At 36.3% G+C, this 72,089-nt stretch overlaps 1 protein-coding gene across 2 annotated transcripts; it reads right to left on the bottom strand.

Moving 5' to 3' along the window:
* Window positions 1-34,722: 34,722 nt before the first annotated feature.
* Window positions 34,723-60,416, bottom strand: HPGD (15-hydroxyprostaglandin dehydrogenase). Of its 2 annotated transcripts, none has more exons than XM_030948294.1 (7): window positions 60,143-60,416; window positions 59,590-59,713; window positions 55,570-55,676; window positions 44,579-44,675; window positions 38,512-38,588; window positions 36,444-36,607; window positions 34,723-35,374 (listed from the first exon to the last, which is right to left on the bottom strand). In XM_030948294.1, the coding sequence occupies exons 1-7, from the start codon at window positions 60,203-60,205 to the stop codon at window positions 35,236-35,238; spliced, it is 771 nt and encodes a 256-aa protein (XP_030804154.1). In that variant the 5' UTR covers window positions 60,206-60,416; the 3' UTR covers window positions 34,723-35,235. The 2 variants fall into 2 exon arrangements, with proteins under 2 accessions (XP_030804154.1, XP_030804153.1); XM_030948293.1 differs by lacking the exon at window positions 60,143-60,416 and adding an exon at window positions 59,878-60,103.
* Between the last annotated feature and the right edge of the window lie 11,673 nt (window positions 60,417-72,089).

Genomic DNA, 72,089 nt, shown 5'->3' with positions numbered 1-72,089 from the left:
TGGTTCTGATTCTGTGACTTGCCTTTTGCGTTATGGCTTAGGACATGCTGTAGTTTTCTCAGTGGTGGGAATGGAAATATATGTCTCTACTTTTAGGAATTGTCTTAACCACCCATCTATAGAACAGTTCTTATAAGAAATGTGATTTGGTGGTTTTTTTCCTGTTTCATAAAACTTTTCACTTCTCATTGCATTATATGTGCAGCTATAAGGTAATCAGTCTTGGGAAAAGCAAATGGAATGTAAACTGGCTCTTTGAGAGCTTCCTGATGACTAGACCAGAATTTCATGGATTTTTTTGTCATTGTGGCCCAGACAATTTCCTCTGGATTACTTTATAGATGTCATCACCACATGTGTTTTAACAGAAAAATATCTGTCTTCCAATAATAAGTAAGTACTTGTAACTTAGTGTTTTCTTTGAGAGGCATTTAGCTGGAGGTAAAACACCTAAGCACCAAAGTTGTGGGGGTTTTTTTGTTTGTTTTTTTTTTTTTTCTTAGCGTTTTCTATTATTGGTTTATTTCAGGGAGCTGCTTAAAGGAAGCAAGGAATGGCTGGGGTCAGGGAGGAAATGCATGGGAACATCTTAAACTGGCTTTACTGTCTGAAGACAAGACAATGAATCATGTAACTACACTCTAATACAGATGTTTGTATTCCTTTGAGGGAGGAGCTGGTCAAGTGTTCAAGTAGTTCTGCAGCACCTCTAAACTTTTTAGATGTGAAATTACAACTTACTGGACTGTGGAATACTTCACAGTCCCTCAGCAATACAAAAAAAATCAATCATTATTATTTAATACATTTGCATATAGTCCCAAATGTAAAGCAGCATATTTTCATAACCAGCAATTAAGGTATTAAAATATAGGTAATATAGATAAAAAAACCCAAACAAACAAACAAACAACCTCTACAAAATCCAAGTTACATATAACCCAAGAGATAAGTATGTTGGATGCAGTCTATGAGTTACTTTTTTGGTTTTTTATCCTCCAAGAACAGTTTTAAAACAAAAGCATAAATTTATCACCCTTGGCCAAAGAGTTCATATTCAGGGAAGACATTTTGTGGGGAATGAACTCTTCTCCCTGCCACCATGCACTTGAATCTCAAATGCTTTTCTGATCTGGGACCTCTGTCAACACATAAATACAGAGGAAAACAAGCAAGATAAGCAAGAGGGTTGTAAATAATTGCTTAAATAAGAAGGGTGGGATAATGGGGAAAATTGACTTAAGGAATATCATTTTATGATAGATACTTGCAGGTGGTGTGTATATTTGCTGTTCTTCTTGAGCACTCCTTGCCAAGAGAGATTATATGCATCAACTACTTTCCCTGATTTAATTTAAAGTGTTTTACTAATTTTGTCTCCATTCAGATGTCACAAACAATTAAAATGAAGTTGCCTTCATTTGCAAAGATCACACTTTGTTCTGCTTTTCTCTGAACTGTTTCATGTTTTCTTTCTAATGTCTTATTTTTTTTTCAGTTGTCTTTTGAACACATGCTCGCCTGCTTTAGAGGATCCAAAGCTGCTAATAAAAACACCCCATAATATATAACAGATGCAGAAGTGAATATAAGTGGAAACAGTTGAATAAGGGGAGCAGACCCAGAGCTGTCATCAAGCTCCTCATACTCACTAGATTTTTTTTCACCTGCTCATGCAATGCTTGCTCAAGACCTGTTGGCAGTGACTATATGTTTCATCTCTCACCATTTGCCCCTCCTCTACCTCACAGGCTTTTTCTGAAAGTTTGTGAGTATATTAAATTCATCTTTAAATCCTGCTAAATGTGCTAAACAATGTAAAGTGGTTGCCATTAAAAAGATAAATATGTGTTCTGCCAATATTTTAACTAGGACCTCCTTCTCAAATCTGTCCTTGGAGACTTTCTGGAATCCTTCCAGCTTGAGAGAAACTGGTGTGGAAGGGTGTATGTCAGCTTGGTGAGGAGACTGTTGGAGGGCTAGGAGATCTTTTGACTATTTTTCTTTATAAAAAAAATGCATTTTGAGAAGAAATATGGAAATGCCATTTGACAATATTTTATGCAGTACTTTCAGTCTGTGGCCTAGTCATGGTAGACATACAAGACCTATTGAAAATACCATGGTTCTGTGTGTAAACTTAAGAGCAAAAGAAAATTTATCTTTCTTCAAAAATGTTTTTGAAAGCAAGTGAAGTTTGCTGTTCTCTATCCACACATGAAAGAAGTGTTTACAGAATTTTTTTCTAGATGTGTGAAGAAGGTTTTGGGCAAGATATCTTTAAACAAGATACCAAGAAGCTTTGATTTGTATACAAAATTCAGTACTCTAGAAATTGTAATTTCATGTGCGTTCCTTTCCTTCCAGGAGTGATTTCAGATTCCACACCAGGCTTTGTTGTCTTATGTTCTTTGTAGATTAAAAAAAAAAAAAAAGAAAGTAAAGGTTATTAAAACAAGCTTAGAATCGAACAGCTGATATGTAATAATACAGTCAGTCACATTTTTCATTGTGAACCTTATCTCCATTTGTTTGTTGTAGTAATGTGGTTGTACAGGAAACTTTTGGAAGAAGGACCTTCTTGGTGGCACACCAGAATAATTCTCTTGTGTTAAACCAGAACACTTAAAAAATTGTCAATTTGATTTCATTTAAGTTCTGCTTACGTGTCCTGTGGTACTTGGCAGTACAATGCTGGAGTGTGAAATAAGCTAGAGAGACAAATATCTTTTTAGAGGATGTGTGATCTGACTGATTCTGTTGGTAGCACAGAGAACACATCCCTAGTTCCCTACCAGGGAAAAAATAGTTTTGGTCTCTTTCCCTTTCTTGCTCCTCTTTCCATTATCCCACATGAAATGAAATGCAGTGCTCCTAACAAAAAGTTATAGCTTTTTTTTTTTCCCAGCTAAATTAAACAATGGCATTTCTGCAATTGATTGGTGAATGTTCAAAGGAGTTTTGTGTTTTGTGGTGTTTAGTGAGTTGATCTGTGTTCAATATGACTGTTTGACTTTCTTTCTAGAACTGAGCTACGAGGTCTTCTGCTTTCTGTTCCACAGACCTCTTGAAATCACACATCTCTCTTTGTTTTGCAGTCTAGTGTCGCTTGCCTGTTCAGAGGCAGAGCAGGACAGCTGTGAAAGTCAGTTTGTCATTTTGTGTTATACCGCCCATTCCCTTTCTTCCTGCTCAGCATATGCCTTTAAATATAAAGTTCAAATGAGCTCTGCTATAGAGAGACCTGTCCCTCTGTTTGTTCACAGATGCTTTGTATTGGGCATAAAGACAAATTATAAGTGGAACTATATTCTCTTTTTTTTTGCAGCCTCTTTAGGTCTGTGCAGTTGATAGTTTTAAGTATGCATAGAAATAAGCACGCACTAAAACATATGGACCCAAGTGCTGACCTCAGTTACATCACTGTAAATCTGGACAGGAACTGTTATCATTTGGTTTTATGCTGGTGCTATTAAGATAAAGAAAGGGAGTGATTTATTAGTGATGAAGGGAGTTTTTATAGCTGTCTCAGCCTTGCACAAGTTTATAGGGATGTTTAAGTACCAATACTCACAGATTTAACTCCTTCTTTTATTATGTGTAAAAAACTCTAAGACAGGTCATGCCTTGCATAGTAAGTGAATGGTATGCAAGGGTATATTAATTAAAAGTCCTGTTATTTGAGGAAATTACTTGTTGGATTTTCTTTAAAGTTTCAGAGCTCTTGTACAATCCTTAATTCAACTAGTTTATTTTTTTGTGCAATATTTTTGTCTGATATGTATCACTATTGAATGAGCATATCCTTGGTTCAAAAGAGGACCATTAGCAAGACAGTGAATGTTTGTAATTTCTTTCAGGGATATGGACACATAAATGTGTTTTGACACGTTTTCTGGACACCTGAAGAAATTTTATCCAACATTCAAAAGGGAGGGAGGCATAAGAAGAACTTTTTACAGGGGTATTGATTGTTATTCAGGATTATCACTGCTGCTTGTGTCTTCTTGTCTTTTCATTCACAGCTCTCTGTATTTTTTCAGGCTGTACTGTAAAGAAGAGAGATAAACAGATAAATAAATTTGCATATGTAGAAAGAATAAAGAATAATATATTTGAAGAATAAGCACTTCAGTCTAAAAACTTTTGTCTTGGTTATTTTAAATATTTAATGAGCACAAAATATTGTGATCTTATGTCTTTTGAATGGTGTCTAAATAAATTTACATTGTGGGATATAGTTAATTATATTATTGATGAGTGTTTTGAACATTTTAAACATTTTTTAATGTGCAAAAATGAAACTTTTTGTGAGAAAACTGCCAATAAAATAATTTTAATTTAGAAGTCACAGAAAAAGCAGGAATGCCTTGTGTTACAAGTCCTGGTACTGCACAGCTGAAGTCTGTGCTGATATTGTCTTATTCAGTAATCACTTACTCTGGATGAACTCTAAAATTTCTCCTTAAAAGAGCACCACAGTCATTTAATATTTAAGAGAATTGGAAGGCTCAAGATATGTTTATCAACCTCATCAGAAAAAAAGTAAACTTTTAGGAGGAATGCTTAGAAAATAAATCTTTTAAAGAAGGTTTCTGGTTTTTGCATTCTGAAAAACTATTCAATGTCCAAGAGTATAGCACTGAAGATATTGAATGTATAATTTTTCCATTAATATAAGCAACATGTAGGAATTTTCCTGAGATACATATATAAATAAACACAAAACCAAGACCTTAAAACAACCCAGAAACGCTTAGCTCTCAATGTCTATGGCTTTTCAGAGCTGGCACTACTTTCACTTACCTGAAAGTGGTTTTTATCTTGACATGCATATATAAAACTTTTATGAGTTCCCAAGAATCTGTGAGAAATTATGCAAGTATACTCTGGGGGAAAGGGGCACAAAATCCCCTAAAGGTGGATGTTTAAATAATACAGAGAAATTGTGAACTAACATCAAATCCTTATTGAACAGCTCGTGGAGACGTGGTCCTTTCAAACACACTGACTTGAGAGCTCTAAAATATTAAAGTGATTTCTGATGTTCAGCTTTAAGGCAATAAAAATAGATCTTCAAATATTTATGTATGAATACTGGGCTCATACAATAGTAATGGCCATCAGGGATGCTGCAGATTTGCAGACCTACCATTTTCTGTGCTGTTATGCTACACATATGTTTCTTACTTATATAGTGCCAAGTCCTGTGTTTGAAGTGGAAATTATTTGATGAGGATTTTTTTATGTATAGTATTAAGCATGCTATAGATTGGTCAAGACAAAGACAGAGAGACCTGGCATATTAAGGTACAGAAAGTGTATTTGGTCTTAGACCAAATGTACAGATATACATTTATGGGTATACATGGTTTCAAAAGATTGGATGTTTCTATTAATTAATTAATTATTTTCATGCTTGTTATCATTTATTGAAATTTAACAAACAGGTGGGTTCAGAATTTCTCCAATTTCCACCTGGATTTATTCTATCTTCACTTGAAACTCACCCATAATTTAGTTCCACTTCACTTTACTCTCTTGTGCCAAAAATCCCAGGTTGTTTTGGGTATTGACCTATCTTGGTCAACAGTACATTCCCCAAAGTGTCTCTGAAAAAATAACTTCATGCTATACAATATTCACATATTATTAATTGAATAATATTTCTTTAAACAAGTAAACCTGTTGCATAAAACCTTCCTATGATTTTGTTATAGTTTCTCACAACTGGATCTGCTGCAGGGGGGATGAAGATTTCTGACTCGGTGGATTTCAGAATGTGGTGCTGCAGCTACCTTTGTAAAAGAGCTTGAGGACAGAGAAAGGAAGAAGACCAGGATGTGTACAGACTAATTCACATCCTTAGATAAGTAACTATTTAGAGTTATTTCTTATAATAAAAAAATTTAAGCAGCTTTACAGTTTTAAAAAACTTTAATGTAGTACTTGTCTTTGGAAGCAGAAGTTTTACCTTTCCATTTGGTTTCAAAGCACTTCAGCTTCTCCATTTTAACAGACATGAAAATTTAACAGGCAGGCCAACTTAACAGGCTATGCTGATGATGATCTTATATTGCAGGATAAAGCCAGCATATTTTTATAGAATTGTGCTTGTTGCTAAGACAAGCTCCAGCTCAGGTTAGCAGCTGTGAAAGAAATGAATTCATTGAAGTTCCCTATTGAACCAGCCACTGTGGATAGAGAACTACTTGGATGTTTCTTGGGTTTTGTTTTTGGTTTTTAAATGTGTGTTTGAAATAAAAAACAGATGGATTTTTGTGATTGGGATTTTCACCTCTCTCCAGGCATATGGTCCTCCTATATGTCATAAGGATGATTCTAACTTTAATTTTACATTCAATTCTGACTGTAAAAGCCTTGACAGCCAGAAAATTTATTGTTTTTCTCATTCTGAAATCTACCACACTGAGGTGGGTGGAATTTTATTCAGATTATAAGGTCTCTTTATCACTGTTAATATCATAAAATACTATGTCATAGCAGCTAATTGTTATGCTACATACTTGAACTCTCTGCTTACTGACATAGATCTCTTTTCTCTTACAGTAGTAAATATTATTTCTGATATGGGTAGGCCTATTAAATGATTCTCTTATGCTTCATCATAACTAAGGAGGGTCTTATTGGCTGTTGCAGTTTTCACTCAAGTAAAACATCTTCCATGTCTCCCACCCCACTTTGGGCAGTAATCTTCTCTGCCCCACACATGATGGACAAAAGTTGGCTTATTTGTGCCTTGGGGGCAAACAGGACCAAAATTGTCTCTTTTGTGGCGTTCAGGATCTTAGAATTCAATAGTCTTCCTGCTGAGGACAATGTAGGAACATTCTCTTAATAAAATGTTATATAATCTTCATGAGCTCAAGAATGCCAATATATTTTTTATGGCTGTTTAGGGAATATAATGTACACCAAGACATATTCATAGTGGCCCGTGGAAGTGTGGTAGAGAGGGATAAGGGAGCATATTTAGGAAGATTACTTGAAGATGGAGAAGGTCCAGATAAAAATGTGGAAGACTGGAATACATGTTTTTTAAATATATCAAACTCACAGCCCAAAAGAAAGGTATCAGAGCACATTTGTAAAACTTCAGACTTGATCCCAGCTGTAGTTTTGCCGCAGTTAGTGTTCATGCTGCACAGTTTTGTATCCTGTGTTATGGTATTTTGCTTTTTTTAAACTTTTATGGATGATCCCTTCAAGATCATCAATCTCAATATAAAAAAAAATCATGAAAATAAAAATTAAGCAAGTTGTTCTTTGGTGAGAACATGGATATAACACCATTTGGAACTGATTAATGTTTATTTACCACCCCTGAGTGAAAAATACATGCCTTGTGGTCCTTGCAGCCTACAGTGGAATGGAAGTGGGTTTTAACCTGTAAAGGGTGATGAAGTGCTTCCTTCGTGTTTTCAGGGGAGCTATTCCCACTCTGACCATGAATTCTGCTCAGTGACAGCTCCTCCAAGGGTGAGAAATGTTGTACAGGTGTTGTTGGGGGCATTATTTGAGATGCTGAGCAGGTGCTATTTACACTGTAGGTGAGAAGATGTGTTTGAAAGGGGGATTTTACAAATATGGTTCTGGAAAATGAGAACATTCCATTTGGTCACAGCTGCATTCACTGTACTATGATTTTTTTCTCTCTGAGTTGCTGGTTTTATCTGAGCTGATCTTTGAAGTACTAATTTGGTGCAGAATCTGTCTCATCATTTTTATGTTACATAGAAAAATTAGTTGAAGTTTAACTGATACTTCCCTATTAAAAAAAAAAAAAAAGTTTATCTGTCTGACAGGTAAGAGCAGTGTACTTAAAGAAGAGGAAATTTCCTTTTGAGGGGGTGTTTTATCCAGGAAAGCTGATCAATGGAAAATGGATACTTTCCACAAGATGGCAGTGTAGGTGCATTTTTTTTAACTTTCCTGAGTTAAGATCGTTCTGAAAAACCCAAGGGAGGATCAGTGGTAAGTTAGCCATTTATGACTACAAAATAATTACTAAATGATGTATTAGTGTAGTTATTAGTCATGTGTCAGATTCTGGGTGATACAGAATTTCAGCAACTTCCATTACTACTGGGTTTTAGTATAATTTATTTAAAATACATGTAACTGTTTTCTTGCTGATTGTTTTGTGGTTAGAAGGCATAACCACTCTAAGCAATGAGCATATTATATTTTGAAAACATCTGATAAAGTCGAATCTTGTAAACTGGAGAGTTAACACTGCTTTTTAACTGAATTTCATTCACCAAATGTTTGAAAACAGCCTTCTGTGCATTATTGTACAGTCAGAATTTCTGCATAGAGACCTGTGGCCCTTTCCTTGGATACCCACTTATCCGTGTGTGGATTCTTAAAGGCCTCATAATGCATTCAGTCCTCTACTTGTTATTAACTGCTGTCTATGTTACAAGCTTAAAAGCAAGGTAGGATGCTCTTAAATAATAGAAATTGTGATTTGAAACTCTTCCCTGCATGCTGCTTGGGTTTTTAATCAATGTATGGAGTTAAGTTGGTGATATCCTTCTCTATTCAGTATAATGAAATTTTTTTGCTCATAAGTGCTCCAGCTGGCTTTTACACACAGTGCTTGAGCACTTGCTGTTAAATGATCTGATTTGTAAAATGTAAGTTATTTAATTTTCTGGAATTTAATTAAAATAAGCTCCCTCCACCTGTTTTCCCAAGTACTTGAAAAGGCTGGAAAAGAATAAAGGTCAAACCATGGTCAGTGTTCCTTGTCCAAATAGGGTATTAAGAGTGTATTGAATCTCTAGTGTACAATTTCTTTTGATTTAATTTTGTAAAATTATCATTGAAGTAGAAGTGATTGAAAGTTTCTTGGATTTTTTTTTTGAGGAATGTATTGCATTCAAACCAGATTCAAACCAGATGATTGCTACACAATGCAATCTGACAGTGTAACAAACTCAACTGTATTTTAAAATCCCATTACTTTGCTGTTAAGCTGGTTTGCTCCTAGTTGAGGGTAGCAATAATGAAAACCCAGAATGTGAAGACTTAGGCTTCCTACAACTTGATTTGATTACAGCCATGGGAAAGTGGAAAAAACAGAGGGCTTCTTCAGTAAGAAGGAACCATCTTTCATCACCATGTAAAATGTAATGGTGTTTATCTCTGTTGAATACCTTGCCGTGTTGTAGCTGTGCACAAAATCTATTCTACAGTCTTGGAGGCCTAACAAGTTTATCTTTGTCCTTTTGGCCTATTTCTTATCTGGCTGGCACAATCAAATCTGTGTGGGTTTCAGGGAAGTGTTGAGGCTTTTACTGGTTAAGTAAAACACAGGTATGTTACTGATTAGCAATACAGCTGGTTTGTGTAATATATGTCTCCACAACTGTAGTGAGGATGAAAATAACAACTTGACAGCATATGGAAGATAAAATAAGCTTGATTAATCCCAACAACCAGTGATTTTGTGCAAAAATGTTTATTATTTTGGTGCCCAGTAAGATTTGTGTTGTGTTACCTAGGTTTTCACACAGTTTTAAAATGCTTCTTCCATTTATATCAGCTTCTGATGTTCAGGAATTTCACTAGTTGACTGACAATTATTGTACTGAAAAGTATTTGGTAATATGTTTGTCAGTGAAGTCATGGAAATTTACTGTACAGGTTAACTACTGGTGTTTGTTTAATAGATTTCAGTACCTTGTTGAGGTCTCAGTCACTGCCCTGAGGAATTTACAATCGAAGATACGCAGAGATAAGAAACCCGCATTGAGTTTACTTGGTGAAAATTGTTAGCCAAACCAAACATGACACATCAAGCATGAGAGATAGCATATACCTTGCATTCCAGCATTAGTGAGCCAGTGAAAATAATTCAAATTTAGAAATTAAATACAGGAAAAATTAAAATTGGATTAAGACTGGAGGAATGCTGTGGAAAGTGAGGTAGCTTTCATTGCCCAGTGAAAGCTTCAAAAGGAGCAGATTTTTATATTGAAAAATGATATAAAAGTTGGAGACAGGATTATTTATTATTCAGAGCAAACTGTTTACATAGAGAAATGGCCCAGAAAGGGTTGAGCTTCAGTACTGTGTATAAAAGTCGGAAGGAGAGAATTAATGTTTAATACTAGGAGATTTTAATTTGTTCCTCAGCATTTTGATGAAAGAGCTGATATGAACTTTGTGTGGGAAATTACTTTTTTTGCTTGCCTTCAGAACAGACTTTTTTCCTGAAAGCAATTTGTCTCATTTAGCTTATTGAGTCAATGAGGCCCAGTCCTGGAGCTGAGTCACAAAGTGTGCCAATTTCTTGGCAAGCTCCATGCCAGCCTGCTTGATTCTCAGTTTTCTCTATTTCAGAACACACTACTTCATCACATCAGTGTCAGTACTTCACAGAGCATTCAAGTGCAAGTCCTGCATAGTTATGTGTGCTAAAATGGGCCACTGAATTATAATCAGAATTAAAGCTGTCCTTTCATATCTCATCCAACACTGATAGTGATGTATTTTACCACTTACAGAGAATTACTGCACATAAATTGAATGTCTTGTCAGTAAAACCATTGTTATCTATGTAAAAAAATTTTTACAGGTCCATTGTCAAGGTCACCTCAATTCTTGCTCAGTTTGACTGAACAGATTTATATTGGCTTTGTGCAGTTAGATGGAAAAGATAAACAAAACACAAGAAATGTGTTTTATTTTGAAGTTTAAAGATTAGTAAGGCAGATAAATTGAGTAAATCCAAATTTACCTCGTTCATCTTCAAATGTTCTCATTTGTTCAGATGACAAAAGCTTCATCAGAAAGGGGGAAAAATGTGAAGAGGAAAGCTATGTGCTCTAAGGAAAGAATCTTTTCAGTCTCAGGAGCTTGTAAAAGGAATTTTGGATTACAAAACCCAGACAAGTAGCTCCAGCAGCTTTGATGACATGAATTTCAAGGGGCAAAAGCAAACTGCTTTTAAATGCTGGTAAGTAGAAGGAAGAGCCATCAGAATATTTTTAAAAAGTAGGCATTGGAACAAAATGATAAGAAGGAAGGCTTAGAGAGCCTTTTGAAAAAGGGGACATGGTGTATGGGGTAGAGGAAAAATACATCACTCTCTAAATTACCTGAAGGAAGGTTGTAGCCAGGTGGGGGTCAGCCTCTTCTCCCAGGTAACAAGATACAGAACAAGAGGAAATGGCCTCAAGTTGTGCCAGGGGAGGTTTAGATTGGATATAAGGGAAAATTTCCTCACCAAAAAGCATTGGAACAGGCTGCCCAGGGAAATGGTTGAGTGACCATCCCCAGAAGTATTTAAAAGAGATGTAGATGTGCTGCTCGGGGTCATGGTTTAGTGGTGAACTTGGAAGCACTGGGTTAAGGATTGGAATAGATGTTGTTAAAGGTCTTTTCCAACCTAAATGATTCTATGACTATTGAGTGATCCAGAGCATGAGAGAATATGAATATGGTCCTTGCACAGAACAGGACATCAGACCTAATAAAGGTAATTACTTGGTATAAAATAAAGTCTGCTTTTCACCGTGAGAGGGCAGAGGGATAGTTGTAGAAACCAGGTTCATCCTCTACAATAGCTGTGTTTGTGAATGTTGAATGTATATAATGCAGGCAAACCATCAGATCTGGTAATCACTCTTGATGTTAAATTCAGTAGCAAATGTTTGACTTTTCATCTGCTAAAGGAGATATGAGAAGCAGTGAAAAGTATCTGATATTTTTTAAGAATTATTAATAAGTTATTTCTTTACTTTTTCTTATCCTTTCCTGCTCCATGTCCAATAGAATAATGTTATTTTATTTAATTATTTTTCATATCCAGGTCACTTCAATTAGAATAACGCTTGCAAGCGGTTTGTGCATTGCAATCTCAGCAAGCTCAAAAGTATGTTTTAATTCAGATGGCTTCCCCAGCTTGTGGATTTATGGACCCATGTAGTATTCTCTTTTCAGTTTCCTAGTGGCAAATTTTAGTGTGAGGAACAGGAAATGTAAATGTCACTCAAATTAAAAAAAAACAAAACCCAAAACAAAGGAAAAAAATCTCAACACAAAAAATATCAGCAAACCCAAGAAACCATCTCTGCAGGAGTGGTGTAATCATTAGAGCTGGGTAGGAGTTGTGGCTGTGTTGTCTGTGCCATGGATATTTGGTACCTGTTGAGAGTGCTGTACTTAGATGGGAGTCACAGCAGGAGATTTCTTACCTGAAGCTAAACTGTCTATTAAGGGACATACTACTGCTTTTTGCTTCTGTGGCTCCTGAAATCCTAAGCAAAGGGGTGTTTAACTAACTGGTCTAAGGAGTAGCACCTTATATTTTACATGTTTCTAGTAAGGTAGTTCTGGTGTTGTAAAGACTCCTGTGGAGCCCCGACAATCCTGACTTGCTCTGGATCTTATTATAAGCGCCTCTCATATATGGTAGGGTAGGCTCATAGCATCATTTTTTATTACCAGGTATGCACACAGTTACAATATGTCCTTCAGAATTCTGGAGAAAAAGGAATGATGAAAATGATCTCTAAAGGTCACAGTGCATTTCCCCTTGTTTGTCTTAAAGAAAGAGAACAAATGAGGAAGCTCCTGGCTGATGATGTCCTGCTTGCAAGTGAATGATTTCCTTCTCTGTTTCCTTAGAACTTTGTAGGGCTCTTATTTTCTAATTCAATCTCAATCACTCAGCAATATATGGTTGAAAGTTATCAAATGTCTTGCCCGGTTGTTAATCCTTTAACAAATATATTTCATATTTCTGATTTTTCTTTTCCATTTTCTTGTACATCCTGGCATCATACTGTGTTCACTAGCAATATGCCCTTTAGGATGAATCACATATGTTATGGCACTAGTAATATGGACTGGAGTATCTCACTGCACTCCCCACAATAATATTAACAATAATAACAATAATAATAATAATACTAGTAGTGAGTATGAGTCAGTGCAGGAGTGGCTAAGATTAACTCAGAGTTTCAGGGAGCCAAGAGATGATTCATCCTTTGAAATAAAGAGAAGCTGCTAATAAACATTAATAGACATTTTCAGTTTTGTTTGCAGCACACCAGCACTCGCTGTAGATACTGAGGAAGCAACTTGAAGAACTGAGAATGTCATACTAGCAGCAGTTTTATAATCAATGACTTATGCATGTTGATTTGTCACTGCTGTGGATATTGGCACTGTCTACTGTCAAGATAAAGCAAAAAACCTCACTGGTTTTGCTACTGCGGCAGATTTTTTTCACAGTCTTTAGTGTTGATCTTTTGCACTTGAGATTTGCTGGGTATTTCCTCAAATTTCTGAATGCTAAGTGCATAACAACAGCTACACTAATTTATAGTGCTTAAAGTGGCAAATGAGTCAGATGACATGAAAGTCTCTCTGATGTTGGTTCTCTGGATAGTAGAATGAATTTGTTCTCCACAGAGTGGATGTGCTTGCTCTTTCATCTCTGCCAAATCATTTTATTGGGGACCTCATGCTACTCTGCCTTCTGTGACAGCCACTCTGAACCCCCTACTTCCTTGTTAGGACAGTCACTCTTGATCCCCCTACTTCCCTGAAGCCATCTTCACAATAAAATTCTGAACTGTACCCAACTATTGACCATGTGCTCCCAGCTCATGGAGAGCTCACTTGCTTCAGGTGAAAAACAGTGTGATGTTTTCTTTCCACAGCTGTCAGGCAATGTCTCTGACTTCCTGGCTGGTGTGGCCTCTTGCAAGAGAGGATTTATGTTTTCTAGTCACTGCATGTGTTTGGACTGGTTTTGTCTGGTCAAAGGAAAGACACAGGTTGGAGTCAGACTTGAGAGTATCACTTGAGCGTGATAAACTCCCAATGGTATCCAGTGTGATCGGGAGCTTTCTGCCCTCGGGAGTTCTGTTCCTCCCAAGGCATTGCTCAGAGTGTGAGCTAGTCTGATGTGTCACAAACTGTCATCTTTTCCTGTTATATTTAATGAATGTACAACTCCTGCTTTTGTTGTCTGTGCAGTGCCTCAGACCATGGTGGCCACTAATAACTTATCTTTATTTTAGAAACAGAAACAGGAGAGAAAACACAGATGATACTTTTACTGGCCACGCTTGTTTATGTCCTAGATTTTTTAAAAATTATTTATTGATTTTTTTAGTATCAGGCATTTAAGTTGGCCCACACCTACTGCACAAAAAAAAAGATATGACAGGCACTTTCCTTAACAAAAATTCACTTCTGTCATTTGGGTGCCTGTAAAATTAATCTTCAATACATTCTCTTAAGCTATGGTTTTGGTGTATTTTTTAATCAAGAGGGAAAAAACCCTATAATTTTCATTCCAATTCCTCTTCTGCATTATTGATTTCTCACTGACCTTGTACCTGCTTTAAGACTACCATTCACACACAAAAATGTCCAACATTTTTCTCAGTTTTCCTATTTGTCTTCTTGAACAGAATTCTCCTGTACAAAGGTGAAAATACTCAGAAATAATTTTGCAATTTGTCATCTCTTTCAGTGCTCAAATATCTGAAATTCAACATGTGCGCTGTTAAATGTTCATTAGTTCTCTCAAAATAAATGATTGACTTGAAACCTTGAGATAGCTGTTTGAGATAGCTGTCTGTATGTGCCTGCTTTCACATGAAAAATTAATTTAAAATTACTGTAAAGTACATGCCTGCCTTTAGATATTGATCTTTTACTTTCTTTTAGTGAAAAATGTTGAATAGATAGTGATTTCAGAGACTGCCTCTACCCCTCCTCTTAAATTTTCTTTTCCTTTTCATGGCTTATAGCAACCTTATTTATAAATGGATTTGAGCTGACTCTGTTGCATATTTGACCTATATATTCTTAAAAATTTTTATATGTTGTGATCACTTTGTCGATGTCTGTGAGTGTACTGGTTTTGGCTGGGATAGAGTTAATGTTCATCACAGTAGCTGGCATGGGGCTATGCTTAGTACTTGTGACCAAAACAGTGTTGATAACACAGGACTGTTTTTATTATTGCTGAGCAGTGCTCATGAGGAGTCAAAGTCTTTTCTATTTCTGTCTTAATGAACTTGAGAGTATTGTGCTGCACGTGAAGAGTTTATTGATCTGCCCTTCTCACCTATTCAAATTGGGTAGTCCTTGGCTTCAATGAATAATCTGTTTGCATGGAAAATATTCAGACAGCATTTGTGTAGCTGCCACAAGATAACTCAATGGAATTATCTGTAAGACAGATGGAATCAAGAACATGTAAATATTATTTTTTTTAAAAGAAATGTGGAACAATACTTTTGTGATCAGTGGAGTGATTACTACCTTTTTGTTGTGCTGCAGGTTTTATGAAATCAATAGTTTTGTCCAGTCTAACAACTCTTCAGAAAAGAGTTGTATTTTTATGATAACATGCAATATTAGTGAATTTCTATCCACCACAGGTACTAGGAATCCTTCTACCTTGGAAGATGAACTACTTTGTACAAGTACTTTATTTTTATTTCTCACACTATCTAGTTATTACATGTTACTTCAGCGGCATACAAGCAGATTAACTTTCTTTCCCTTTCACATTGGAATGCACACACGTCACACTTCTGTTTTTCTCAGGTAGAACTGGTAAGTGCTATATAAATCAGATACTTCCTAAAACTTTATGTTACTCAAGGAAGATATGCATTTTTCCCAGGTTGAGGCATCTTTCTCCATACCTTCTTACAAAAGAACTCTATTTAATTAGCATTGACGTGATATCCACTGATGATTGTACAGCGTGTTCAGAGACCTTTGTGTTGCAATGTGGTGTTTCTTTTCATTGTGGGATGACTCTGCACTACTGGCCTCCATCATAACAAATTAAAGTTTAACCCATTCATGTTCTGGAAATAACGGGGTTTGCCAGGTACCCCTACACTTCTGTGTGGGAGTAGAAATCTTTCTTTGTGAAAAAGTGGCATCTTGAATAATTTCATGGGGAAAAACTGTAACCATTTTAGGATTTCTGGATAAATAGTTCTCAGACAATAATTAACAACATCTATATACACACAACAAAGTTCACATTGTTGAACACAGAGTAAGAATAAGGGAAAGAAGAACAGGTGAGAGAAATGAGAATCCAGTTGTCTTTACACTGAAGATACATCAGATTCCTAGTAAGGTAGGGAAAGAATCAGAAAATTGCAAGACAATTTAATACTGAGCTCTCAGGCAGATGGAGTCTATTGTGTTTTTTTTCTACTCTAAACAGTAGACTAATGCCTCCCAATTAAATGTGCATTTCAGAGTGGGAACATTCCTGTGGCCTTGTGAAAGCCAGACTTGAGGTGATTCATAGTAAGACTCTCCTTTGTGGGAATCCTGAATTAATCAAAATACTTACAGAGAAAATAATGTAGATATCCAGCATCCTGTAAGACTGAACAGTGCTGCTCAAATTCTTTTTATGTGGTCTAATTTTATTCCTCTAGTTCTGCATAAAATGATACTGCCATGTGAAAGGGATGTAAAAGTGATTCTCCCCCTCCTGTTGTGAAATAAGTCTTCACAGTGCTGTTAGTTTGGAAATTTAAAGTACATTAGTCAGTTACTAATTATTTATTAAACAGAAGAGTTGTCAGTGTCAGTTATTTTGGAAGTTTGCATTGCTGTGCTGGTTCCCAGAGTATCTCACACTGTGAGAAATTTTCCTTCACTTTTAGAGCACTTGGTGACCTGTCTCTTTTCTATCTCTGTTTTTTGGCACTCAGCTGCGATATGGCCTGCATCTCTGTCTCGATACTATTAGTTCAGGTGCAACAATGAGGAATTATTCAGTATAATCCACTGAGCTGGAATCCAGTACAACAGGATGGAGTCTGTAAAATAAAATTCAGATTTGAATATATGAAATATTCTTGAAAGTGAAATCTATGAGAAGGGGACATTTGGTAGGAGTTGTGGAAATACCAACATGGTAGATTTTTGTAGAGCAAACAATCTTGTCTGGAAAGTTCTGTCTGTGTGGAGATATGCTGGATGATCTAATCCAGCAGGGTCTGTCTAGGTTTTTTATGGAATGCCATAGAAGGACTGGATACAAAAGAAAAGGAGAAAATTTAATTTTGAAATCCTCTATTACTGTTCTAATCATCTGATATGAAAATACCCAGCAACAAGAGGAACATAAACTGGTATTAAGGTAAACTGCTAAATTAAAACTCTCTCCAAAGTTTCACCTGAATCCTTCTGCTAGAGTGTTTATTTCTCACTCAATACAAGAACACTTTTTCACTAACTTTTCCTAACATTCTTTGAAAACTATGATTTTTCACCAGAAATTTTATTCATGTAACATCAGATATTGATGAATAATATTTTTGAAGCTTTTGTTGGATAAAGTTACATGAATTTACAAAGGATCATGTTATTATAAAACTTATTTAAATTAATTTAATGTTTAATTTTCTTTTCAGTTTTCCCAGTGGAAATACTCAACATTCACATTGAAAAAGCTCCTTTTCCAATTTTCTTTTTCAAATCACGTTTGAGATTACTTTGAAGAAGTCATGACTTCTTACAGGTAAGCAGAGTACTAGGGCTGTGGAAAAAAAAATTTAAATTGTTTTGGTTGGTTTCACATAATGCCTTAAAAATTATATGCATTTTTGGAAGGTCTCCATGACTTCCAAATTGTGTTGTCTGATGCTAGGAAGCACCAGGTTCACTAATAAAGTAGAGAGTATGAGGGAATCTACTTTGATATTGCTTGTACATTTCCATAGAAAGTTGTGTAATAATATCTAATAAATTCTGAATTTTTATGATGGCCAAATACATTGCATAATTTGGACATCACTGATACATCTTGAGGGTGGTTGTAGAGTAGAAACCTGGTACAACTTGTTTCTGTATGCTGCCACTGGCAGTCCTGCACTAGAAGTGTGTCTTCTGCCTGGGAAAAGAACGGTCTTCTAGTGTTAGGCAATAAAATTGAGTAAGAGATGGGATCTTGTGATGTGATGGAGAAATGAGATGTTCTCTTGGAAATACACTAGGAGGTCAGGAATTTTCATGTAACATCAAAGCCAAAGGACTAAAGAACAGGCTGGTGTTTTGTAGAGGTAGCAAGACTATTTGTATTTTTTTTACAGTTGTTTTGATGTTAGCTATCTTCTAGACATGAACCAATTTCAGAGGGTGGGAACAGCTGTCCATGTTGATAGGGATATCTTGTTTCTGTTGCCTGCTTTCTTCTGACATTGATAGTGACTGCTATCAGAAACAGGATATGGAAGTTTGACAATTCCTGTGTACTTTCATGCATCCACTGTTTACGTAAATCAGAGGGAAATACTTTCATTCTGCCTCGCTTGCAGTTTTAATGGAGAAAAGATCCAAAGAAACTATATGAAAAGCCTATGTGCCAGAAAAGTGCTTCATTAAACATGCAGAAGAAGCTGCGTACATTTCAGATGTGTAACTTTTTTACTAATTTTTTCTTTCCTCACCCGGTAGGAGGATGGAACGCAAAACCTTTGATGTCTCAATTTCAGTGATTTCTTAACAATTTTGACCCCTGTTTTTCTGTTAAAAAAATCCAAGCAATGTAAAATAGCTGGTGAATATTCCCACTAATGTACTCTGTCCAACTGTAGTCAGTTTTGGCACTTAGGATCTGCCCTGTTTACAGTGACTGAAATGGATAGATTTTCTCAGTTTATTGGATTTGTCTTGGTATAAATTTATTACCCTGTATTGCATTGCAATATTTTTTTTTTAAGTGGAAGTGTTTTAGGAAAAAGAACAAGATTAGAGTAACTGCTATACAGAGTGTTCCCAAAGAGCCCAGCAAACAAAAGGAAACCAAGATTGCGACAGATAAGGAATGTCATTACGAACATAGCCCAGGGCTATTCTGACTTGTGGCCATAAATGCAGGAAGTAATTTTCCTCTTGGATCCTTTTTAAATATAGGAACAAAGTAAAAGTCTGATGACTGCAGGTATAGTGCGTGGGAGATACTGAAAGGTCATATAAATATCTAGGCAATAAGATGAAGGTGCATGTATGTGAACTCGTGTAACTTCTAACCATTGAATTTTTTAGGATGTTACCACTAATCCATCAGTATCTGTGATGAAATTACATAACTTTTTAATAGTACTTCCCTTCTTAATAGTCAAATAATGTGGTAGGATGTCCCTGTTCTTATGTTCTGAACAGTATGTTCACAAAATTGCTTAGAAAAACTCTTCAATTCTGTTTCCATTATGTCAACTACAAGAACTACATGCAGAAGCTTTAGGCATTTTAATAATTAACTGGAGAACTGTCAGGATTGATTAAAAATCCCCGACAAACACCATGTATATGAAACAAATTAACCCTGCTGAGATAATAAATTAAAAAAAAAAATTCCACAACACTACCTTCTTTTTTAGTACAGATCAAATAGCGTATATGTTTCTCTCTACATGCACATTTTATATGTTTATGAGGTTTTTTTCCTATGATTAGTAAGTAATTGCCAGTTTTTATTTACAGCAGAACCGACAGTACTCTCGCTGCTTTCTTATGAGCGTTTGTTAACATTTATGCTTCTATATTATACACATGCTCTTTAATCTCTCTATAAATATGTTCTTTAGAAGGACCTTTTTGTTGCTAAAATTTAGTTGCAAATCTTGCTATTGTGTTTTTGACTCAACTGCATTTTTCAATTTTATTTCACAGTTAATTCTTGCAAATTAAAATTGGCATAATGTTCAGCAAAAATATATAGTTTATTGCTTATCTGGACATCTCATTTTCCAGTCACATATTTCCTGCAGTTCACTGATTTTGCCTGATTTAAAAAAAAAATCTGTCAACATTTTTCCCTTACTATTTATTCTGCATTTTAAATTAATTATTTCCCACATCTCTGTTTGTTGGAAATAATTAATAACTAAACCCTGAGGGCAAACCAATTGCCTTCTCTTTAGATTCAGACAAGCATCTTCCAAAACAAACATGAGTGAAATTCTGGTGACATAAACAGTTTACACATTACAGGAATTCACCTGTAAAATTCAATCAGAAAATTGAAGTTCTTAGAGTACGAAATGACAACACATAAGAGTGAAATAACCTTCTGTCTAGCTGGGTGAGGGGTTGATGTTGGTGGTAATCTTGCAGGTTTTTTCATTTCTCAGGGTTTTCTAAAAAAAAGTGCTATTTTGCTTTCCTCTCCTAATTAAATGCTTGCTAGGTGCAAAGAGCAGCACTGGTTTGTATAAAAAGGACAGTTAAAGTGGTTAAAGAGCTACCCAGCAGTTTTTTAAAACATTCCGTAGCCACCAAGTGCCCATATGAATTTGTCCATACAAAATACTATCTCCTTTAAAGAGAATTGTAAAAGCTCACAGACTTCTTGAAAGTGGGACTTCATCTTTAATGTCTTCCTGTTTCAAGCGCTCCACTGAAAATTGTAATAATTTATTTCTGCACAATCAAGCATAGAAACTAAAGAGTAGGCTTCATTCATGTGAGAATAGGTACTGGTAGTAAAACAAAACATAGCAATGCAGAATGTGATTACAAGACTGGGATTTCTCCAATGTATTTAATTTTGCTTAAATTTCTCTCTGTCTGGGTCCCCAACAAAATTATGAATATTAAAAAGAAAAATTATGAAGTAACTAGCATTCCAGGAATCATACAACAGACTCTGGAGGAAAGCATGCAAGCAAATTAAGTAATGCATATTTCATTTCATCAGGGATTAGAAATTGTGTTGATCAGTATATAAACAAAAGAAGGCAGGTAGTTTTTAACTCTAAGTGAAGAAAAGTGCTTAAATTTAATCAGTTGAATTTAAAAATAAAATTAATATGGTTCATTCACTTCAGAGTTTGACTTGGTCATCCTTCTGGGTCCCTTCCAACTCAGATGATTCTGTGGTTTGATGCACATTAGAAGGATGGAAAGTTGGCTTCAGTGGCTCTAGCTCCATGATGCTTTTCCTAGAAGGGGCTCACCTACATAACTCATATTCAGCAAAAACTCTGTTTCTGAAAAAGGGGTTCTTGGTGTTTTCTTGTTAAGAGATAGAGTTTTGGTTTTGTTTTGATATTGGTCATGTAAAGGTTTAGGGGTTAGGTCAAAACATGGGCTGAATAAGGGATGAAACCAGAAAACATTGTGTAATATTTCTATTGTTAACTTCTGGTGTTATTTGGAATGCCAGTGTTATTTATTTTGACCTCCATTTTTCACTCTGTTTTCTAGTTAGATTTTTAAGTCCTTTGCCAGTCCCAGACAGAAGCTGCTGGCACTAACTTCTGCAGGTTCTTCTTCTTCAGTAAGGGCATTTTGAGAAAGCAGTTTAGGATCATTGTCTGTGGATTGATAGACCTGAGGACAGAGTAAAAGGCTCCAACAAGTTCCTGGATGAAAGAGGCTCTTGAGTGTAGTGTAGCAAAAAAAAAACAAACCAAAAAAAAAAAAAAAAAAAAACAGAAGGAAAGAGGTTGTCTGCTCCTGTAAACACAAACCATTTTTCATGTACTAGTTCTGTCTTTGGCTGAGAAGAACGTGTTGGTAGAAGACAGCGAGAGGACAGTCTGCCACTGCCTAAAGACCACATAGTACTTCACCAGTTTTCCCCTGTTTTCCATACACACTCTAAGAAGGTAACTTCTGCCAATCTTATTACAGGAAGTTAGGATTTACAATGAAGGCAATTTTTCTGAAGCAAACATTTTTTACTCAAACTAGGGCTGCTGATTTTGCAATGTACTGTTTCTTCTGAGAATAAATTTCACATGGAAATGTCCCAGAAAGGAATTCACAAGGCATTTTACTGGCAATGTTTCTCTCCATATTTTCTTTTTAGTTGGTTCATAGATCTTTCATATTCTTTTGTCGCATTGGCTGGTGCAAGGTTTCTAGTGAGAGAGAGAGGACATTCGTATTTGTTAAAAAATGGTTTTGTAGTGTACCAGAAATTGTAAATTTTTTTGAAATTAGTGATACATGGAATCCTGTGATGCAGAACATTCAATTTCAGAGAAATGAAAGATATTTTTCATAACAAACTAGCAACAGACAGCTAAAAGGCAGAGAAAAAACCCTGAAGCTAAAGGAGAAAAAATTTTAAATGTACAATTTAATCCCTCAAAATTTTGGCAGCCATAAATCAGCAAATGTCATCTATGCTTTGGAAATGAAATATTTAGTTAATCCAATAGCCTTTTTTCCTCAGGCTAACTGTATGAAAGAAAAGCAGAACATGCAAGCCTGGTCATGTACTTAGAAACATCTTTCTGCGAGATCAGGATGTGGGTTTGCTAGTCATCCTTGCGCCTCCACCATCCACACCAGTGCTGATGTCAGTGTTCCCTAGTGGTATGAACTGGCTCAACCTTCTGAAAGTTGTCACACATGTTGTGAGGTACAAGGACTCTTGGATTACTGTGGCACTTTGCCAGCAGCTGGCTTGTTTAGAGGAACAACTCCTTGAGGAAACCAAAATGGGATGAGCATCTGGCAGTAAAGGACAGGGGCAGCGTGGGTATGGGCAGGTTCTTGGTTCCACTCTCTGTTCCGTTTTAACCTGTCACCCTAAATTTCAATACTACCTGTGTATTTAAGCATGTCCTCCAAAGTGTGGCTTTTCAAGCCCACTTTTGTTGCTGTTTTCTGTTTTTTTTACGTAAGAAACAGAGGGTGGTATATTTTTTGTTGCATTTTTTCTCACAGACCCTATGTAGTAAAAGTGATTATCTGTGAGCAGGAAAAAGCCCCAAACAAACATGCACACATATTGCTCTGTCTAATGTTTCTTTTTGAAAAAACGTAGCAATCACAGGTGCTACAGGTCACATGTTTATTCCTACATATTTCCACAAATGATAACAGAAACATGGTAATTCAGCCTTTTTATGAAGTTTCATTCACAGTAATGCAATGTGACCTTCAAAACCTGTCTGGCTACTTCAAGTTTTTACGAGAGTAGGGAAGGTATGCGTGCTGTTACATAGATGTTTTTAAATATAAATAGAAAGAAAGTATCTTTTAATTCTTTATCCAATCAGTTTCTTTCCTTCTAAAATATATACTTTGAAGCCTGATCTGTTTGCAATGCAGTATGATATCTGTATGAAAACTAGTGTTCATGAAAAAAATAGAAATTGAATTTGAGTATCAGTTACTAGTTAAAAAACAAAATTGCTACCCCTGCACAATAGGGTAGTCACAGCACTTAGTTGTGCAGGGTCAAAGTGAGTTTCAGTTCCAAAGAGGTCATGGATTCTTGAGGAAAAACAATATGAGTTCAGGCCAATAATAATAGAAATGCTTTCTATGGAGAAACAGCACACATTATCATTGAAATAGAAGTATTTTGGCCTGAGCTCCCTACCTGCAAAGGAAAATAATGTTAGTGATTGCATCTAATGCTCCTAGCTGAAACAGATTAAAAAAATTCAGGACTGTGCCTATCACCGACATTAAAATTAGCACATGAAGTGGTTCTGGTTTCCCGTTAATGCTAAAAGAAATGTTAAAAGCCTTTTCAACATGATGCTAGCACAGAAATCAATATTTTCTTAGAAATCACAGGGAAACCAGAGGTATGAAAATATTCAACTAATTTAGAATTTGGTGGTTTTGTGTGAGGAATCATGCTTTAATAAAGTAATCTCATTTAATCTCATTCCAGTTCTAAACAGTCCTTTACTGAAAGGATTGTTTAGAACTGGAACAGGCTGCCCAGGAATGTGGTGGAGTCACCATCTTTGGAAGTGTTCCAAATACGTATGGACATGGCATCTGAGGACATGGTTTAATGGTGGATATGGTGGTGTGGCTGGGTTGACAGTTTGACTTGGTGATCTTAATAGACTTTTCCAACCTTAAAGATTTGATGAGTCTATAATTTTCCTTCCGTTTTGAAAATTCTCTGCTTTTGCAATGACAAAAAGTGCTGTATCTCCATAAACCCTGCAGCAGTGTCCTCTGAGGGTAAGTTCCTTCTTACCCTTTCAGTCCATTTTGTCTGCTTGCTTTCCAAGCTTGGAAATACGGCTTTTTTTGATACAATTTGCAAACTATATAATTAGGACCACCTGGGGATGCATTTCTTTCAGAGTCCAGATCAGCTGAACAATTCCTGCTGGTACATAGGCCAAGAATGGGTATGAGGAAGGCAGGTACAATAAAATCCCTGAACCTCCTTCTGGGCAGAATTGATGTTGAAGGGATGCACAAGCATTCAGATCATTCTATTCCATCCCTGTCTGTCACGTCTAGAGTTTCCTTAATGTAGCAGCGTATCATGGCCTAGGAAGCCCTTTGATACTTTGGATACCTCCTCTCCACAGCCATTTCCAGGCCAGTATAGGACAAACTCCTCCTTTTCTCAGACTAGACTAGATGTGTTCTTTTGGTTGACCAAGGATAACTCAGAAGAAATTAAAACATTGTGTGTGGTGCCCTCATGCTGCTAACAGCACTGGGTTTTTCTACCATAAACAGAAATTTCCTTTCTTTCATCAAGATGTGCACATGGAAGTAGAACCTCTGCAGTTTCAGGCAGAGGCTGACCTCACAAACAGTTTCAGGTTGCTGTGTATTTTTTTCCTTCCCATTACACTACAGTTAGCAGTATTATCTATTAATTTTATCAAGGTAAAATCCTACAGTCCATTATTCTGTGTATAATTTCTAAACCTCTGGATCTGGTCATGGAAAGTAGAACTAGGCAGCCACACTCAGTGATTACAAGAAAAATCAAAACAACAGAAAAAAAAATCAAAACAAGAGAAAAAAAAAAGGATAAAACTTGATTTCTCTTTAGGAAGGAAATTCCTAGCCATACACTGTCACTGTACAGCGGATATTTATGACATTGCTCGCCACCATTTGATATGAACTATTTGTCGACAGATTAGAGTTCAGACTGGTTGTGGGGTGTGATGGTGGTCTGAGAATTAGCAGTCCCAGAAGCAACACAGTTTAGCCCATGTAGAGGGCATTAAAAAAGTAATGTGCAGAACCACAGAACAGGCTAGGTTGGAAGGGACAAAACCATCTGGTCCAAGCTTTAATTGGAAATGGAGCATAGATGAGATTATCAAATAGTCTAGCACATCAGAGAGGTCTTTGTCCCAGAGGATGTGCCCCTAGGAAGGCTTTCCTGCAGCTTGTATGCATTCTTGCCTGTCTCCTTATGCTTTATTTCCTTGACGGTTACTGGCTTTTTTTCCCCCTTTAGAATTTTGACACTTCACCTCTTGGGCTGTGGACTAATCTACAGCCAGTGAGCGACAAATTTATTTTTGAGTTCTTCTCTGTTTAGTCATCTGATGAATGTGTTACACCAGAATTCAAGTGAAACTTACCCAATACCAGACTGATTCTAAAGAGCAGGGGAAACATTCTTCGTCCTCCAGGGTGATCTCAGACTCTACAGAGTCTCTTCCTTGATGGATTCCTTTACTTCACCTTCTCATCCATGACTATCAGACACCCTACCTCAAAAAATAAAAAGATGAAGTTTAAGGTGTGGAAAGGTCAAACATGAAAAATAGTGTAATTTCATTTCAGCCTGGCACTAACAGAACATGAAATCAAAAACAATACTTTACTTGATTAGGAAGAACTTACTGCATGTAGAGAGGCCCCAGTCCTCAACTATCAAATGTTCTATCTGAAACCACATCATTTAGAACAGGAAACCCAGAAAAATATGTTTCCTCCAGATCATATTGACGTAATGGTGTATATAAGGTAATTAATATTCTGGATTTCAAACTGGCCTAATGGAATCCTCCAAGACAAAATGATAGGAGAAAGCAAACAAAACATTTCCTTTCTTTTCCAGAGAAAGATAAATAGGAATATCTAAGCAAGTCCTGACAAGCTTTAAAATCTGATATGAAGTTCAATTGTATAATACCACCTAAACAGGACACCAGAATTGTTGAGAGTTGGTTGTTCCACTAAACAAACCTTATTTAGGAGCAAAAACCTCACAGTTGGTGACCAGGAACTTTTTCAATCCAGAGCTAAAATGTGTTGTATCAGACTGATAAGTTTAAAAAGCCTAACAATTTTCTAGATGTTAGAGCAAGCAAAACAAATCATCTCTCAAAGTGTTTACTGTTTGAGCAATTTAGTTAGCAAACAACTCTCAAAGGCATAAAAACTGCATGAAAATAGCAGAACAGATCTCTGAATGGTGGAGACCAATTATTTTGGTATTGCATCCAACTTAAGCTTAAAGAGCAAACAGATGAGCTTGAAGTTTATTACCCTTTGCACTGTCTTTTCCCTAATTTGATTAAGTAGATGGAGAGAAAGAGAAAGAGAGAACGTGATTTCTCTCTCCACGTAGGGCTGGTTATTGATATGCTGCAGACTGAAATCAATGGTTCTTGTAACAAATTGATTAAATTTGCTCTTCTGGTACATCTCCCAGCTTCTGCTAAAAGGTACACTTTCCTCAAGGATTTTAAATCTGTTCTTTTAATCAAAAGTCTGATGTAAGGCAAGAAGTTTGTGTTTTACCAGCTTCGAGTTCTTTCCTTTTCTTTGACCGCCAAGTTAGAGGGTGGTGCAGGATATAAAAAAATACGCTGATCTCCACTGGATTTAATGAGTACAGTTTTAAAACTAATTTTATACAAATTTATCACTCTATTTATTTTTTTGATATGTGAGTGGAGTTATGTATCCAGTAAGAGATATGCAAACCCCTCAAAAGCTGCCAAAGAATACAAGTTATACAAGTGGGCATGTCGCAGGCTGACTCGGTGACTCACGTCTTGGCAGCTGCCCCATAAACAAAGCTACTGAATTGCTTGAATCTGTCAAATCATAAAACCTTCTATGCAGCTCACTTTCAAAGACATGCTGTAAAGAATTACTAGAGAGTGAAAATTTGATCAAAATGCATTAATTACTAATGATTTGAAAAATTAGGCCAGGCTTTAGAAATTCAATTATAATAGTTGTATTTCAGTCTCTGAGTTTTAATCAGATATGAATGCATATTAAATCTAAACCAAAGATTTGGAAATCAAAATGCATTCTCTTAGTAATTTCCATTTCTGCTTTGGGAGTCAGCCAAACAGCAATGCCAGAGCTTCTGATCATCTGAAAAATTTTTGAATATCAGGTAAATATTGAGGATCCTGTAGTCATAGTTGCTTTAAAGCTTTATATATTCTGCTGAGTGCTTTAAATATTCAAAACTTCTGGAATGCAAGGAGAAAAAAAGTAAAGCAATTAATTAGAAACCACTAACTATGATTCTGCAGGCCAGATCTTCCCTCAAAGTTGTAGTACTAGAGAGGCTAGCCAGGTTCCAAGACAGGGTAGCCATGCTGCTGATTAGCAGTTATTTGCCAGTTTCTAGAAGTGTAAAATGTATTTATACTCCACAGTTCAAGAGCAATGAGTGTTAAGCATTAATAGTTGTTGAGGAAAACTTTGCTGGTTTGCAAGCCCCCTTTAGAAAATCCCAGTAGTGAAAATTTAGAATGATTACTGTACTATAATGCTACAGTCTTTATAGGTAGATTTGCCCTCTGCACCTGTGATCGTAAAGTCTTGTCTTTCTTTCTTTCCCTTTTCAATTCTTCTGGAATGCTAGTTTTTTGACTTTCAGAATTGAGGACTCGATCACTTCTGCCTGGAGGGGAGTGAAAAATATTTGTAGTCAATTTGCCTAGACATTAACATTTTATTTAGAAATTGAGTGAGAAGCCTGTTTATGCATATTTTCAACTACTCTTAGCAAATCTTCACAGTTTGCCATATGCTCTGGAGCAGCATTTACTGTTAGATAGTTCCTAAGTCCATGCTAATTAAATTCTTCTGCATTTTCTCCAGAATTGTGTGGCTCAGAAGCTGTATCCCAATACATACGGAGATGAATTTTAGTTTTCTGGGATAGGCCAAAATGACTTTTAACAAAATTTTTTCTTGAATATCAAGAAATCAAGGGACACTGGAAGTAAAGAGCTAACAAACTAAGACAGCTAACGCAGCTCACTTTTATCCAGAAGGTGGAGAACAATGCCATGGAGGAGGGAGGTCTTGGAGAGAGGCAGAAAATTCCATCTTGTTTCTTTGGGGGATTCTCGCATAGTTTTCACCTTCCCTGACTACAAGGGCTGTCCAAAATTCTCAGTCATCACAGAAGGACTTGGCAAAGAAGGAAGAGTCCATCAGGATCAATTTGCAGTTAATGCAGTGAATGTCTCAGTGCTATATGCTATGCCATTATTTTTTTGTCTAGCACAGACTTGAAGACAGATTCAGCTGACTTGTAGGCTGGCTCAGGCTCACTGAAGTTGATGACATCTTAGCATTTCCCTGAAGCTTAGCATGCAAATCCTGCTTTAAATACAGATGTTTCCCCAGCATGACAAACGTTTCAGTGCTGAAGTGTCATTTAACTTGAGAACAAAAGTGCTTTGTTATAATTGCAGCACCAAGGCTTGAAATTTACAGAAATTAAACACATTTATTTTATTTAAAATGATTATGATTGCTTTTCATGCTGTTGCTAATTGAAGAGGCCAAAACCAATGTCTAATAAGTTTTTAGTCTTCATGTCTGTTACACAGACTCTACAGATCTTTGTTGGCACCCTGGAGAATTTTAATTTATGTTACAAATGCGTTTTCAGGACGAAATGTTTTAAGAAACTCTCATTGGAAATGAAGTTTGAATTTCATTCCAATGTGTAGAGTGAGTACTGAATAGTTTTTTTTTCCTTAAGCTGTTTAAATATTTTTTTTTCCTAACAGTGTGGTACAATGACAAATTGAGTGAAGAATAGTGGCCAATAGGAAACTTACTATCCATACTAATATTTATACAGGCTCTTTGTTGTTCATTGGAATGAACCTTACTCTTTCAGCCACAGAGTTTGCACCATGTACATGTCATAGACAAATGTCTGTACTGCAAGATACAGCTATTTATCTTCAGTTCAGCTGAGTGGCAGAAGCTTTGTACTTCATAGAAACATTTTGTTCTGTGTTTGTGCTTTTGTTCTTGGTTTTTTGTGTTTTTTTTAAATGTTTGACATATTAGACATAATGGGGAATTACGGGGAATAATGAGAGCACTCAGATGATATATTTGATGATTTTTCAAGTAACACAGTCCTCCCAAAAATAGTTACCCTTGACTTTGGCCACAGTGTAGCACAATTGTTCTTTTTAAGCAGAGCCCACTGTTGTATTGAGTTCACAGTTCTGTTCAATAAATGAAATGGCATTGTATGTCACAGTTCTGTTCAATAAATGAAATGGCATTGTATGTTCTTTGATGCCTTTTTTGAGCACGTAGAAATTAGCAATTTTAGCAGCATAAAAAAAGAAAGAAAACCCATATGAGAAAATGCAAATTTGCCATGTCACAAGGGTGGTCTAAATGGCCTTAAATATCTTTTCCAACCTAAGTGATTCTACAATTCTAAAGACTCTGTTATGAAATATTTGGGAAATGCCCCCTGTATAGCATCACAAACCTTCCAGTGACTGTGATTATCTATGATAGTATATGAAATAATATGTAAGAAATTATAATAAATAAGAACATATCCATGGCTCAGCAGGTGGCAGTTGAGGGATCCACAATATGTCAAAGATTATACATCAAGTAATGTATGATTGTTTAAATTAAAGAGCAAATCCAATTTTGATATATTTCAGGAACTGAGAAGAAAAATGAAACTGAAAACTCAGCTAAGTTAAACACTTTCAATAAAATGTAACTTCAACAGATTTAACCTTATTTCATGATCTTAAGACACCAAATTTGGGAGATAAAAATCACTGTGAAACAATGCTTCCCAACTTTTATAGAAGTTGCTATAAAGGACATGCAGGGATAATGACGATTGCTCTAAAACTAAAGATTTCTATTGCATGTGTAGATTGTGAGTGTGTGATTGTGATTGTCTGATTGTTATATAGGTGAAGATATATGTATATATATATATGTGTATATATATAGACAGATATGTAAAAAAATTCTAGCTGCACTTTCCCTAGTCTTGCATTAATATGTACCAAGTACAGTGACTCTCTTAAATCAAAACAACAGCAATAGTTTTGATAAATGACAGCTAATTTGTAAGCATTGCTGAGGGCAGTGTATTTAAACAGATTTACAATTGCAGAGAAGGATAAAAACTCCATAGAGGAATGCTGTATCTGTTTGAAGTGAAATTGCCAGAAGGATTTTGTACAAGGAAGCTCTTTCACTTTTGTAAGAACAGTTCCAGAATAAGTAGTAGAGAATTCAATATTCTCTGCCCATCTCTGGGTCTTTCTTGAGAACTGCACTGTTTGTGCATGTATGACATTAACTACTTGTAGTGTAAATTGCTGAAATAATGCTTCAAGGTCAAACACTATACAAGATTCTGAAGCATGAGTAATTTAAAATAAGTAAATTTAAATATCTAGAGGAGCTAAAATACAAATTTTTTTCTGAAGAGTTTTACATTCCTGTATTCCAAAAATGTCTTTATTTCCTCTTCACTTCTGTGGATTTTGTTCGCAGCTGTGGGAAAGTGCACTGAAAGTTATCTATGTGTGGTTTTTTTTTCTGTAAGCAAGCAGAAGTGTGCTTATTCTCATGTCCTACAGTGAAGAGTTCAAAGCTGTCTGACCGAGAGCCTGATTTCTTATTCTTTCTTTCCTCTCTCAAGACTGCGGCTGCTGGGGAAAGATTCCATTGCAAAGAGAAAAAAATCTGCTGAGATACCTTGAGCCATCTCTTTGATGCGGAGCATCATGTGAACTAATAATCTGGCTTTACAGTTTCTCTGAAATCAGTGAAATGAGTGATGTCTTAAGTGAATATGTTCTTGGAGGCTGCTGAAGAAGCACAGATGTTTTGGTGTAGCTGGAGTGTGGTTCACTTCTGACGTGCTTGTGTTTAAGGTAGTCCAATGCAAAGATGAAGAGAAGGAATTGGCAGAGTCAGGGTGACAAATAAGGGATTAGGTAGATCTTCTGTGTTCTGCTTGGATGTCACTACCATAAATCTCTGCTCGATGAGGCTAAATCTAGAGCCTTCAACCATTCAGAATTCCTGGACCAGAGGTCAGACCTGTCACCAGATGACCATCCTGTCCTGTGCAGCCTCTCTTCTCTGTGAAAGGAGGAGGAATAGAACCCTCTGATGAAAGTGAAAGCTAAAAAAGTGCAATTCTTGTAGCAAGAAATTAATTCCACCTCTGCAGTAGTAATAATCTCTGTAAAGTTTGCTCAGCAGTCACCAGCAGTGAATTAATACAGAGCTGGTGAAAAATAAAAGGACCTGAATATATAACTATTTCAAACACTTCATTGCTGAATGATTGCTTGAAATAGATCAATTTTTTTCATTAAGATTAATTTTTCCTGTGAAGATCCTGATTTTATCCTCTAAATCCCTGAGAGAATATGTGTTAGACTGTCTTTGTATAAATCAGAAAACATCCAAATTTAAAATTGGGCCACAGTGCATGGCCTTTCACTTAAACAGTGGGGTTTGAGTTGCTTATTTTAAAGATGTTCCAGGTTTAGCATCTTTGCACCTTATTTTACCTCATCTGATCTCTTCCTACTTACTGTCCCTGTCAGAGTAAGAGCATTATGCTTGTTTACTGCCCCTTTCCATTTTAATTTTAAATTTGACCTGACATAAGCTGTTCTTTATGTACTGGAGGGAAAAAAAATCAAAGTCATATGGTATTATCTTTCACTTTCATTGCACCATCTGGATTCCTGGAGCTGGAGCTGAAAACTGTCAGCATCTCTTGACGCAAAGCAAATAGACTTAGCTAAAAGGGAAGTTCAAGCTGGAGAATCATCCTGTCAAAAGTTTAGAGCAGTTCAACACGGGAGGAAGGAAATCATCATCTGTCAGAAGGGGCCATAGCCTTAGGTACCTAATGCTTTCATTTAAAGATTAGTCTCATATTCACGATTTCTGTGGAAATCAGGTTTTGGTTCTGTTGAAATTTATTTTTGGTCTACTGTTTGCAAAGCTTGTGTTCCAAACAAGAGGAAAAGGTATAGTCTTTCATATCTGGACTTAATTTCAGAAAACTACAAGAGGCAGTTTTTACTCCATGGTTCACCCTGTCAGTAACAAAATTGAAAGCCATATGATTTTATGGCACTCATAATATAAGTTAATTCTAGGTCATTCTGAACTCTACAGAATGCAATGAACAATCCACATAATTATGTAGATTAAATACCTCTTAAATGCCTTGAAATAAGGCATATAATAATCAAAATAAACTAACACTGTCATGTAGCAAAGCATTTGAAATTCCTTATGATTTTGGCTTTTCTGCAGGATCATAAGCACTGAAAAAAATGGAGTTCAGTAGTCATGTTTATTCTTTACCCCCAAGAAAAATCCTACTTGAAACTCTAAGGAACACTGAAAAGTAAACTTGTGTCACATGGGGTTGAGTGTTCATTCCAAATAATGATCATTATATTAGTCTAGAATATTACTTGTTATTTTATGTTCTTGGCAATTAGTGTATCTCATTTAAAATATTTATTTTTCCTTTTGGCTGAGTTTCTCTGCAACACTGGAACAGTTGTCTTAAAAATGATGGTCTCTTGGGCAAAATAAATTAAGTCTTGGAATTATGTCAAGCCTTTTAACTGAAGATGAAATTTCAAAACAGTCTTTGTGCAAAAAATGAAACTCACTTTCCCCCTTCAACTCATCTTTCTACCTACTGCTTCTCTGGTGTTTTTCTCTTTACATCAAACATATGCTCTCTTTCTTTCTGACTGGAAGTCTTCCAGAGTTTGGGGGGAAGTCTTACAGGAAACCCTTCCAAAACATATGTAGAACTTGTTCTTCCTGTGCAGATAAAACCCCCAGATGTTTTTAAATTCAAACTATCTGAAACTGGAAAGCTTTAATTGGTTTGGGGCACTTTTTAATTAAAACACAGAATTTTGATGGTTATTTTTCACATTATGATTTGCATCAAGGATTTTGCTTCACTGTACATATTTCTTCCAGCAGGTTCCAGATTTATCTTAGTTTAAATGTTTATTTAATTCTGAGGCTTCCTTATCAGATTATCAGATGGAAATCAGTGCAGAATATGCCTTTCAGGAAGTTTTCTGTATGGTTTTGATTTGAAAACATCTGTCTTTTGAGTTACAAAATTAATCCTGAAGAAAAGACCTATACATGTAAGATACAATTTAAATTCTTTCCCAGATATAGGCTTAGATTTTTCTGGTGTCCTGAAGTCTAATTGCATGTTTTATGAATCTAATTTTTTCTTGTGTGACTACTGATATACCACAAAAACGGAATCTTAGCATTATGCCAATTAATAGATTAGAATTTTATAGAAGTGCAATATCACAAGTTAATTGAGCAATGACTAAAATCATTAGCTATAATTAACTTCACATTTCTTTCTGGCTTTCTTCCCTCAGGGAGCCTACATTGGACTCCTGGCCTTTTATTACTAACATTATTAAATTATTCTTTCATTGATTCCCTGGGAAGTCAATCCACCCTGTCAAGCAGAAATTTCTTTTGGGGTATCAAGGAGCAGAGATGAGCAAAAGCAATCAAGCCAGCAACATACCATCAATAATATTCCTATCATTATCTGAAGTGTGTTGCTAAGAGAAGCTGCTGAGTTACTAGTTAGTGTGGAGTTTGGTGGTTTCACATATTGCATGTACAATTGGTATTATTAAATAATGATAATAATAATTTCCATAGTTTCTAGGCTATGTTGAAATCCTGCTTAACAAGGAGACACACAGGGGTAGATGATTATCAGCTTTAGGACCTAACTAACACTTGCTGACTTCAAGTTTTCATCACATCTTTTACACTATTCTGCCACGTTTTGGGAAGTGCTCTGGTTTTAATGAGACAAACATAGAAATGAATACTATCAAATCAGAGGGTAGTTTTTAATCCAGAGGTATCTACAGATGCTGTCAGGGATGCTAAAGGTGTGGCTAGCATCCTGTGTGCATTCAAAAAGGGCTTTAAAAATAATGTTAACATACCCAAAAATGCAGGCTTTGGGAGAAGGATGAGTAATTCAAAGTATGTGTTTCTGTTTCTGTTTCTTCTCCCTGAACAGACTTTTTACTCCCTGACTTCCACAGAAGACAAGTACTACTGTTTCCACTCTTTCAGTAACAAAAATCAGTGGAATTAAAGTCAGTACTCCTAAGAAGGGTAAATATTAACTTTCCATCTTTCCCAGGAGCTATTAAATCTTCTTATGCTATGAGCCTAATTAAATTACTGTGCAAAATATTATTTTTGTTAGGCATGTAACCCATGAAGTACAAAGATTTTTTGCATAAATATATCTGAGGATTACCCTGGATTCAGAAGGTCCAGTACTGCTCAGGAGGTAGGAAGCTCAATTTTTATTTTCAATGCTACTATATGCTCTATCTGAGAGTATGTACTGTGAAACCAAAAGGCATATGTATAAAACATGATAAAAACCAAATTATTCAGGACTGAAATGAGATTTTACTCAATGAAAGCAAGAAATTAAAGGTTTAGAAAATGAGATTTAATAGGCAAGCAAACATTTCAATCAATGTCAAAATATTCCTCTTTGTATATACAGAGTGAGAAAATTCACATATATATATATCTATAAAAGAAAATAAAAATATTTCTGAAATATTTTATCAATATCTAAAATCCAAGATTTAAAAAATCTGTACTTCTTTTTATGATATACAACAAATTAAGCTGCACATATCTAACATTTCATAAGAGAAAGGTAATTCTTAACTCCATGTGGCTACATTTGTGATTTGGATTCCTGAACTGAATTCCTGGTCTGAAGAACTCAGGATGCAGATAAGTAGGCACAACAGTGAAAATAATAACAAAGTAAGTCAGATCAACTAAACTATGCTTGGAGTATGTAGATCAGAACAACCAGAATGAAAAAAAAGTGGCCCCTACTACTAAAAAATAATAAAAAAACCACTTCTGAGCAGTATGTTTATTCTACTAAATAAATACTGTTAATAATGCTTACAGAATCAAATAGTGTGGTAACATCTTCCCACAACAGATTTTCTCATCTCTTTGTTATTAGGATGCAAATGTTTGAACATTGTCACTGATCTAGAAACAACACTAATCTTTTTTCCCCTGAAATTACTCTTTTCAAAAAATTATCTATTTAAGAAAAGCCAAAAGTAATTAGCCCAAAACAATTATTTATCTCTTTGATGATGTAAAAGGTGTTTGGCCATACTGGTGAAAATGAATTCCTTGGGATGCTGTGATCTTCATAACTTCTCCATTTAGAGTATCATCTTCAATTATTGTTATCAATCCCTCAGCAATTATTGATGGGCTGAAAAAAAAAGTTATTTCAGAGTTATGATATAATAGAACATGTAAAAAGGACAAGAAACTCAATGTAAATCTATATATCTGAAAATTAAAAAAATGCATTTGAACAAATTTATTTTGAGGAATAGCAGAGGTGGTATGAGTGTTTCAGGAGAGATATGTATTCTCCTCAACCAGGACATCCATCTAAAGTGGCTACTTTACAAATAATCATTTGTTTGCTCTAGTTTCTGATAAATGCCTGTGGACATCCATCTGCCACTGGGCTTCCTATCAAAGTTTTCTCTGTCAGGGAAATGGACAGAAGTAATCCTTACACAATCCTCTGCAGCTCTTTGCTGTTGATTTTTCCTGCTTCTGTAGCAGAGCTGACATACAAATTAGCCTAAAGGATAATTTCACATGCAGTTTGCTGTGGTCAATAGGTACAAAATATTTTACATAAAGAAAAGTATGGGTGAAACAACACAGTCATACAATTTCCTTTGTGCAGAAGCATCTTGCAAGCTAATTGTAAGAAGCTAAGAAAGTGTTAAAAAATATGACTATGCTTGCTACGTTGTCACAGTCTGTCCAAGCTGCCTGCTTTTGGCCTTTGTTGGCAAGACTGCAATGGGCCAGGTAAGTCTTTGATCTGATCCATCGTGGCTGCTGTTGTGCTCTTAATCCAGTTTTGTCAGTTCATGGTCTGATTTCTATCTTGGTTCACTTGACAACTTTGTGAAAACTCTGTGCAAATTATATACCCTGTATCTCACAACAAGTTTGATTAAACAAATTCATGAGGGAACACCAAAGGCTATTAAAAACTAAAAGAACGATATTAAACTTGCTAATTTGACTTAGACTTTGCTGGGAAATGGGAATGCATAAAGGGATATATCACTGTGCAGATGGTGCTCTTAAAATAGGCTTAGAAATCTGCCATATTTTTTTCTTTCTATACAGATAACCCATTTGATAGTCTTTTATCTGAGGCAGTATTTCCCTTTTGTTTAATTTTGCTGAAAATGTGTCCTTGTTCTTCATCTATGAAGTGCAAAACCCACATTGTATCTGACTTGACTTACTCCATCACGCCATAGAACTGCATCATATTTTTTATCTCATCCTTGTATGAATAGTATTGTCCCATATTCTCTTCTTTATCTATTGACTGAAGAATTGGTGTGTTGACAAATCCTGGACAAATTGTGTTCAGTCTCACACCATAGTTTTCCATGTTAGCAGCTAACTAGAAAAGAGAAAAGGGTAGGCATTTGTCATCAACATTTTCAGACAGTATTGTGTAAGCAAATTTTCAAAGAATGAGATTTACCACAAAGTACTTTTCAGCCATGCTAAGTAAGGAGATTGTGTTACTACTGATTGTTTTAAAAACAAAGTTTGAAGCATGTTTTCTCTAGTAATCATACTAGATTACTGGGGGAAAAAATGCATTTCTTTTGTCAGGAGAATAATTCTATGAGAAATCAGAACTCTTCCCATTAAGCTGGTTTTTTTCCTAATACTTTTTGTTCTTAGTGCTCTTTAGCATGTCATTGACAGTGTTCTAGGGTGATGATATTACTCTTCTAAGCAAAAACAAGAAAGGTCCTCCCAAATGTATGCTCCAGATCTTATAGGAGCCTTTTTTATTAAAAGAAAACTCTGAAATAAAATCATCTTTAAGATACTGTATTAAGATACCTTCCTCACATCAACAGGAATACAATATATTCTCTATCTCTACAACTGTAATGCTAAACCTTCCTACTTGCTGTTTTCTCTGCCAAGGCATGAATCTATCTTTGAGCATCTCCACTGGAAAGTCCCTGTGAACTGATTTTTTTTCAGGAAGCAGCTCAGGAACATGATGCAAGAAAGAAGCACAAGTTGTTCTGGGAGAGGCAGGACCCCTTGTTTGTGGTTCTGCCAAAGTGTGCATGCAGCAAAGTCTGATCAACATCCAGGTATGAGTCAAATGAACTGGATGAGCTGGATGAACTTTCTTAGCAGTAGCACTGAACTGATGAACTATACATGATATATCCAAGAATAACCATAACTGTTAAACACTGTGTTCTATTTATTTTAACATTTAATGGACTCCTTTCAGGTATAATCTAAGTCACATGTCATTTTCATGGCATGGTAGCCTGCCCTTTTGGTCTGGGGAGACAAGAAAGTGAAGCCCTAGGTGTAAGGTATCAGACCTGCCCAACATCAGGCTGTAGTGCCTTTCCTGGTAAATACTGTAGCTCGCTATGTTTATTCTTTTTTTTGCTCAGCATTTTTGTGTTCCTTAAAGACAGCATTTCCTCTAATTTACTTTTGAGCTTAGATGTGAGATTTACCTTCCTAATGAGAAAACAAAAATGGAAAACTAGGTTTCATGTTCTTGATGTGTTAATATGATATATGCAACACTTATCCACACTACTCTCTCTATGTTAATCTGAAAAAGGAGCTATTTGTGTGAGGATGGGTGCATAAAATAGATGGATAGAGTGTAATTTCAGGTGTTTAATTCTGGAAATCAGACTGGAAATCTTATGTGAGCAGATTATCTTTAATATTAATCTATTAAAGTGTAATTGTATTTTCTCCCTCCAAGTTGTTTTATTACATTGCTTGCTCAATCTAACTAGAAAGTTTTGGAGTTAGAGGCTGAAATTTACAATATGGTCAACTTACATGCCCCATCCTGAATGTGTCATTTTTCATTTTCAGAGTATTAAGAGTCAGTAAGAATAAATAATGATGTGTTCAAGTAACTCTTTTACACTTCAGTGCCTATTTATCATTAAAAAGGTCATTGACCTGACTTAGAAACAAGGAAACCAAAATGACTGGGTTCTGAAAAATATTTTTAAAACTTGGATTAGAATTTTGCTTTTGGACGCCTCTCATTGTCCTCAAATTACTCTGCAACATCTTCTATGTTCTCCAAACCTCAAACTGATCATAAACACACAGATGCTCTACTTATTCCATCTTCGGATTCCCTTTGTAAAAGCAGGGAACTTCCACTGCTTCACACACTTTGTTTTCTTTCATAAAATGAATTCCAGTTGTATGGCTATAGAGGAGGAACATGAAAAATGTAAGCATGTTCCCCAGGAGCTGCTGACACCCTTTTGGGAAATGCATACTTACTGCTATGGACCGTGTGAATCCAATGACACCGTGCTTTGTAGCACAGTACACAGGCTGGAACGCAGCAGGCATGAGTCCTTTAAAATAAAAAGGTAGCTGAATGAAGAGGTGGCATATTTGTATTTTATGATTACCTTAAACACATGTATAGGTCTACAGTGAAAAAACTTGTGCCAGAGATGCAACAAAATGGATTAGTAGGCATTTGTATTTTGTAATCTGGGATAGGCTAAGAAAAAATTAGATGAATAAAAGTGTGCAGGCAAAAGAAGAGTAAGAAAAAACGGTAACTTTTAAAAGGAAAAGTGGTATCTGTGAAGTATGACTTAAAATAGAGGATACAATCTGGAAGAAAACACTCAAGAATGATATTTTTGAGGCATCTGTGAGTCAGTAAAGTATTCAAAGTATACTGAGGAGCAAAGTCTTTTAGATAGGCTTTGATATATAATGTGTGAACTGGATACCTGCAATCATCTACCGTCTGTTCAGGGAGGAAGTGTGGGAATAGGAGAAGCAAAATAAAAAATTTCTGCTAATACTGTAAACATTTAAGGTCTGAATGGGAGAGCACAAAATTTTTACTTGTTGTAGAGAAAGAAGAGAGAACAGAAGTTTTGGAAGAAAACGAAGAATTCTGGTAAGACTGAGTTGATGGCAAAAAGCTAGTCAAGAAGAAATGACAGACCATGAGCACATATTCATTTCTGCCAATTATGCTGACAGCTTCTAATATACAATGAAAGCTGAACTGGACCAAACAGATGCTGTAGTTCCACCTGAAAATTAGGCCCTTATGAATAGTGAACTTCAGCCTGTCTGAAAGTTAGAGGATAAAATGTTTTCCTGAATGTGCTGTTGTAAAACAGGATAGTAATTCTAATGCCTTAACGTTTGATTCTAATGGAAATAATCCAGATTAATAACTCGTATTTTTTTTATCTTTCATACTTCAGATCTTAAGGTGATACTTTCAAGAAGGGGTGTGACTTACCTCAGTGGAGATGAAGAATTCGCTATCTAGCTCTACGTACGGATTTGCCAGAAAAATTACATGTGCCAGACTCGCATGGGCTCTTAACGCTGGGATCTATTTTGTCTGATGGAAAGAACTTTATAAGACAGCCCAAAGCTCTAATTACCAACCTGACAGCTTCAAGGTTTTATCTTGATTTAAATGCTACCTCGATGATCCTGTGAAAGTAACACCGTTCAGTACTGGGAAATGAAGAACTTAACCTATTGTCTGGTTGTTCTTTTAAAACTGTATTTATTTGCTTTGCTTGGACTAATGTGTTATGCTTCTGCTTAAGAACTCACTTTATGAAATATGTTTTGTACTGTCTCCTGTGGGTTGTGATCACAACAAATGCTTAATATTCTTCTGTTTGTTGACTTTTGATGATCACCATTCTTCACATGATTGGAAACACTGGAATATCGTCACATTAGAAATAATACAATACTATTTTTAAAGAAACCCGAACTCTCAAGTACTTTTACATGCTTCAAATAAAGGAAATTCTAATCAGACTGCAGCTAACAGAAATAAAACAGACGAAGTCTACTGGGAAACACAGAGGAAGAATTTAGAAGTAATTTTATTTTTATTTTTTAATCACAGTAAGAAAAGTTACCTTTTACTTGAGAGGGAAGAGAAACAAAGTCAAGAAATAAACAAAGGAAGGGCACAGCTCACAATAATAAGGTGGAATAAGGTGCAAAGACTTAAATGCCAAAGACAGCAGGAATAACTAGGCAGGAAGAGAGGAACTAGTAGCATTTTTGGGGTTTTTCTTGAAAACTAGTTATTTCCTAATTGAAATTATTATCTTTGCTGAAGTGGAGAACCAAGAAAAAATCATCTCACTTTTGGATAAAGCATCTAAGACTAGTTTTAGCATTCCTCACATAAAACAATAACAGTCCTTTTGCTCCTGAGTTCAGTACTCAGAACCCCAGTGAGGGCTTTCCCAGCTCTGAGCCACTTCCCTGCCCTAGGAAGAGCTGGGCCTCTGTTGGTGGTGTGTCCCAGGGACCCTCCTAAAGTATTTTATGATGAGCCACTGTGCCACATTGAGTCTGCTCTGCCCACATATTTATTCAACCAGTGAGCAGAGATGAGTTCCTAACATATTAGTTAGGGCATTCATTTGTTAGAAAATCTGGATTCTATTTGCTGCTGCCATGAATATTGAATTATCTTATGCAAAGCAGAATGGCAGTGAAACAGACTAGAGACCATTATTCACAAAATAATGGGGAGAAAAAGAGGAGGGTGTTCAAATGGGTGGTGATGGGTCAGTGTACTGCTGGAAAGTGATACATTTGGGTTTTAATCTCTCTTAGACAGGGAGGAGGGGGCTGCTGCTATGGCAAGATTTTTCTCTTTCTAGATGTTACTGTATGGTGAATTGAAAATGACTTCGTGATGACTCAAGATGCTCTTTGGTTTAGCAAAACAAGTTCAAGCAGACCAAGAATAATCCTGTGCTCCAATGTTAACTGCTCTACTTTATTTTTCTCAGTTCCTGGCAGGCTGAGAGAGACAGTTCTTGCCCTTGCTTATATTCTACTCTCCTTGTTGGTGTCAAGAGCACTCTACCATTGAAGACATGCTGTTGGGTGTCTCAGTACAACTCCTTATTTGTCACGATTGAGTTTCAAAAACCACATCCTGAGAAATTAATACTGGAGGTGGAGAATTCGATCAAGTTTGAATTGTATCAGTAGGCTTTGCTGAAACCAGTATTTCCTTTCATCCCACTTTGATGAAATGAAAGAACTTTGATAAAAACAGAATTAAGCATTTTCCCCCTGTTATGCTCTCCCACTGAATATGTTGCCCTCAGAGATTTGAGTAAGTTCCTTTCTTTGAATAAGATTTTTTGGCCTTTTTAGTTTTAAGCTGGACTTTGGACTTTCTGGTTTTCTCTCTGCATGCCCCCATAATATCCTGAGTGCCAAAACAAAGGTGCAACAGAAATCCTAGCAAAAATTCTAAACTGTGCCATTTCTATGATTTTTTTTTTTTTATAGTGAAGTCTGAAGTGAATAGCTTCTAATTCTTGTTAACCTCATTCTGGCAGAATCTGCTGAGCATTTTGCTTTTCACAAAGCGGGAGGGACCAGAAGCTTTGCCATGATGCTGAAGTGAAGGCCTCAGTTGTACAGACACTTCTGGTCCCCTGTATCCCTGTGACAGAGTCCTTGCTTGGTGATGTAACCATATGCTTAGTTTTTTTCTTGTAATACATTTACAATCTGGTCCCAAAAAAGCTTGTTTGCTGTGACAGGTACTTTAAGTATTTCTTGTGGCTGAAGCTTTCAATAAAGGGAAGGCAAACCAGCTGTTTGAGGAATCTGAATGTTTGAAGTTGAGTGCAATAAAATTGATACGGCTGTGCAGCAGAAAGGTATCCAGATTCACTACACATTGAAGAGCCTCTCACAAAAGTAGCATGATGCTATGCTAAAAAATTGTGACATTTTTTAAGCCCTCTGTAAATACTCTGACTTTTTTTTTGTCTGGTAAAATACAGACAGATACAAATTCATTTTCACAGAAAACCTTCTTCAAAATACGAAAGCCATCAAAACAAAAGTGTGTGTCATACTTGAATTCCTTTTGCCCTTTTACCCTTTGCAAAAAGGGTGCAGGTACCAGCAACCACAAGCTAAAAGACCATGTTAAGTTTAATAACTTCAACAGTCTCTTGAGTTAAATTTAGTTTTTTTATGCTTTCTCTGCTGCTTTTAACTATTCCATTAAATGCAATTAAGTGCGGCTTATAAAGAAGATATTTTAGAACATTTTATTACTTGAATTTGAAAATTAAATCTATTCAAATTCAGTGATGCAAAAACCTGCAATCATTGAAATTGTTTTTTATGGAGCCAAATTTGAAGTAAAACACGTTTCTCATTATCTCAGTTTAGCAGAATTACTTCTTCTTGATACAAATGCACAAATCGAATAAAATTAAATTTTGTAGCTTTGAGACATAGTTGAGTGCCTGCCGCATGTGATCACATATTTCTGTCCCTCTTTTAAGTCCTGTCTGGGGTCAAGACTAAAGAAAGGAAGACTCCTTACTGGATAGACAGGCTCTGGCTTTGATCCAGCTGAATCAAAACTTTTAAGCATCCACTTCACAGAGATAATTTTGGTAGTACCATGGGTGCTTGGAAATGTGATACTGTAAGGCTTGATTCTGTCCCTAGTCCAAATCACTGGCAAAACTCCCATGGTGATGTAATGATTAATATTAATGTAGCTAATTAATGTGCAAAGGAACTATTATTGAATTTGACATAAGCACTATGTACAACCCTTGTTGTTGCTCAAAAAGACATGGGAAGGTTTGCTGTCTGTATCTTACAGAGAACTTGGACAGCGGGGATCAAAACCACTCAGAAGTTTAATGATCAACAGAAGCTAGCTCTGAGGAAGCACTTGAAGGGGATGTTAAGCAAGCCAATGGAAGTTTGTCTTTCATATATGGAATAAACTGCAGGACTTAGGCCTTCAGACTGAAAAGGAGAATTACAATCACGAAGCACAAATAGTAGTAAATAAATAAGCAATAAAAATTAGTATATATTAGCTTTTAAAGTGTGTTTTTCCTTATGACCTTGGAAACAATTGTTAAACACAAGCCATGTAAAACCAAACAAAGCAGAGAAACTGTTTGTTTGTCTTAACAAAGAGAACAGCCAAGTTTTTAGATCTTAAAACCAAAATAATTTTGTGTTCATTTGATACTAGTTAGAAAAGGAATCAAATCACTTGCTAGCCCTATCCTTTCTCAAGCACTGCTTTGGGCATTAGTGTCTCTGTGAACATGTTTAATATTTTACTTGTGTTGATGACCTCTTGCACTGCAACAGCAGTTTCCTTCAGGTTAATTTGGACCCAATACAATGTCCATTTCAGCCTATAGAGATAAACCTACTGGTGTCAGTAGGCAATGTGTCAGGCAGTATGAAAATGCTGACTTAAAGGTACATGCAGTCTTTTAATAAGAGCCCCTCACTCTTTGGACATGTGCATGCATTAAGTCAGATCCTCAAGATCCATATGCATTATGTCAGTAGGGTGAACTGGACTTTTTATCACAAAAGCTATGGTCTACAGGAGAACTTAAACTACTCAGAACACCCACACCTGTGCACAATCAGTTAACTATAGCTGGTGCTATCTTAACTGGCTTTTCATTGGTAAAACACATAGGAATACCCTGGAATGAAACGACTAGAATTTGGTAATCCGCATAGACACAAAAAAAACCCCTCTGACAATCTGAGTGTTGGGTAGCATAGGTAGTATTTTTCACAGGCAGTCTGACAGTAGAAAGAGCGAACAACTTCTCCAAACAAAAAAAAGAGAGAATGCAAGTACTACCCCACAAAATTTTTGAGGAGGGTTGTCTGGTGACTTCATTTTCCATGTACAGTTTCCCGCTCAGCTGTGCTTTTTTGCTGGGAGCCCAGTCACTGAAACAATGAGTATATCTACAGGAAATGGTGAATTCTATTACCCCCAACTGATGTAGGATCCAAAGAATTCTATTTTTATATCAATAAATTGAAATACAGTTACTAGAATAGATAAGTAGTGAGCAAAGAAAGTGCTTGCTTAAGCTTGGTAAAATATGAGTGTTAATTTTATGACTTCTCAAGTACAGGTAGATCACACCTGAAAGGACTTGGAACACAGAATGGGTGTGTGAAATCCTTTGTTAATAAACTAGGTACAGTCTAGCCTATAGAGGTTCCTACATTTGTGTTCCTCTGGAGTTGAATTTACGTCAGGCTCCGGGTTTTAAATGCAAGACTGATAGGTTAGGAAAATTACTGAATTTTTTCTATTGAATTGTGTTTAAAAAAGCAAATGAAATTTGTGGTTGTTTGATATTCCTGCTATTGCTATGATGAAAACCAGTTCAAACTATTTCTAAACAGGAAAGGGCCATATAAAGAAGCGAAAGTATCTTACTGATCAGTATGATTCATTTACTTAAGAAGAACACACAGCAGAAATTGTTTATGCAGAAAATTTTCCCACCTGCCAAGGATGAGATATTAATGATCACTCCTCCATCGCCTCCATTTCCTTTTTTCATGTATTCTATGCCAAGGTAGGTTCCTCTGATCACAGATGTCTGGTATAGAGAGGAAGGAATTATGGAAGATACTCAAAAGATTATTTGAAACTATTCAAAATATTTTACTGAATTATTGATGTTATTCAAAATATCTATTGTGCTTCTACAAACTGGAACTTGCTTTTATTGTGGTGCTTAGAATCTGTATTGCTTTACCAGTGATCTTATTTATACTTTGAAGTTTTTAAGCACAGAGACACTCCACAGTATTGCAACTCAATAACTTCAGAAGCACAATTGCAATAAATACAAGTAATAGCAGTTTACTTATTTCTTTCAATAAGATATAAATAAACAAACTAAAATATTGAAATGCAAAATAAGAGTTGTGAAGGAAATGAAACAAAGAGTAAGTAAATAATTTAAAGATGAAGCAAATAATTTAACGATGAAGATCTAAGTGGTAGATGAACTGATCTAAATCCCATTGTTTTTGTTGAGATAGTCTGTTCTATATTATAAAAAAATGTACTGATTGTATCTGAAGATAACATTAACACTTAAAACTGCATTAGGCTCAAGTCAAAAGAAATTCACACTTTTTAGGATTAAGTATCATGATATATTTCTGGTCCTAAGATATTAAAAATGTGTATTATTTTCTGACTAAAGTTACAGGAGTTTTACCATTCCTCTCAAATGAAAGTTAGCCCACACAGGCCAATACAGAGATGGCAAAAAGGGCATGCTAAGAGATGTGAAATGTTGTTAGCATAATACTAACTGTGATTTTTACAAACATTTTTTTTTAAAGATAGAACTTCAAGGAAAAAAAAAATTCTGAGGCCTGTATGTATCATCTTTATTCCTTAAAATCTGTTTCTGCAGTCAGAAATTCTGCTGAGATTCCTCTCTGAGCTTCAGACTTTTAAACTGAGATGTCCAAAGACACACCAAACCTTGGGTTACCAGCCTGCTGGGGGAATCATGAGAGAGTTTCTCCCAGAAAGTCACTTTACCTGAGAGTGAAACGAATAGTAAGAAAAAGGCAGCAGACATGGTTCCTGGTGGTAGACAATAACTTTAGAGAAATGCAAATTTCTCCAAATTTCTCTAAATTTACTGCATTAGTTCCATAACTATTTACCAATTTTTTTTTATCTCTCTGTAAGAATTTCATATTTGCTTTACAATTTCTACTTAAAATGAACAAATACATTGAGACACACTTTTAGTCTTTTGGAAATATTATTTCAGCTTTTAAATGAGAACTTCATTTGTACTTTATGACTGTTTAGTGCTATTAATATTGACCCAAATAAATTAAGATGCCCAAAAGGTGAAGTGTGAAGCATGATTATTTCAATATTTTTCACCAGAGAAGGTCTGCAGAATAATGGAGACAGAAATTTCCCATAAGAAAACCACAGTAAAGAATCTGTATTTGGCTAAAACCTAATAGATAGTGACTAGAGAAATTGCGAGGAAGAAAGAGAAAAGCTTTTAAAATCAGAATGTTAACTATTTTTCTGTCACTATCTAAATTCCCAAAGCAAAATTGGAATAATCTTGAGATGGGTATTATATTTCATTTTCATTAGCTGATATTTTTAGACATGGATGTTACAAAATATAAAGTAGTACTTCTAATTCAATTTCAGTTATCCTTCATGCTTTTCTGGTTTTAATAGGAATCAGATTTGGAAGAGTGCATGTCCTACTTTATTAATATCACTGGTTTATTTTTTTAATTAACATGAGGTTGCCCATTGACAGAGTTACAACAACCTGAGACCTCATTACCAAGTTTGCTTTGGAATCTTGGTAATTAATAATTTTTTTCTCATTTTCTATAGTTTCAGCACTTAATGAGATTTTTTTTTAATAATAATGTATTTTCAGAATATCTATTTCTTGGAATAGTGTAAAACTTCACAAAATATGAATATTTCAAAATTCTGAAATAGTATTTTAAATCTTTCGTAAAGAAAAAATTCTTTTTTTTTCCCTGGAAAGTCTTGTTTAAGCGATCATTTTTTAAGAATTATTTTGATTAATTTAAAAAGAACGCCGTTGATTAAATGCTTTAACAGAAACTTTCCAAAGAATTGTTTTCAATATCTTGTTGCATACCAGACTAAATCAGATTTCTTTTGCATTTCCTGGAAAGTAGCAGAGTCCTTATAAAAGTTGATCTAGTGCTGTTTAATGTTGATTGTCACATATAAATTTGATTTATTTAAACCAACATTGTTAATGTACAGTAGTGTTGCTATAAGATATACTTATTCTGAACATAAACTTATTGGCACCTCAACCAAAATTAGATTTGGACTTAAGAGAGGAGTGTGTTTTTTCTAATATATATATATATATATATATATATATGAGAGACTGTACAGAAGATATTTGAGGAAGAAAGGGATTAATGATGTCTTTGGAGAGCAGGTGCAGGCCCTGTCATGCCCTGGAGCAGTGGCTCAGCCAGCTGAGCAGAAAAGGAGAATTTCACTTAGGATGATTAGAGAAAATAAATCAGTTGAAGATAGGAAGTAGCTTGGGGCTCCTTGAAGGCTTTTCAATTCCTTCTAATTCAGAGATAATAGAGCTAGATGAGTTCTTGGCCAAACCACAATTATAAACCAAGAAAAAAATGGATAGCTTGTGTCCAATCAAAATTACTGTATTGTTCTTTTTCTCCCTCTGGAATCCATTAACTTAGTACTTCTTCAAGAGGCTGGAGACATGTTCTCCTTTACATAAAGGCATTGTGAGAGGTGGTCTTCAAGTTAAATGCAGACTTCCATCTGGATATTGCCCCTTACACCAGCTATAGCCTTGCAATCCTTACCTGTGATCCTTGCAAAAACCTCACTGAGTGTGGCTGGTCTTGGGTCAAATGGCTATTTATGATGTTTGGGCTGATAAAATACAGAATTATTCTGCAGGCAAACTCTGAACCACATACCCAGGGTGAGAAGAACCTGCCTGCACTCTCAGCAGATGGCACTTTTCCTCTATTGTGTGTTGGATTTCCCATTCTCTTGAAAGAATCCACCTCTCTTCAATCCTCTCAAAATTTATGCGTCTTCCGAACCCAGCTTTTTGGTTTTAGGTTATGATGAAAATATCTGTCATTTCCTTTCAATTAAATGAAAGAAACTAAAAGAATTTTCAGATTGTGCAGTTCCCCAATCGTACTTTTAAGACTAATAATTTAATCCCAGGTTCTTAACCAACAATAATTTATAGATTATCTATTAAATAAAAATTCTGGGAAAGTTAAATTTAAAATTACCTAATAAAAAAAACTGTCTGACTCAGAATAAGATGAAAATATACTGGCAGACTTTGTACAGGAAGGCATTTTAGAGCTGAATTTTTTATTATCCCTTTGTTTACAACTGCATTTAGCTCAAAGGATGTTTGTCATAAATATGTAAAGAAAAAAAAAAGTATCAAAGTAATCAGCTTTGTAACTAAATGTAGGTAAATCAAAATTGGTACAGCTGACTCTTAATTCTTTTTCCTTCTTTTTTTTTTTAATCCTGGATATGGAAAACTAGCATCCTTGAAGTCAGAAAATAATCTAAATGACTGTTCTTCTAGATGTTGAAAAACATATGATATCTCAGCAACACTGCTGTTTATTTTCTTACCAAAATACAGTGTTTTACTACAGCACATCATGAGGACAGGCCATTAAGGTGCACTGGAGGTCTGAGTATGCTCTCAAGGGAGGCAATTTTACTCTTCAACTACCAGCAGAAAATTTAGGATTCTTTTAAATGAAGTGGTGAGTGTGGGAATATGTCCTAGCATTATGTTACATAAATTACAGATTTAAATTAGAGGAGATCAGATGTGCTGAAGTATCATACAGTAATAAAGCCAGTATGGTATTTGACATCATCGTAAACACTGCAAAATAATTGTGCAAATACTCAAAATATTTGCAGTTGCTTTTGAGAATAAAGTAGCAGTAATCAGTAACTAATGATTTCTTAAATAGCAATTTAGTTGCCAGTGTCAAAATCAGAACTAAAACTTACAAAATCTTTGATTCTTCAAATTTCTATGTGTCCTTTGGCTGTATAGATTTTATTCTATCATTCTAAAAAAAATCATATATTGAAATTCTGATTTTAATTAGGCTCAGAGTCTTCAGTAGAGCACTAGTTAGTTTTTTTCACCTTTAGGAACCAATGTCAGCCAATGTGTACAATGTTCTTGTATTCCAACATTATATCTGGCAGTTTTTATACTTCGTGCTTCATTTTAGATTTATCTATTTAAAAAAAAAAAAGGTGTTTTTTTGGTGATGGTGCCCAGGACATCATTAATCATCATCATTTTCAAGCAACAATTGCTTTGCAAGTAACTGAGTACATGGTGTTTTTTTCCTGGTGTTTCAGGGCAGCTGTTCCAACTGACATAGTTTCTCACACCTATTTAATAAGGTTTTGCTTGCCACCACTTGTCAGATACATTTGGTACTTCATGCTGAGAAAATACATCAGCATCTTCAGTGCTGAAGATGAGCACTATATTGATATCAAGGTGATATGTTAATATGAATTCCTTCGAGAAAACAAAATAGTAATCAGTCCTAACATTTTATGTAGGCTCCTGAACTAAGACATTTCAGTGCTTGGGGTACTGAATAAAAATGAAACAGCCATTAACTTGTGGTTTCATAAAGCAGGTTAGCACAGAGCTGGAATTTGACCCAAGATTGTTTGCCTTTCATATAGTGATGTTGTAAATCAATGACTATCTATAAGGAAACATTTAAAAGTACTCTGTGAACTGTGCAAGACGAACTTCAAAATTCTGAAACTAAAAGTACTGCTTGTGATATCCATGGAAAATTTTAGCATTTTGCTGTTGGACAGGAAGGTGGGACTAATTTTTTTTAATGTAGATTTTCTAGGATGTAGGCAAGTTGGAGCAAGCATGCAAGTTCCTTGACATTCCTATGTATAGGTTAGTTTGATTGCTATATGAAATTAAATTTTAAGCTCTTGAGTATGAATTTCCAACTCAAACTGTGAAAAACAAGAAGTCTAGAGAGGAAGAGGCAGAAAGGAGAAAGGAATATATAGCAGGATTAGATAATTTGCTGCAAATCAACAGCTCTTTTACAAGGTGAGAATTAAACACTGCGCTTCAGTTTTTTATGGTGCAGATTCCTTTACTTCCCTCCCCCATTCAATACACCTCCACATTCCTGAAGGACACAGGAATACTATTCCATTTTGATAGCTGGTCTTATGTTCTTAGTTTGAAACCTTTGCTTTTCATTATACTTCAACACTGGTTACTGTAAACATACATTAAAACCATAAGCTAAAAAAATGATTGACTTATTGTGCTATTAAGGTAAGTAACTGTGCCCTTCCTAGAACAATATAAACAGCAAAAATAATTATACCTAGAGGCTTCTTTATATACTTAGAGGACTGATTCTTGTGCTACTAATTTCAAGGTAAGTGTCACTCCTCATTTTTTGGCCACATCTCCCCACAGACAATTAGTCTTCTAACATCAAATTATGCTGAAGAATATACAAGTAAGCCATTGAGGTAGCCACTCGTTGTCAGTAAACCTGTCACCTATGCTATTTCATCTACCACAGATTGCATTGCTTGTTTTGGTTTGTTTCTCTCTTGCTGGCACTGAGAAATGGTGCTTGCCTTTGTCTCTGTTGTGGGACCTAGTGGTTATTTCCAGCTGCTGAATCCAGCTACGTGTCCAAGTTACATTACTTTGGGATGGAAGTTTAGTCCTTCTCATTTCTCCTGGTACGCTGGGAAAGGCCAGCAAGGTGGACCAGAAGAAGGTCACAGCATACTCCCACTTATAGCTGGCACAGCGGAACAGCCTTGTGATGATCATGATGCTGTTGTCACAAAAAAAAAGTTCAATGAAACACTTCTGATGTTTGCTTAGTTACCCTTCTGTCTTCTGTTGAAACATTAATTGGCCTTCTGAGAAACAGGTCCTTACTGATAAGCAAACAATGATTTTGCAAGGTTTGCTAATTTCTGGAACATATATTTCACCATGAGCCATATTGAACGGAGTCACACATAAATATACAGTGGTGCATTATCTTCTCTGTAGTTCCAATCTAAGTATTTTGATGTTGGTAGACTTCATTTTAGCAAAAGACTTTTCTAAATTCATGGAAATTTTTTACTTCTGTCATTTATGGAAATAAATTGTGCAAACTCATGAAAAATGTAAAAATTTGGAATTGTTGTATATTTCTACATTTTGCCAAGTAATGAAGAATGAGACTGTCATGCACCTGAAGAAACTTTACGTGTGCATATGAATTCTACTTATTTCTGGACAACGCTTAAATAATTGAATCCCATATGATTGGGGTGTTTTGATGTGCCCAGGTTCTGGCCTGAAATTTAAAGTTTTGCCAGAATGTGTTAAAACTGCAACATTATTACATAAACAGGACATAGTTGTGATTTTGCTTTCAATTTTTTTCATAATTTCATTTGGGGAATTAGTTTAAATATATATACAAAATTAATTTTTTGTCATAATAAAACAGTAAGGTGGTCAAAATGCCACATCAAGTATTTCTAAACTTTTGATTCAGGTAATATTTAAAATGTAAGCATAGGTGATACTAGTACTGCTACATTTAACTGTATACTGCAACCTATGTAGGTTTTCAGAAACCTCTGACATGAGCATAAAAAGAAATTCTGTGTGTAATTTGGGGGATTGTTTTTAGTATAAAATGTGCTAAGTGCATTGGTAATGACAAAAGACACTGCAATTATAGTGGCCACTCTAATTACAGTGGTTCCAGAAAGCCGCATCAACACAAGATAAAATTACTGAAGCTTAGAACACCCAGTTGTGTTTAAATAGCATACATGTTCAAGGCTCGTAAAGATGTGGGTCCTTTTCTTGCTTTAGGGATTTGAAGAATAAAAAAAAGGCAGATTTTAAAATTTCTGGATCCCTTAGGTTAATATTTTTATGAATGCAATAAAGACTGTCATGATGGAGGTAGGACCCTTAAAAATAATTTATGTGCTATACACTTGTGCTATTCTGTGCACAAATATGTGTGTGTGACAGACTGCTGAAACTACACAGGCAATATCTCTTTAAAATGGAATTCTTGTATGGTTGCCAGGTACATTTTTTTATGTGCCATAATAACAAGAGTGTATCCTTTTATGAGTTTCACTAGTTGAAGCTTCTGATGATCAAGCTGATATCAATCAAGTAAACACCCTGAGATTTGGAGTTTTGAGGTGAGGAACAGATGGCATTGCTGGACTACTTAGGTAAAAAAATAGATGTATTAATAAAGTAATGAAAAGATGGATGCTTAGCACAAAATGTAGCAAAATGGTGGAAAGCATTGCAATAGAAGTATCATTTTAGTAGTCACTACTCCTTCCTACACCCCTTCCCTGGCTTTATCAAGTGGTCTTTTCTTGTTCTTAGGAAACTGTAACGAACACCAGTAGGAATTGTGTTTTACTCCATTTTCCTTCCAAATTAAGTCCCACTTTTTGAACCTTCTTCTTCAAGCTTTCTCAAGCAGTGCTGTCAGAGAACTTCCTTACACTCCTATAAAAACGTTCCTGAAGACCAACCGGTTCTGTGAAGTGTTTTAGCTGTGAAGAACACACCCCAGATGTGTTTGTTCTGATTTATCTTGCTCTGTACTGCTCTACTTTTGTACTTTGTACTTTAAACTGGGGCAGGGAATATTTGTTATATCAATATATAAATGAAATCACTAAGACAACAACTGGCATGTAGATTTTTTTCCCCTTTTAAAATAAAAAAATATGTGCATGATGTGTATCACACATATGGTGGCTATAGCAGCTGTTTCTGTTCTGAGAAATAAAACAAAGAATACTTAAACTATCCTACAAGAGGGAAATCGAGGCATTTTAAAAGAATGTATTTCATATATATTTTGCTCCTTTCTACAAGAAACAGAAAAAAAGAATTATAGAACTAACCCATAGAAGATATTACAAGCATAATCTTGTTTTTTTTTTGGTTATAATTAAAAAACCAAAAAGTACAAAGCATTATATCTTGTTTTACAGAAATTACAGTAACTAGATAGAAATGCTTACAGAGATAGGCTGACTCGGTGTTAGGGAAAGAATAATCAAATCAATAGGTGAGTGGAGATATTTGGATCTTAGAGCGGCTTTGATTTAACCCATATAACTGTAATTCTACTCCGTTTGATCATTTTAGATGTTCTTCTAGTCACCATCATGTATTTATGAAATTTTCAACATTCAACTCTGTATTAGGTCATTTATGGTGAACTTGCATATATAATAATGTATAAATTTTATAATATTCCCTTAAAAAAAAAGGGACTAATTTGATAGTTAAGCATGCAGGTTTCTAAAACTTGGATTGCAGATTTTATGCTACTTGACATCACTTATGGTCTGCTTCTGCTCAATTACTTTTAAAAAGAAAAAAGAAAAATAGAATCATAGAATTGTTTAGATTGTGGAAGAACCTTAAAAATCATCAAATACAACTCAGCCCAGCACTGCCAAATGCACCACTAAACCATGACCCCAAGCACCACATCTATAGGCCTTTTAAATACCTCCAGGGATGGTGAGTCAGCCACTTTCCTGTGCAGTCTGTTCCACTGCTTGAAAACCCTTTTGATGAAGAAATCTCTTCTCATATCCAGTCTAAACCTCCCCCAGCCCTTCTGATCATTTTCTCTTGTCCTATCACTTCTAACTTGGAAGAGGAGGCTGTCCTCCACCTCCTTACAACCTCCATTCAGATGATTCTAGAGGGCGATAACACTCCTGTGAGTCTCCTTTTTTCCAGGTTAAACAACCTCATCTTCCTCAGCTGCTCCTCATAAGATCCTTCACTGCTTTGTTGCCCTTTTCTGGGCACACTCCAGCCCCTCAGTGTCTTTTTTGTAGTGAGGGGCCCAAACTGAACATGGGATTTGAGGTGCAGTCTCACCAGTGCTGACTACAGAGAGACAATCCCTGCCCTGGTCCCACTGGCCACACTATTGCTGATACAGGCCAGGATGCCATTGGCCTTCCTGACCACTTGGGCACAGCTGGCTCACGTTCAGCTGCTGTTGACCAGCACCCCCAGGCTCTTTCCCAACAGGCACCTTCTCAGCCACTCTGCCCCAAGCCTGCAGCGATGCATGCGGTTGTTGTGACCAAAGTGCAGGACTCAGCACTTCACCTTATTGCAGCTCAGACAATTGACCTTGGCCCATCAATCCAGCCTGTTCAGATCTACAGAGCCTTTACAGAGCCTTCTGATCCCTCAGCAGATCAACCCCTCCACCCAGCTTGGTGCCTTCTGCAATGTAGTAGGAGGAGGTTCTCAACATCTTTTGTTTGAAGCTCTTGACATCAAAAAATTATTAAGACATCACTCTAAGTGAGGATATTTACCTTGACAGTAAGCATCACAGTCAAACATATTTCTCACATGGCCTTCAGTATTTCCAGTGATGACTAATTATCTGTACTTGCAAATTTGACAGGTGGATGGCTGCCTACATTAACTTATATCCTGTGTTAAAACCAGGCACAAAAGTAAAAAGAAATAAGTTATCTAGAACACAGTCTTCTTTTACACTCAAGGGATTTGTACTAAGAGATACAGATGCTCCCTATCACTGAGGATGACAAAATACTGTTACTTCACAATATTGTTTCCTAATGTTTAATTTTTGGGAACATTTTAGAAATTAAATAAAGAGAAAGAAAAATATCTACTTAAATCTTGATGAATACGTAAGGAATAGATACAAAAAAACCCAAGAGAAAGGCATTATGAAACTTAATTTTTTTTTCATGTACCAATTTTGTCATTAATTTTTCTGTAACTTCTCTCATATACAGCTTATGTTATTTGTCCTGGAGTTATTTTGTTCATTTGTTTTTTTGGAGGCATTAGGATTCAAAGATGGGTAGCTTTGTCCTTAAAATTTTTTACAAAAACACACCTAATTTTCATATTCTGAACTTTCTTGTTGCACAACAAATTTCAAATGAGAAAACTCCACATTTTACTCTTCAAAGCTTCCTTTTGCTACTTTCTTTGCAGTAAGTACGATCATGGGGTGACTTCTTGAATCACCATTGAATTAGGACTTCACAGATGGTAGACTACAAGATGAATTTCATTAGCCTGGAAATTCTATTAATGCTAGAAAGGTCCTTCCTTGGAGCTTAGATGTCCTAGAGGTGTACTTGAAATTAAAAACTTTTCAGCTGAGAAAAAATCCACAGATATTGTGGTTTCATCTGACGAGATATCAGATAATATCAAAGAAGTGGTAATGGTTTGCTTGAAAATTAATTTTCCAGGGTTGTTGAATGTACTGGATTTTAGGGAGTATGTGCCCTTAAGTAGTGTGCTCCTACAAGTGATGATGGTGTAATGGCCTGTGTTAAAACTCAGATATTAGGGTGGCATGGTTGGTGAGGAAAGTGTGGAGGTTTTGACTGAACAAATTTATTTGTAGTATCAACAGATGGCAACTCCAACTCTAATGCAGGCTAGCTGAGCCTCACAAGTAACTAAAATGTTCTAAAACATTCATATAAACAGACTGGCCTACTGTAGATGCAGCTCTACTGCCTCGGGCAGTCAATTCTTACACCTATTTGGAAATTAATTGGATTTTCTAGGAAGGGAATGTTGTCTGGTGATAAATAATCCAAGCACCTCTACACAGTGCTGTATATCTTGGATAGACAATTTTAGGGACCCACAACACAGTTATGTGGTGATTGTTTCAATAGCTGTACTTACCAATCTAATAATTAATGTTCTGACATCTGGCAAAATCTGTACAAGCCACAGGCTATTAACTGTATTCCAACATTAAATACTGAAATACAGACAGGAGAAAAGAGATAATGCTTACCAAGTTAACTTGTATAGTGCTTTCCCAGTCCTTCTCATTGTTCACTCCAGCGTTGTTAACCACAATGTCCAGCCTTCCAAAATGTTCAATTACTTTTTTGAAAGCACCTATAGCAAGATCCAAGAGTGACAATTCTTAGAACTTTGGAAAGTAATATATAAAAATACAATACATGCATAAAAATGAATGGTTTATTAGTCTACCAAAATGTCTTCCTTATTTTCTTCAACATTAGTGTGCAACATGCAGTTAAATACTCTATCTAACATGCACCAACATTAGATAAATTTAGGGAAAGTGGAAGGATTAAGATAACATCATTGCCTTTTCATTCAAGTTTGATAGTCTGATAACAGGAGCTGTAAGTTCTTTGCACTTATACATTTGTATTAGATAGGATGTTTGGCACCCCAATTATATACATTAAGCATTTATAGTTTGATTTGTAGCAGTTTAGTATAGCTAGTAAAGTCAGGATTTGACACCATCCATTTTGAAGGAAAAACAAAAGCTTCAAGTGTTCAGAAAAATTTTCTTAATTCAGTCCAAATTTAGCCTAAGAACACAGTTTTTATTTAATAATAACTGACATGAATATTTCAACTACAAATAATTAATCTTGTTTAGATGTATCTATTTATGAATAAGTTGTTATATATCCAACTTGTCAGGTAACTTTAATAATGTGTTTCTCAAATTAAAATCTTCCTTTTTTTCTGAGGATAAAAATAGTGACTTGTCTTCCAAAGAATTTCAAAATGAGAACTGGGAAACTTCCACAATGACACTGTGTTTTCCCAGGTGACAGTGTTAGAACTGAGATAAAAGATGTGTGTAGAAAAACATGATGATGTCATAATGAGGAGCAAACTCCTCAAGCCTGGCTCTGCTTTGACAAGATGGATGAGATGACTTCCAGATGTTCATTCCTAAGACTAAGATGTTCCAGGACTGAGGACATTTTCTGACATGTATATATATAACTTGCTTGTTCTCCCCTCCAAATATTGTTCCTCATCACTAAATATTTACTATTATGTAAACCAAGACACCGCCTCCCCAATATTATTTTAAAAAACATTGTTTGGTATTTGACTCAAAATCAACAGTATTTCAGGTATACAAAAATTGCGCTTGGTAGGCCTTGATGAAATTATTTCCTGAAAGGTGGTCCCAGGAGCACTTTCCTTCTCTGATCCTTAGTGCTTGGCCCTTCATGTCAATCAGGTGCATAGCATCAGCCTGAAGACATCTATCTTTTTCTGCAGCAGTTGCAGGCATTTACAAAGCTTTTCCTGCACCAGCCTTTTCTTTGCCTCAATGCTTCAGGTCCATCATAATCATCATCTTGTGATCAAAACAAGAGCTGGGAAGCTGATGGAACAGGTTTTATTTGTCCAGCTGCCTTTACTGTACAGATCTTTCTAATATTCTTATTCTGTACTAAAATATTGTAATATTAATAAATCTTCTGGTTTGGCCTGTCTCCCTTTTTTTTCTTTTGTTTGTTGCCAATTCATTCTCTGATTTCTCAACTCTTCAGCCACTTATCTTTCCAATTCTGCATCATCAAGGGCTGAAATGAAAACCTTTGGCTTTATTAAAAGCAGAAGTGAGTATTTAACTTATTTTGAATAAGCAAAATAAATACAATTTGGTTCCTTATTTATCTTTCAAATTTTGGAAACTGGCTAATTCCCTTTTAAGCCCTCTCTAAATAACATCTTTCCTAAGAAAGATGTTTCTGAAGATTCTGTTAAGAATTAGAATCTTCAAAAACCACCATGGATAATAGTTATTTTGCCAATGATTTTTTAATTAAACTTACACAGACTTGACTAATTGTAGTTTTCTATTTTACATTTTGAGAAAAGACCAAATGTTTTTGCATACCTGTGTTTGGAATATTTCTGGTAAAAGTTTATCTGCCTACAGTAATCCTATCGATCACCTAGCCACAACAAGAAGAATTTTCTTGTAAATTCTTAGTGAAGATGTCACCTACACATCAGTATAAGCTGATTTATTCTTCCCTCTTCAAATGTAGAACAATTCTGTGTTTGCATTGCACATTAATTACTGCTTATGCAACCATAAAAATTAAAAGCAGATGTTTGTTTGAAATATTGAGTGGGGAAGAAAAAATTAAGAGAAGGATCAATTTTAAAGGAAAAGTAAGAAAAACAATGCAAAGTCAGCACAAACACCAGTTATATGTGAGCTTCTTAAATGTCCCTGGAAGGCAACAGTAAGTATGGTGATTTTTCAAAAGTGGGATGAGATAGATTTTTGGGGGGATTAGGTGAAAGAACTACCAGAGAAAAAAGTACAGGCAAGACTTGAAAGTAGATTAAGCAGATGATTTCTTGCCCACATGCCTCATGTACTTAGAAATACTAGCTCTAGTACTGGGACTTTCTTCCTACTGTAAGGGCTAAAGTTAAAAAAAAGAGGAACTTCATTCACACACAGGACCTTTAACATACAGGACTTGATTCATCTGATGAAACCTTTAAACCCTAAATTAATCTAATTTTGTGGAGTAGTAGCTTACAATTGCAAGTGGAAAAATATGAAAATTAAACAGTTAAAAACAAAAAAAAAAACAACAACACCAAAACCAACTCAGAATCCCCAAAGGATTGTGAGACATGATTGCAAATTTATGGTAAGAAACCTGCAGCAAGATTAATGCAATAATCAGAAAGACATTAGCAGCAGCAGCCGCCTGTTCTTGCTCTTTTCTTTGCAAGAGCCACTTCCAGTTTTACTCTGATTGTTTTTTTCCTGCTAACTTGGTTCCAAAAACTCCCTTGCTGACCTGTCCTATTCACTCCAGCTCCTGATTCACACCCTGTTGGTCCTGCACTCGCCTGGCACTAAAGAAAGGAGGGGGTGTGGGAGACAAAGCACACTGAGTAACACCCACGCAGCAGCACATGTTATTCCTATCCCTAGGATGCTTTTTCTTGCTCCTTACTCCTCCCACTTGGAGAAAAAGTCAATCATCAACCTAGCTGATAAAAACTTTGCTGATTACAGCAGATCCCAGATTTAAAGTACAGCATCTTTCTTGCAAATAGACAATGTAAAGCTATAGCATTAGGAATGATGATGCTATCTTGGAACAGTGGACAGTACGGCTGAATTCTGGAATAGCAGCAATGTTTTCTGAAATGGTTATGCTCAATGGTCACTGTTGAGAAAGTGACCAGTGAAGTGTAATGAATGAAAACAGACCAAAACTGTTCATATCTAGTACGGTAGAAATGAATCTGGGGAAAGGGCACTGTCAAAAGAGATGTCAAAATCTGAATCTGAGTCACTACCTATGAACGTACCATTTAATAATGAAACTTTGATGAAGTGATGTGCCTGTTATGAAATATTGTGAAGGTACATCAATGTTATATGATACTCAGTAGGGAACACTGTTTATCCACTAAGTGAAAACAGAAATGCAAATCATTCATGAGGGAAGCTGCTTCCATTCCATGTATCTGCAAAATGTGTGTGAAATGTTATAGTTAACCCCATGATGAAGTAGCGTGCCAGTTTTTGCCAGTTCTTCTTTCAGCTGTGGCAGCACACAATGAAAGTAAATGCACTGCATGTAAAGATCACTCTAACCCAGCACAGAATTTATTACTCCTGTGACGAGGGAATGCAGCTTGGAATCTGTACTGAAACCTCATAAAAAAACAAGTCTGAGCTTTAAAGTTTATATATATTACTCATAAAATAGCAATTATCTTCTGCAGAGGCTTTCATGCAAAAATATCACCCACAATACTCAATGGAATTAACTTCTTTGGCTTTTCTTTCTGATGTGCCAAGGAACAAAGTGAAATTATGGTAGCAATGCTGGTAGCAATATTTCCCATCTGCAGGTTCAGGAACAAATCGTTTTTGGGTCAGTGCCAGCAGCGATGGGGAGCAGGCTGTCCCGCAGAGCTCTGTCTCCGCGGAGCGCTTACCGGGGCTGCAGCCCGGGCGCAGCGCTCAGCGCTCACCTCCTACCTTTCAGCTGCTCCGGCTCCGTCACGTCGCACTGGATGAACAGCGTCCTCTGCGCTTCAAACTGCTCGTCCAGGGCCGCCTTGCTCTCCTGTCCGGCCTCGGAGTTGCGGTCCAGCAGGGCTACCTAAGCGGGGCGGGAGGAAAATGAGCGGCTGGAGGGAGGGCGGATGGACAGACGGACAGGTCGCCCGCCGAGCCGAGCTCCGGGGGCTGCCACCACCCCCCGCCCGCGGGTGCCGGCTGCAGGCAGAGGCGGGGGAAAGGGAGGACGCGCTGCCCGGGGCTCACCTTGGCGCCCTTGCCCAGCAGCGCCTGGACGAACGCGCGGCCGATGCCCTGCGCCCCGCCGGTGACCAAAGCCACCTTCCCATTGACGTGCATGGCCGCCGCGCTCCTGCCGCCCGCTCCGCGCCCGCCGAGCCCCAGCAACCCAGCGCGGTGTCACCTGCCCGGTTTCCTTTCTCCCTCCTTCGTGCCCTCCCTCCTGCCCTCCCTCCTGCCCTCCTCCTGCCGCCGCCGCCGCTGCAGCGCCTCATTCCCCCCCACTCCCTACTCGTGTGACCGAGAGCCTCCCGGAGCTGCCTGGGCGGGGGGAAGCAGGGGCGGAGCGGGTCATTAAATCGTCCTCCCGAGTGTCTGCATGAACTCTGGAGAGGAAGAGTCAGAGGGGAGATCAGCTTCATCCTCTCTTCCCAATCCCAGGCTTTCCGGGGAGGACAGGCTCGCAGTGTCCCCCGGAGAAAGGGTCGTAGGGCAGCTACAGCTCCGCTCGGTGGAGAGGGGGATTTGTGTGTGCGTGTGTGTAAATCGCGTGAGAAGCTGCTCCAGGCTTTGATAAGGGCTGTTGGCAGCTCCTGAGGCTGTGTAAGTTTAGGTTGGCGCGAGTCGCACGAGGAATAGGGTGAGGACAGCCTCTTAAAAAAAAAAAAAAAAAGCCACTTTTTCTCACTTCAGAACAACCCACCAGCTTTCTCCCTCTCATTCCCCTAGCAGGCAGAATCTACTTGCATGAAAAAGCAACCATTTAATGTTACAGATATTAGACATCTCAAGATAAGTGTTTTTGTGAAATTTTCAGGTCTTTTGTTAATGTAGCTTATACCTTGGAACGTGTTTAACTGTTTTTAGAGCTTACAAGTCAAATTCTGTCTGCTATACTAATGTGAACTGTATACAACTAAAATTCCTCAATACAAATGCATATGAGCATACAGTAGAAATAAGAGAATGCTTAATCATGTAAAAGCTGAAATAAATACTCTTGTTCATTAGCTTGTTACGAGATTCACAAATGTTATCCCATAGCAAATGCAATGTTGTGGAGTGTTGGGTAAGCAGGAAAAATCCTTTGTTTCAGTCCTGAGGTCTATAAACATGTACATCATGCAAGTGTGCATATACTAACACACACACTTGTCTTTTATGTTCTCTGTTTTCTTTTGCCTGGTGTATCAGGTTTAAATGTTTTACTTGTGCTTTCAAGGCCCTAAAGTACTCTGACTCAGACTGCATCTCTATCATTAATGTCTTGTAATTTCTCCTTGTTTCTCAGTAACCTCTTGTTCCTATTTTGCCCTCTCTGTTATCCCTCTTCTGTTTTCTACTAGTCTGCCTTTATCTATGGAATTCCCTTCTTTTGTATTACTTAGAAGAAAGAAATTACATCACCCAGCAAACTGTTAGAGAACCATTAAGGTAACTACGTTACCTAGTTGAACAAATCAAATAACACAAGATCTCTTTATTATAACCTTTGTCCTTAAAAATGTGAACTAATATAATCCAGCTTCTGCAATGGATCACAGCCATTAAGTTTTCCTAAAGATCATGATTCACTGTACTTCAGAAGAGCAGTCAAAGGTGGCCTCTGGGATAAGTGATTTGTTCACATATGATACCTGTGTTTCTGGGGAGGACTCCAATTTGCTTTGGAGCTGTGAAAATTATGCCACCCAAAGTGCCATGCCTCATGAGCTCTGTCCCAACCAGCTGAGCCAGCTTCCCTGCTTTGTTGGGACACAAGCGCAGTGCCAGGTTGAAGTCGCTTCATGAGAGCAGTATTACCACATAGGGATCTAACAATAGTATTGCAATTGTCTTTCACCTGCAATTTAGCCCTGATACCCACCTGCCCCTCCTTCCCCTTCCTTCCCTCTCCTATGGCAATGATTAACATCTGTCTTGGTCTTTATTTCCACAATGTAATTTTTTTCTAAGAGCTATGCAAAGGAAAAGATCAATAAACCCCTCTGTATTCCAAACAGCTGTAGTTGGAATGACCTTTGGCAACAGTTTTCTAAATTGTTGATAATTTGGCATGAATGTTAAGAACAATCTGGACTCTTTAGAAATGCTGGAATGCCTTAAGATCTGAGTGCACACACTGTTTCTATAAAAAAAAGCTTATAATTCTGTGTCCAGAGATCTGCTTGGTTGAATACAATCCTGGGTATCATAGGTTGAAATTGTTTAGAAGTATTCTGATAAACTAAGCCAGAGTTTCTAACTTGGTTTTGTTGGCTGAACAGACTCTTGCCATTTTTCCATTCAAGAATCTAAATTACACATCTTCCAAGATGATAAAAAAAGGATGCACACTGATACCCATAACCTTGGAGAAATATGTTTGACATACGAGACGGTGTTCCTGACTAGAACAGGATGTGCCAATCCTCTGCAGGATGGAAGTAATAGACGGATGGTTCTGTGATTTACCTCTGGAGCCAGCAGAAATCGCTTGGCTGTAAGGGATATGTGTACTTTGCGCTTTCAAACTGCACTGGATTTGTTGCCAACTCACTACAGATACTCCTAAGAAATTTGCTGCCACATAGTCCTTTACCATCACAAGTTTTTAATTTGACCAACTGCATAAAAGATAAAATATTGCCCATAGGAAGAAGCTTATTTTAGACATCTGTTAGAAATCCTGAGTTAGCATCTCAGTCCTCTTGGTGAAACTTGGGGGGTAGGGAGTAGTAATGAAATATTTTTCTCTTCTATTCATAAATTGACAGTTTTTGAACCTTTCCTTCAATTTTAAAGAAAAGTTTCATGGAGGCATGAGGACTTCCATTGTCAATTTTTTAATGGCCCACCTTTTCAAATAACCCAACCTTAAGAAAAAAAGCACTCAGCCTCACACAAAAAGTTGAAAGAGCTGTCACATCAGGCAGTAGCATACCATAAATGATCTGTTTTCATAGGTGGCCAATTTGTAGAAGACTGAGTATATGCCGTGGGTACCTTATTCTGTGTATACTGGTATGCTTATTTAAGCTGATATGCTGATTCAAGAAAATGTGAGACAGTTAATAATGGTGCATGAGTCAAGAGTCAAACCAAATTTTATCATATTTGTGATTTTTTTCACCAGTGTGAAATTTACACTAATGCTTGCCCTAAGGAGTTTTTGTGTAATACATTAACTAGACTCAAAAGTATCACAAAAAGCTATTATCTAAAATCACAGGCATGAAAAGATACTAAATGAGTACACAAATATTTGATTTTAGTGCTTTGAGAGAAAGGTAATTCCATGCATTTTCTGTTCAAAGTTAAAAAATAATAATACTACTAAATAATGTCTTACATGCTGCTGAGGTCAAATCTTTCACACAAACTCCTGCACAAGGGTGCAATGTTGAATGTTTATTAACCTTTGCGTATTGGTTGTGTGCAGAATGTCATTTAATTTATTGCTTTCTAGTAAACTTCTTGGCTAGCAATAAGTCTTTTTTAGCTTTCCTTTTATCTCTGTGGCTCCTCTTCCATTTCTCTCCATTTGCTAAGTCCGTGGCTTCTACTGCACTGTTCCTCAAAGGCCACAGTAGCATCAAAGTGAAGGAGCTCCAGGTTGTTTAAATCTATTTTTGTAGAGAAGACAGAAATATGGCCTCTCAGACATGTCACCCTGTTCATTCATTTTTTGTTACCATGTTCTCATTCTCTGCAAGGTGTTATCCAAGTTGCTATAAAAACCTAGTAAGTGGTGTCACACAGGGAATGAATTAAGCAATGTGTGTAGCAGGGCATACAAACACAGCTGATCAGTGTGCATGCTTTGGTATGCAGCTCAGTGCATTTTCCCAGCTTCCACTAAGAAAAACAGGTGAAATACAAAACTAGAGAAATGCCACAAATGTCCAGCTTTGCATGGGGTAATTAAAAGACAGGTTTCAGGCCACATACTTAATGTGGCGTGTGTTTTTTCATTGACAAGAAACTTAAAGTGAGTATGAAAGAGTTTTCCATGTCCAAGAGGCTTATTCAGAATGCAATTTCTGTATTTTCTCCCTGCATGTATTACATTGAAAGGCATAAATTACTGCATAAGAAGAGGAGCTTATGCAGCTATGATGCATGTCAGATATTATGCCTAGCTGTGTATACAAAAGAGTTCAAGACATAGACTGACTGCCAGAAATATCTAACTAACTAACTCAGAGGGCAAGAAAATGAATGAATAACAGGCTCAGAGGTTTGCCAAAATGCATTTTTAGAGGACGACATCATATCAGCTCATGGTAGTGAGTGGCTAGATTAATTTGTTCACTCAGGACAACAGCAGAACATGCACAAAAATGTAATGTGCTTGGGCCAAATCAGAGAAAACCGGGTACATCAAAGTAGAGTACAAGAAAATAGTTGTCAAAAATCTTTTTTTTCATAGTGCTTGTACTGTATGTTGAACATGTCATGACTTTCATGGTGAGATTTGGAGTAAGACACTAAAACAAATAGTTCTGTTGTTGTCTGTCTTTTCCAAAATAGCAGGCAGGGTAGGAAAAGCAATAATGTGGTCTTTTTGAAAATAAAAGCAATTGAGGTTAGTAGTATTGTCATAATAGAAATGGTAGTTGAAGAAAATAAAAAGTTTTTGTTAGCTTAAAGAGAACCATACAGTGAAAGCTAGATCACTTTGCTTTATAAAGTAGAAAAGAGAAATCACTGGAGACAATAAAAAAGAGACAGATAAGCTTGTACAGTGCAATTTCCTGATTCTTGAGAATGCCTAAAAAGTATAAATTTTTGTGGAAAGGTGTCAGAACGCATGGGAGGATGTGACAATAAATGAGATACAGAGAGATGATGACTGGTTTTTATAATGCCTCTAATTGACTTCAGAGAACGAAGGTTGAGATTCCTGTCATTTAGGAAACGTCTACTACCACTGAGAGAAAAGTTTTGAAGTTAAGAAAATAATGTAGTACCAAATATCTTGAGAAGAAGTAAAGAAAATAGCTGCCTAGGAAGCTAAGGACAAAAGATTTAAGGACAAAAGGATTTAGAAATCCTCTCCTGAGTACCTATTCAGAGAGGCTTTCCATCTCTCCAACATGCGTTTCCTTGATCAAATTACTGCTGCCATGCTCAACATTAATTCAGTCTGTATCTCAGGCAGCATAGTGATAAATATTCCAATCCATTGTCCTGCATATAGGTCATATAACTCAGGAACACTTAGCTACTCGCGCTTCCTCTTAGATACTTCTGTTAAAAAAAAATAAAAAAGCTTAAAGCAATTAAGGTAACACAAGGTTCAAGGAGGATAGAAGCATTCTTAATAAAATCACTTTAAAAAGTTACTAGATAAGGGAATTTGGGGTTAATCCCATGCTTGAAAATCAATAACACATTTTAAAAAAATATAGTCTGCTGGAAGAATGAGAAGATGAGCATGAGGCCTTGCTAGGAAGGCAGTTCTGCAAGGTGTTAAAACTTCTCAAGGCTCGAGACAAGCTCTAAGTGAATAAGGAAAGATTCAGTGTTAAAGCATGCCCTGCCCTTTCTCTATCTGATATAATTATAGGAGAACCTTTAAAACCCTGTATTTGGCACTGTCTTTAAACACCACAGCAGTATGGCAGCTGGCAGCAAAACCAAAACAAAACTATGTGAACTCCTCCCATGCCTCTTGCAAGTTTGGCAACACACTGTATTCAGGAGTGACTGTCTTCCCTATTAATTTGATTATCAACGCATCAAGTGCTGCAAATATCTATATGTTTGCAAAGAAAATATTGTAGGCTTATAATCAAATTGTAAAGGGTTTCCTAAAGAGCTAGGGTGAGCAATTAAAGGCACACTAGAACCCAGTACAGTAACTTGAGTTCTTTAGAACTGTGTAATTCTAGTGCAAGTGACTTGTTGTCTATTTCTTTAAAGGATTATAACCACATAATTAAATGGATTTTGACATTTGCTTAAATCATGGTGTCTTATTAATTGTCTTATTTGATATATACTACTAATGTGCTTTCTTTGAGCACTATCCAGTTGAGAAGAAATATTGTTTTGATTATGTTTTAACCTTTAAAAGTAAGAACCCAAAAAAAACCACCCCCCAAAAAAAAAAACACCAAAAAAAACCCCAACCAAAACCAAACCACCAACCCCCCCCCCCCAAAAAAAATCCCCAAAACAAGAGAAACCCCAAAAGACCTTCATTCCAAATCTGAAAAATATGGAATTAGCAGGGAACCATGAAAAGAATCAATCCTCTTATCCTGCTCTCCAGTTTTATGTATGGTCTGATGGTGATAGATGGTCTGATTATCTTTTAAGCTAGTGTTTTGGCTCCCTCCATTTGTCTATACATATAGTCACTGTCTACGTGCCTCACTTTGTGGATGCCCTGTTTTAAGAAAAAAACTATCATATACAGAGGGTTTTTTTTGAGTTGGGGCAGATTATTTTGTGCTGCAGATTGATTGTGAGATGTATGTTTTAGGGAACATTTGCTACTACTGAAAGAAAAGGTTTGGAGTAAAGAAAATAATGTGCAAAAACTTGCAGTGATACATAAAACTTGTAGTATGCTATAGATTAATAACTGGTCAGAATAATGATGTAATCACATCCAGAAATAACAAGAAAAAGTGAACCAAAAGTGGAAGAAAAGGTATGAAAGAGGAAGTAAAAAACTGATGAGTGATGTAGTTTCTAGAAATTATCACATTAAATGAAATTAAGAGTCAAAAATCTCAAATGTCAGCCCCTTTTTCTTATAGGAAGTTCATTCTTTTAAAGTAAAGAATGCCTATTCAAAAGAACGTTGTTATTGGATTAATTCCATCCGGAGGTAAACCAGGCAGAAGCTGGCAGCAAAGATAGTTTAACCTTTTTTCATTTTATATATGCACATAGAAAAATTGTTTGAAAAATTGTCCCATATGTCTTTGAACTGGAGAAAATTAAAAAAAATATTTACAGGAAATAGTTAATTTTTCTCACGCACGTATCTATCTATCACACATTATCTACGTATCTATCTATCTATCTATCTATCTATCTATCTATCTATAATGCATTAATCTACAGTTAATGACCATTGTTCAACCATCTCCAAGTGAAGCAATGCCAAGCTAAGAGGCACCTGGTCCCAGCTGGTTGACTCAGATAACTCAGCTAAGGCCTTCTATACATAAGTTTTTGGTACAGTTCATTGAGAGAATGAGGTGTGTGATCTAAATAGGAAACTTTTCTGCTGAGCTGCTAAGAGCTTGTGAGTACTAATTAAACATGACATTATGAATAAGCCTAACAGATACTTTGGGTATCTGTTCATTTGGCTCCTCAACATCAGTGTATAGCTAAAAAGTAATACTTGACTATTTAAAAGACATGCTAGTGGTGTCAGAATCACTACAGCATGCACAATGTGGTTAGACTGTCCCTTGCCATAGGATGTCTTATCATTTTAAACAAGTTCAAAAAATTATCAATGAAATTTACAAAATCACATAATAAGCTGACTTGGTAGGGACCCACAAGGATCATCAAATCTAACTCACAGCTCTGCACAGCACTATTTCTAAGAGTCACACTGTGTGCCCAAGAATATTGTCCAAACACTTCTTGAACACTTCTGAACTCTGTCAGGCTTGGTGCTCTGTCCACTTCCCTGGGGAGCCTGTTCCAATGCCCAGCCACCCTCTGGGTGAAGAATCTTTTTCTAATATCCAACCCAACCCTCTCCTGGCCCAGCTTCAGGCCATTCCCTTGGGTCTTGTCACTGGTCACCAAAAGAAGAGATCAGTGCCTGCACCTCATGAGGAAGTGTGGGGGGAAGTGGGACTCTCCCCTGAGTCTCTTTATCTCAGGCTGAAGCATTAACTGCATTGTCTTTCAGGTGTTTTTCATTACCTCCCAGAATAATCTTCTCCATAAGTTTACCAGGCACTGAAGTGAGACTGACAGGCCTGTTGTTTCTGGGGTCCTCCTTCTAGACCTTCTTAAAAACTGCAACAATGGTCACCAGCCGGGACCTCTCTGGATTCCCAAGAAATGCTCAAAATCATCGAGATAGGTTTTGCAATGACATCAGCCAGCTCTTTGAATATTCTTGGCTGAATCCCATCAGACCCAATAGATATGTAGGGATCCAGCTGGAGCAGCTGATCCCACACAATTTCAGGGTTGACTGGAAGTTAATCATCCTTGCAGTCATGGTCCTTCAGCTCAGGGCACTGAGATCCTCTTGTTCCATCATCCATGTTAAAGATAGAGGCAAAGAATGTGTTAAACACTTTTGCCTTGTCTGTGTCTGGGTTTGTGAGGTGACCATTCTGTCCCTGTGACGGGCTGATGTTATTTCTGCACTGGCTATTGCCTTTAATAGATTTGAAAAAACTCTTTTTATTGCCCCCCAGAGTTCTGGCCAGCTTCAACTGTGCTTGAGCTTTGGCCACATGAATTTTCTCCCAAGAGTGGAAAGCAGCATCTCTCTATTTTTCCTGTGTCACCTGACCTTGCTTCCACTGTGCATAAGCCTTCGTTTTTTGCCTTATTTCCAGAGAAGGTTTTTGTTCAGCCAACTAGTTCTTCTGCCTTGACTTCCAGAATTTGGGAATTGTGTGCTCTCGTGACCTTAGACACAAAATTACCATCACTGAAGGTGCAATAGCAAAATGTGGAAGATTATAACATATATATATATATATACACACACATGTATGTATTCATATGTTCCAGTGACTGTCAAAGACAGGATTTTAGAATATGTGGATCTATGTTCAGAATGAGTAGAATCCTGGTTTTGATATTGTGACAGTACTCTAATGTTTATAAAGTTAACTAAATCTATTCCACACATTTTTTTCAGAACACTTTTTACAGATAGAGCATTATTTTTGAAGAATGCTTGATTTTTTTAGAATATAATTTAGGTATATTTCATTCTGTCCTCATATCAATATGCGCTCAATAATCAATGTATATTTGTGTGTGTTTGTACAAATATACTTAGCTTCCATATCTTTCCATGTCTAGGAAATAGGCTGGTTTTCCATTTCATTTATTTCTGTTTGAAAGATAAATTAGCCCATTATGAAATACCCAAACTGGTACAAGCTGGCAGAAGAGCAACAGTATTTACAGAGTGAGTTTATGTTTTCTTTTCTGGCTTAGGTGACATTACATGGGACTGACAGAGATCAGTGCCAAGAAAAGCATATGTATGTTCATTTCAAAGAGCATTTTGATGAAATAATCTGATTCCATACCTTTAAAAATTGTGCTTGTTTGAATGAGAAAAAAGAAACTGCAATGTGTGATATTTTTACACTTATACAGTAGGAGATTTTTTTTTCTCCTCTTGGATTTTGTGAGATTAAGGCCAAGCCCATAAGTCCAGTTTCTGTGTGATTCTAAATAAATTTCAGGCAAGCTGCAGGTATTTAGGGGCTCTTATGTGAATCTGGTAGGATCAGAGTCTACAACCTGAAGACCATTTAACCATAGAGTTTATCATATGGCTTTAAACAACAGAAACCCAGTATTTTATAGGGAATGAAGGAAAAGAATGGCATTGGTTTTAACAGACTTTTATACATTTGTTATTTTCAGAAATTATAGAGGTACAAGACATTAAAAATATGCTTTAAAATGTTCTGTGCCTCTGTAAAGCCAATTACCTTACCCAAATTTTGTAAAAAAAAAATTATTCTTCATAAAAAAGAATAATAATAGAACCATAACTATTATTATCATGCCTGTTATTATCAATATATCCCTAAAGATATATATTTATTTTATTTTGTACATTTTGCTTTTACACTTAAATATGGTTATTTATTTAATTCATGCATATCTTCTGTAAGGTAGAAATATGTTGTATTCAAGTCAGTCACATAGGGGCTTCCCAGGCATAAGACGCAAGTAAACTGTATATATGTTGAACAAAGGGCTCTAGTAAGTGCAAAGTCTACTGCTAGGCTGAAGCCTTCTGATTTCCTTTTTGCAATTTTGCTAAGGTCATGTTTTCACAGCATTAAGTGTGTAGATAGAGCATTTGTTTACTCAAAGTTTTCAGTGTACCTTCTGTGCATGAAGAGTGAGGGTGGACCTTGGCACCACTGTAGGTTTTTTTTCCATATCTGCTTTGGACTTTCTTTCTTTTTTTTTAGTTTCTGGGCTCTAGCTCAAAGTTAATAACCACTTCTGGCATCTGGAGCAGATAAAGTTCAAGGCAGGATGTCTCAACAACCAGCAAAGATGTCCAAAAATTTAGAGAGTAAGTGTGTGCAAATTCAAAATCATCCACTAGGAATCTGAATCTAGGAACCAAGACTAATAAAATATTGCGTGACTAAATGTAATCCAGTGACGCTAAGACACACATGAATTATTTTATGCTGATTCACTTAGGTCTATGACTAATCAAGCAGAATTGACACAGGTTAATTAACACAGCAGCAAACTCAAAAGAGAATGACAGCTGAAGAAATCAGCCGACTTTGCAAAAATCTCAGTTACTGGGAAAACACTTTGCTTAACGCTTAATTTATTGCACAAATTCATTGCATAGTTTCCTTCTATTGCTCTGAGAACAAATAATCAACCTAAACAATCAGAGATGTGTCTATACTAGCTTTTTGCCCTACATCTCTCAACCAGTAGCATTAGTGAGGAGGCAGTCCTCATGGCAGCTGGTACAGCACTGCTAGCACCAATAGCTCTTGACGTGCAGATAGCTTGGGAATCAAAAGCAGAGTCAAAGCTTTCCCATAGCAGATTGCTACAGTTTTTCATAGTTCTAGTTCAAATCAAGACTCAGAGGGTTTCAGGCCAAGATCCAAAACTATTACAGTGCCAAAATTGGATCTGTAGATGGTTCGAGCTTCTAGATACAAGACTGTGATTCTCAGAAGTGCTGCTGAACCATGTAAGGGACTGCATTTTTCATGGCAAAACTTCTCTAATGTAAAGATTCCATTATTTTCAGTGACTGCCATCTTGCTAGGATTAGGACTGGTAGCTGTTTGAAACTCAAATTCAATTATTAGTCTGAAAAAATGGGGGTTTTCTGCCCATATATTTACCTGTGCAGCTTCACATTAACTTCTATCAAAATATGGATGTTTTGACCACTTTTTAAAACTTAAAATAAGATGTAGTAAAGGTAATCTGTCTTCTGTTTCATGGAATACCAAAACAGTTAAAGCATTCACATAGAATATGGGCCTAAGGGGTTCAAGACTTTCCACAAAATGAAGGAGCTGAAATCCATATCTCCCTAGAAAGTGTTTTGCCATAGGGCTGTGAGGCCATACGGTGATACTGGTTTTGGTGTGAGGGAATGCCCTTGTTTTGAAACTAGGGCACTTTAAAGTAGTCCTTCAGTGGTTCCTCAAGTATGCCTGTGTGTTTTAAACTAAGTGATCATTATATGTCGCTGCAGAAACATCCAGGCTAATGTGAGATATTTATGTTAATTGTTTATATGAATACCAACATGATTAATTTAAATTCTATGCAATGTAATTTCTTGCAAAGAATCCTGTCTCTCCCCGTGGGCTTAAAAAAAATCCTGCAATTATTAACTCCAAATAGAAATGGAAAATTCCAACAGAAAAGTAATTTTATTGTAACTATGGATTAATTTTTGAATTTTTGCATCTAGATACTGTAAAATTAGTCTTCAAGAAAAAAAATAATAGAGAAATAAAGCAGAAAGGTCTCTGTCAAATTCTTACATGGGATAGTTTCTGATCATTTAACCTAGAAAGTCTATCAACAGGAGGTGTCATTTATCTTGACATTAACTAGTTGTGAGTAGTATTTAAAAAGGAGTATTTTTGCAGCAAATGAGGTAAATAAATACAGCTGAGTAACAACCCGCTTTGAGACAGCTGTTCTCTTTGTTTTTCTGGCATCAGGAAGCATTTTTTTTTGTTACCAAATCTAAATGAATTTTCAATTCCATGATTATGAAAGGCATATGTAGTCAGAATTAAAGTAAAATAAGAAAAACAGAACTAAAGAGAGAGAGACTAAAAATGAGAAAAGTAAATAAACACACAGTATGTGGTAACTACAATTTAGTATACCATAAATATGAAGTACAGATGGAGTATCTTGTGACAGGGAAGTTGCAACTAAACATCTGCTTCTTCCAAATTTCCAAAGAAAAATAGATTCACAAATTATGTCAAAATGTTTAAGAAACTAGACTATACAGACATGTCAGAAAATGTCAAATTCATATTAAAATTTTA

This window comes from Camarhynchus parvulus, chromosome 4 (assembly GCF_901933205.1).
Source record: "Camarhynchus parvulus chromosome 4, STF_HiC, whole genome shotgun sequence".
Lineage (NCBI taxonomy): Eukaryota > Metazoa > Chordata > Aves > Passeriformes > Thraupidae > Camarhynchus > Camarhynchus parvulus.
This window is presented reverse-complemented; position numbering and strand designations above follow the sequence as displayed.

Excerpts from the sequence above, each read along its gene's own strand:
- HPGD (XM_030948293.1), bottom strand. The coding sequence starts at position 59,970 with ATGCACGTCAATGGGAAGGTGGCTTTGGTCACCGGCGGGGCGCAGGGC. Across the intron at positions 38,589-44,578 it reads TAATATCTCATCCTTGGCAG|GACTCATGCCTGCTGCGTTC; the intron begins GTGGGAAAATTT and ends TTTATTTTAAAG. Across the intron at positions 36,608-38,511 it reads GATTCACACGGTCCATAGCA|TTAGCTGCTAACATGGAAAA; the intron begins GTAAGTATGCAT and ends TCTCTTTTCTAG.